The sequence below is a fragment of the Epinephelus lanceolatus genome, chromosome 1, assembly GCF_041903045.1.
Source record: "Epinephelus lanceolatus isolate andai-2023 chromosome 1, ASM4190304v1, whole genome shotgun sequence".
Classification (NCBI taxonomy): Eukaryota; Metazoa; Chordata; class Actinopteri; order Perciformes; family Serranidae; genus Epinephelus; species Epinephelus lanceolatus.
In genome coordinates, this window is record NC_135734.1 from 51910929 (window position 1) to 51983017 (window position 72089).

Below are 72089 nucleotides of genomic sequence, written 5' to 3' on the forward strand. Positions count from 1 at the left end.
GACCTCATCCGAACAAGCATCACCACAAACACAGATCAGATCCTGTCAGATCCTGCTCTTACCTTCTTTGCTCCAGTCATTCACCTCTCGTCTCTCCCACAGCCTGGAGCTGCAGCTGGCTGCAGTGTCAGCCATGTTGTTTACTGCCTGTGTGAGGCCCCGCCCTCTCTTTCAGGTGTGTTGAAGGTGTGAAGTCGTCTTCACAGAGGATCTTATGTCACCGTGAGGACTCCTCCTTAATCAGGGGTCTGAAACCTTTATAAAAGAAAAAAGGAAAAAGAAAATGTCTGAAAACATATTTGATCTTTATAATGAAGGTCACAGTAGCTGATCAACAGTGAGTCTAATCATTAATATATTTTACCAGGAGGTGGCGACTCTGCAGTGAGCTATTTATGATTATGTGGTTCTTTATCTGCAGCATCAGTTGTGGAAGTAAACACATCCGTCTAAACACTAATAAATTCTCTGTTTGTTTGTTTGTTTATATTTTTTGGATCTGGAGTCCATACCTATTTCAGCTACAAAGACTCAACGCCGGCCATCGCTATTTAGATTTGGCAAAATGTAGAGGAAATGTGTCAGGCTGCAGACGTATGACGTTCAGTTGATGAAATGTTAAAAAAAAAAAAAAAAAAAGATTGGTGTACAGGTCACACACTTTTTCAGCTGGAGAATTTAAAAATCACGTTAGGCCTACAACAATGATCAATGAAAATCTAAAAATATAATGTAATTCATTTCTCTGTATATTTTTTGTCACAGTCAGAGGAGCCAGTGGGGAGGAGCTAAAGAGCCGCAGGTTGCTGTCCTCTGCAATAAATGTAGCTAAAAGTTTCCTGACAAAGTTGCTGAGATCAGACCTGGTTGCTATGGATGACATGATGATTCAAAAATGTCCATAGTGATTGGTTAACAAGTGACCAGTCTCTGTCAGTGTGAAACAGTCAGAGGTGGGTAGTAACTAGTTACATTTACTTGGGTAACTTTTTGGATAAATTGTACTTTTCAGAGTAGTTTTAATGCAAAATACTTTTTACTTTTACTTGAGTTATATTGTTTTAAAGCAACAATACTCTTACTTGAGTACAATATTTGGCTACTCTACCCACCTCTGAGTACATAATTACATATATACAGTACAGGCCAAAAGTTTGGACACACCTTCTCATTCAATGCGTTTTCTTTATTTTCATGACTATTTACATTGTAGATTCTCACTGAAGGCATCAAAACTATGAATGAACACATGTGGAGTTATGTACTTAACAAAAAAAGGTGAAATAACTGAAAACATGTTTTATATTCTAGTTTCTTCAAAATAGCCACCCTTTGTTCTGATTACTGCTTTGCACACTCTTGGCATTCTCTCGATGAGCTTCAAGAGGTAGTCACCTGAAATGGTTTCCAACAGTCTTGAAGGAGTTCCCAGAGGTGTTTAGCACTTGTTGGCCCCTTTGCCTTCACTCTGCAGTCCAGCTCACCCCAAACCATCTCGATTGGGTTCAGGTCCGGTGACTGTGGAGGCCAGGTCATCTGCCGCAGCACTCCATCACTCTCCTTCTTGGTCAAATAGCCCTTACACAGCCTGGAGGTGTGTTTGGGGTCATTGTCCTGTTGAAAAATAAATGACCGTCCAACTAAACGCAAACCGGATGGGATGGCATGTCGCTGCAGGATGCTGTGGTAGCCATGCTGGTTCAGTGTGCCTTCAATTTTGAATAAATCCCCAACAGTGTCACCAGCAAAACACCCCCACACCATCACACCTCCTCCTCCATGCTTCACAGTGGGAACCAGGCATGTGGAATCCATCCGTTCACCTTTTCTGCGTCTCACAAAGACACGGCGGTTGGAACCAAAGATCTCAAATTTGGACTCATCAGACCAAAGCACAGATTTCCACTGGTCTAATGTCCATTCCTTGTGTTTCTTGGCCCAAACAAATCTCTTCTGCTTGTTACCTCTCCTTAGCAGTGGTGTCCTAGCAGCTATTTGACCATGAAGGCCTGATTCGCGCAGTCTCCTCTTAACAGTTGTTCTAGAGATGGGTCTGCTGCTAGAACTCTGTGTGGCATTCATCTGGTCTCTGATCTGAGCTGCTGTTAACTTGCGATTTCTGAGGCTGGTGACTTGGATGAACTTATCCTCAGAAGCAGAGGTGACTCTTGGTCTTCCTTTCCTGGGTCGGTCCTCATGTGTGCCAGTTTCGTTGTAGCGCTTGATGGTTTTTGCGACTCCACTTGGGGACACATTTAAAGTTTTTGCAATTTTCCGGACTGACTGATCTTCATTTCTTAAAGTAATGATGGCCACTCGTTTTTCTTTAGTTAGCTGATTGGTTCTTGCCATAATATGAATTTTAACAGTTGTCCAATAGGGCTGTCGGCTGTGTATTAACCTGACTTCTGCACAACACAACTGATGGTCCCAACCCCATTGATAAAGCAAGAAATTCCACTAATTAACCCTGATAAGGCACACCTGTGAAGTGGAAACCATTTCAGGTGACTACCTCTTGAAGCTCATGGAGAGAATGCCAAGAGTGTGCAAAGCAGTAATCAGAGCAAAGGGTGGCTATTTTGAAGAAACTAGAATATAAAACATGTTTTCAGTTATTTTACCTTTTTTTGTTAAGTACATAACTCCACATGTGTTCATTCATAGTTTTGATGCCTTCAGTGAGAATCTACAATGTAAATAGTCATGAAAATAAAGAAAACGCATTGAATGAGAAGGTGTGTCCAAACTTTTGGCCTGTACTGTATATATATATATATATATATATATATATATATATATATATATATATATATACATATATATATATATGTACAGTATAAGAATATATTTGTGTCTCTTGTGCCTTGATTTATGTTATGTTTGTAAAGATTTAATTTATTTTTGTTTTAGTTAAAGGGGTATCATTTAAAATACATGAATTTGCAGATTATTATTTTTGATTGATTGATTACGTTCATGTTCTTATTTTACAAATAAATCAGACGTTACTCAACAGTTACTCAGTACTTGAGTAGTTTTTTCACCAAATGCTCTTTTACTCTTACTCAAGTAATTATTTGGATGACTACTTTTTACTTTTAATTGAGTAATATTGTTCTAAAGTATCAGTACTCTTACTTGAGTACAATATTTGGCTACTCTACCCACCCTTGGAAACAGTAAGGGATGATGCCTGATGAGGTGTCCATTATCACTTTTTAACGTCCAGTGTGCAGCGGGCTGTTAAAAACTGGTAACGGACACCTCGTCAGACATCGTCCTGCTCACACCATGGTCACTTACCAAGTCAGAATATACACTCATATTTTTGTTTTTTACAGTCATAATCTAAAGTTTTTCATGGACCATAACTTTTTTCTTCCTTAAAGGGAAATTTCGGTTTATTTCAACCTGTCTCCTATCGTCCTAAATTTGTTTCAAGTGACTAGTGACATAAAAATAATAGTTAGCATGTTAGCCGTTAGCCTAGATACAGCCGGGGCGCATAGTAGCGTCAGACCTGTTAAAACGTAAGTGAACGGGCAACCTTCAAGTGCAAAGTTAGTCCACTAAACAAGCTTTTTTTCCACAAAGACCGCCTCATATCGTTAGGATAAATGTCAGAGAACATATAGAAAACCACATGTAAACGTGTTGTCTTACCTTACCGATGTGGTGCCATGTTTGTTTACCATCTAACTCTGCTTTCCAAAGCACGGATCATCAAACATGAGTCATGTTTCACGGAATCAAGGAAACTGTCAGTGTGTCATTCTGTCAGTCAGTCATTCTGTCTGTCCCACGTTTTTCTACTCACTGACGTGGTCAATCTATGTGAAACTGCACATAGGCATTGAGGACTGGCATAGGTAGAAGGTGACAAAGCTACCAGTGGTTATGGACAAGTATATATATATTTACCAGTTATCCTTGGGTACCCGACGCAGTGCAGGATGCACCCCCCCCCCTTACGCTCTTCGAAAAGACTATAGTTAAATAGTTAAAGAGTTATGGAAATCATGGCAGACCTTTCCCCTGTCTTGTATTCAGAGTACGAACTGCTCCCATCAGGTAGAAGCTGCAGGGTCCCTATTTAAATACAAGAGGAGACACCTGAACAGGTATAAAAACTCCTTCATCCCTGAGTCAATGAATCTCTTAAACTCAGGAGGAGGAAGTAAAATTAGGGGCAGTGCTGAATGTATTTGAATGTACTGTCTCTGTTTTTACACTGTGTGTGTGCCTTTATGTCTGAGACTAATTTTGGGACAAATAAAGTAATCCTGAATTCTTTAATCTTGAATATTCAATGAACAGGAGCAGGAGACCTAAATGCTCTTAAATATTGCTCTTCCTCTTCGCTGTAACTCGGAGTAAGTTGTTTGATAAAAGAGCTTTTTCACTCGTCAGTCGGCTCTTCAGAGCATTTTGAAATGAATTTCTTAGAAGTTTAAATACAGACCCTGGAGTCCTCCGCCTCCTCTCAGACTGAGGAGCTGCTCTCAGAGCTAACATGTTGTGGATTTCACTTTGACCAAAAACTGGAGTCTAAAAGATCAGACGTGCGCTCAGCCATCAGGAGCTCTTTTCAGCCTCTAGATATTCTGTGGGCCTGATTATAGTTTATATACCTGCTCATGAATTTCCCATCAGCATCCCCAAACCTCATTAGATTCCATCAGCCTACACATGGAAATCAATTCTGATTTATTATATCTGATGAGAGGAAGTCTGGGAAGAAACTGAGTTTGATGTTGAGTCTCACATCTACAGAGACAGCTCCTGGCATGTTGTTTTTTTTACTTGGTTTTATATCTGCATTTATGATTCGGCAGGTGCAATTCAATTCCCTTCTGCTCCATATAATATCCACTTTATCATCCATATCATCCCGTGGGAAGGAATGTTTTCCCCCTCACGCTCGTATTGAGTCTGAACAGGTAGTTAAATAGTGAAACAGCTGTTTTATCTTTGAATGATAGTGTTTGTATTTGGTCCACTCGTCTTGTCAAGACACAAATATGACTAATATTCAAAAGCCAGTCAGCAGAACAACCTTCAAGTGCAACACTCCATGGCAATCGCAAACTAACTTATCACTCACTGATGCTCAAAGCAACATGTGATTCTTTACAGCTTTCAAACTTGAAAGAAGGGTCCTCATGCAATTGATGCTAAAATACAGCAGCTCTGTGTCAGTGTAAATAAACTGCACAATACGTCCAGTTCCTGAGATAAAACCTAAAGTAGCAGATTCAGATTCCTGTTTACGGTTGAATTAAGGCGGTGGGATGTTTTCAGCAACAAACGAAAGAGGGAAATAATGCAACAAAATGTAATTTCCACCAACATGCTGCTCCATCTAGCAGAAAAAGAAACGGTAATTATTCCAATCCATTATATCAGCTGGACTTCCACTTGATTTTTGCAGCTCCCATCTGTGACCAACAATTTGCTTCCTTCCTAATTAACATTCTGCCGAGGTCCATCAGGGTTGCAGAGGGTCCCTCTAAAGCAGCAAGCAGATGGCTGCTGAGCCCACAATCACTGCCCATTGTCAACAAGCTGATGGCGTCAAGGATGCTGGCTGATGTCACTGCGCTGAACCATGACAACGCTAAAGTGCAGCTCAGATGTACAAACTGTGCTCAGGATGACCTGAAGGCACCACAGAGCTACTTTTAAGATTTAGTTCATTTGGTCTGAACAGACTGACATCTTTAAACCAGCCAAGTCGCTGGAAGTACACAGTGGCATTGTATGTGTCTGCAGACCATGAATACGTTACAGCTGCCTGAGTCCTATGTATCATATTGACATTTCTAAGCTTGTTCACAGTGAGGGTAGAGTGGTGCGTCCACAGACAAGCAGTTTCCTCCATGAGGTGACATGGCTCTGCCTCAGAGATAGGGGGAGGAGTCAGACATCCAGAGGGAGCTTGGAGTAGAGCTGCCGCTGTTTCACGTTGAAAGGGGCAAGTTGAGGTGGTTCGGGCTTCTGATCAGGACCCTCCTGGGCTCCTCGGGAGCCCCCAGGAGGGGGTGAGGATGATGATGTTAAAGCTATAGTTGGTAATGTTGGAGAGCTAGCAAGATTTGAAAGCGGCACCTCCTCTAAGCTCCACCCCCTGCTCCCCCTCCGGTCAGTGCTCCGTCCAAAGCCACGAGCCCAGACATGCCTGAACGCGCAGCCTGCAGTGAGCAGAGCAGAGGAGAGCCGAGTAAAATAACAAATCCCCCCAAAGCAAACAAATAATCACCTGTCCAACAGAAAGACAGCAACCTCTGCATCACTTTTCAGCCCCTTCAGCTCCCTCAGTTGTCTCCACCGTTCAAAAGCTGGACTGCTGTTGATGTCTGGTTTGTCCTCTCACTTCATCCTTTTCTGCCTCTGACTTTGTTTTCTCAGCCTGTTTAGTGGGGCGAGCCGTTACAAGTAACACTGGAAGTGGTACTTTTGGCCGCATTTTCTCTGCCATTGTGCAGCAAACTCCTGCTAACTCAGTATTTCTGCTGAGGAGTGTGCTGAATATTTCTGGCAACGGTGACATGTGATGAGTGCACGCAGGAAGGAGGGAGGCAGGGACAGAGGGGGGCTCAGACAATACGAGACATGAAGGCATCTGATTGGTTCTTTCCATTCGCACCGAATGGCAGGGATTGGTCAGAGTTCTTACAGGCCTGCAGCTGCCACAGAGGTCGGATTTTTTTCATTCCTTTTTCTGAACACATTATGTATTGACTACTCTCAGGATGAAGGACCATTTTACCCAGTATAACAAGAAGTGTTTCTGAACAGGATTACCAACTATAACTTTAATGCTGGTGTAGTTTACATGTATCGTTGTTAGTAAAGGTGTGAGTCTTTCAAACCCCTGTTCTTCCACAGAATGATGAAAATGAAATACTATAAAATGCATCATTCAGGTATAGTTCAGCATAATGAATAAATAATACTAATGTACAAGAAGACTTGATGTGAGACTCCTCTCTGGTGTTTGCACACTACACTGCACAGCCTTATTAGTGACATGTTAGAAATTGGACTGCAAATAATCCATTCAGTCTTTCATTGCAGACCTAATACTGTATGATATAACACATTAGCATAACTCCAAAAGAAGCAATTTTATAAGCCTGAAGTTATCAGAAGTGAAGAAATGGTCAAAGATTTACAGAAGCGTGAATCTCAGCCTTCAGACAAATGAAAGTGTAACGACTGCAGTAATAAATCAAATAGAACTCCATTAGATCTGTCTACATGAAATAGAACCTTGCTGATGGGTTTCTTTCCTCTCTGGTCTGAATATGAAAATAATGTGAATATGATTTTTTTACATCAATGTGGGGGAAACATGCTGTAACCACTTCTTAGTGTGAATGCAGCCTTCACACAGTCGATGTACCAAAGCGATGGAGCTTTATTACACCTGAAGCCTCCTCTCTTTCATCATATGTATTGATTCAGGGAAAGATAAAGAAAGACGAAAGACGAGGGATTTGTCTTACGACTCTGAGAGCAGGCTGCAGGGCTCTGGGCCTGAAACTGAGGTCAGATCATGGTTTTGTCCTCGTCTGAATAAAACAGCTGTTTGTAAATGAAATCTTTTCACAATGAGTTGATAGTTATGGTTACAGCGTGCACGGTTCATCTGCCCCAGCTGATACGGGATCTTTGAGGTGGATAAGGTAAGGGTTCCTCTAATGTCCACTGAGTTTAAAAAAATCAGTGACATAAACAACCAGATGCTACAAATCAGCAGTGGTTTGATTTTCAGTCAATGACGATGTGTCTGCAGCTCCCTGCTAAACCAAAGGCTTTCCAACCCTCCAATTAAATGTCTTTCCTGTTTCTATTTGTCTTGTGGTCACCTGCTGAGTGTGGCTCAACTAGTAGATGAGATTCATCCATGTGTGCATATAAGTAGTTTTAAGAGATATTCAGGCCGTTCAGAGTAGATTTGAATACATGGTCGAGACAAAGAGATTCAGGTATCTGTTCAGTCCAAGCAGCAACACCTGAGACTGAAAAATGAAGCCAACACTGAGGTGCCAAAAGCTAAGGGTTCCTCTAATGTCCATGATACTGCATCTTTGAGGCTGATACTGATATTGAACTTTGGGAGTTTCAAAACAATCAATAGTTTGTTCATTATAATCAATAATGAACAAAGTATCTTGCCACAAGTCTGCAGAGGTTTGGTTTTCAGTCTCTGACATCTGCAGCTCCCTGCTAAACCAAAGGCTTGCCAGCCCTCCAACGAAATGTCTTTCCTGTTTCTATTTTTCTCGTGTGCACCTGCAGGAACGTGGCTTCACTGGTGGTGGATATTTATCAATGTGTGCATTAACTGTAGACCTTATTAACTATGTTATAGAGACAGCACATAAACAGCAGAGAAGCAAAGAGTACAGGCACTACAAGAGTTTACAACAACGTGATGTTACACAGACAGTTTTACTCTTGAAATACAAATAGGTACGACGTAGAAGAGAGACACTGATCCCTTCGTTGGTATCGATCCTATTGACGCCAGGAACGAACTTCAAAATGAAAATGTAGTATCGAGAGTGTTGACATTTTAGGATCAATCTGCCTACCCCTACCTATAATGTGATCAATGAGAGGTTTGAATTATAAATGAATTCACTGATTGACTTTTTTCTAAGTTATTGCAGCACCATTCAAATGCATTTCAGGTGTGCAACAGTAAGTGAACGCATCTGTTCACGTGGACACAGTGTATGGGGTGCCGTTTGTAAAGTGGCTCACGCTGAAAATAAGATAAACATTTTGCAACATTTAACTTCAAACAATGTTTAAAAAAGTGTTGTGAATTTTTTAACGTCACCTTTTACCACATTTACAGCAATATTTGTTAACTTAGAAAAGTTGGTTTTAATTCATTATTTGATTCTATAAACACAGTCTGACAATCCTGAGCTTTTATTTTGGTACTTCTGGTGACCGGCAGTGTGAATTTGCATATTAGCTAAATATTTAGTTTCACCCAGAACATTTAGATTTAACATTTAGAGTTAAAGGACAACTTTGGTATTTTTCAACCTGGGCCCTATTTCCGCATGTGTATGTGTGCGTATGATTCATAGGTACAACTCATTCTAAAATTGGTTCAGTATTGAGGGAGGCGGATGCAGCCGGAGCCGCGAAACGAGCTAAAACGGTAATGGGGGCAAATGGAGTCAGCTGTCAGTCAGTGTTGGAGCAGAGAGGCGGAGGGCGTCCCCGCTTGGTATTGTAAATGAGTATGTGTGTGTGAAGTGTGTGTTACGCTAGAAGAGTCAGAGGACGGAGTCTTTTACGTGCTACCCCCTGGAGTGTTACCGGAGTTTTTGGAGTGCTCAAATAAACGGTCCTTTTTCCCGAACGCAAGAACAGGATGTCGCGCAACACCCCGTACAGCTTTCACAGGCTGCCTTTGTCGGACGGCGAGATGCTGAAGTTGTGGCTAGTTGTGCTACAAATGGATGCTAACACTCCTGTCCAGACACTGCGCCTTGCAGACCATCGGGTCTGCAGTGCTCACTTCTCCCAAGATGACTACTGCCAGCCGAAGAAGAGAAGACATCCAATCCCGAAACACCTCTTCCTCAAGAAAACGGCTGTCTCATGAGTAGAGAGAGCTACAGACACAGTGGAGCAAAGCTCGTGACATCACACAGCCCAGAGGTAAGGGAAAGGCTAAGTTAGCATGCTATTTACAGAGATCTGAACCGGTCAGTGGCGAAAAAACGCACACTTCACACACACATACTCATTTACATTACCAAGCGGGGCCGCCCTCCCCCTCTCTGCTCCAACACTGACTGACAGCTGACTCCACTCATTCACACTCACCACTGCCCCAGGGCTGCTACCATATGCTATTTACAGAGATAGCACTGGCGATCTGAACCGGTCAGTGGCGAAAAAAAACACTTTTATACGGGACATATTTGCCGCCATTACCGTTTTAGCTCGTTTCGCGCCTCAATACTGAACCAATTTTAGAACGAGTTGTACCCATGAATCATATGCACACATACACATGGGGAAATAGAGCCCAGGTTGAAAAATACCGAAGTTGTCCTTTAACATTTAGATTTTGATTTAGCATTTAGATTTAACATTTAGATTTAGCATTTAGATGTATATTTAGATTTAATAATTATATTTAACATTTAGATTTAGATTTAGCATTTAGATTTAACATTTAGATTTAGATTTAATAATTAGATTTACCGTTTAGATTTAGATTTAATAATTATATTTAACATTTAGATTTAAATTTAGCATTTAGATTTAACATTTATATTTAGATTTAATAATTACATTTAACATTTAGATTTAACATTTAGATTTAGATTTAACATTTAGATTTAGATTTAATATTTAGATTTAACATTTAACATTTAGGTGCCACATTTAATATTTAGATTTAACTATTTAATATATTTCTAAGTTAACAAATATTGCTGTAAATGTGGTAAAAGGTGAATTCACAAAATTTTTTTAAGCTTTGTTTGAAGCTAAATGTGTCAAAATGTTTACAAACAAACGGCACCCCATACAGTGTGTTCATCGTTCAGTTCATTGATGTGTTCAATCTGTTTCTGCTGTTACAGTCAGATCTGTCTACGAAGATGTTTCTAAAGTTAACAGCTTGTTTTCTTTGGCTGCAGACACAGATCTCACACACTGTATGTGTGAATGTCACGTCAAGCCACTTTTATTTATATCACCCCAAACCTCCAGGGGCTTTTCAGTCAGTACAGCATGTGACACCCTCACTGAATGTCGCTTCATTAAAAGTTTACAGGCTCCTGGAAGTGACAACTAGATATAATCCTATCTTGTTATTTTCTTGTTCTATATGAATCACCATCCATTCATTAATTAACTTAAGCTGAAAACACAACGGTGCAACTGTGGCACATCATGTGAAGCACATCAAGTGCTGCCCCCAGCAGACACTGGACGCACTGCACTGAAGAAGAAGATTTATTTATTTATGAAGTACATTTCATACAGAAAGCAACACAATGTGCTTCACAGAAGACATGTATAAAAACATAAAATATGAGCACATATTTACAAGCACACAGACAGACAGCATCTTATTTAAAGTGCATAGTGATTCTAGTATTTAGTGACAAATAAAAACAATACCAATTAACAGGCTAGTTAAAAACAGCGGTAAAAAGAAATGTCTTAAGTTTGCTTTTAAGAGAGCTCAGTGTTGGCGCATTTCTGACATTGCTTGGAAGAGCATTCCATCTGCTAGGAGCATAGCAGCTGAATGCTGCCTCTCCAGCTTTAGTGCGCACACGGGGAACAACGAGCTCTGCAGCTCAAGTTATTACTACTTTTACTGAAAGATCTGTACCTGCTCCACGTCTGCGTTAGCTAACACCGTGTGGACAGCCCCTGAATAAAGTTGATGTCTCACCTGAAGAGCCGATCTCCAGAGCTGTGACTCAACAGGAAGTATCTTTTTGGCCACTGTCTTTATGATGACAGGATTGTGGGTTGGGATATTTCTTGACCTCAACAACAAGTCTCGCCTCAGCCATTTTTTGTCACTACCCAGATAGCACACATCTGGCCGACGTCGTTTAGACGTTTAGAAGTTTAGAAGTTTAGATCGTTAAGACGTAGCAGGGAGAGCGTTTGCTCATTACCAAGACGTCGCTGAGATGTCAGCCTTTAATCGAAACGAAACGATGAATAAAAGAAGCTGCGCTCAGTGGGCGCTCCTTCATTAATATCCATATGCTTCATTAACTACGACCTTTATTCATTTAGGTCGGACCTTTCAAACTACAAATATTTCACCATTCAATGTGAGAAATCAATGCTAACATTCAAAAATAGCTGACTGACCCTATTTCGTGTGTAAGTGTGCACAATGAAGAGACAAACGTCAATTTGACAAACTTGATTTTCAAATTTCCACAAACAGTATCTGACGGCCAGTCCGCTTCTCCTGGCAGCCTGCAAGACACAGAAAAGATGATGAGCACGTAACTTCAAGAAACAAATCCCAACTTCACCACTGTATTTTGTTTTAGCATTTCAGCTGTCTTTTAGCCAGACTGAAGGCTTTGGGTCCGTCACTCTGCTTCATTTAGTGTGGAAACTGTTAAATAACGGGATCCGGCGTTAACTCTGTTAACTGTTAACAGCAGCTCAACAATCAGTCCTTCATCTCGGAAAAACAGTGGTTTCAAAACTGCGTTATTACCTGTAGCCACCGGGTCAGTTTGCTTTGCAGAGGAGGAGACCTGACTGATAAATTGCCCATAAAATCACATTAACAACATACTGAAGGCATCCTTAAACTTCACTATTTGACCTCTGTACTCCTCTCTGCTCCTGTCACCCACACTCAAGCACCCGTTCTGGGATACACAGTGTCAGCCCGCCCTGCCTGACCTCTGCGCTCCTCTCCCAGACACTTGAGCACATGTCCAGGGCCCCAGAGGTCAGGCCGGGGGGCCACGGGACCACGGGTGGCAGCTCCGGGCACTTGCACTTTAACCCAAAACGAGTGCTCACGATAACCAGATGAGCAGATAACGTCAACTAGGGAAAATAAAATGAAAACACCGCAGTTGTAGCCTGTTAGCTAACATGAGCTAAACCGCTAAACTAGCTAACAGCTAACGAAAGATAACGTTAGTTGGTGGGCACATGTGCTAAGCTATATGTTACACCCAGTCGTGCCTCGCCACTCACCAGGAACCTCTTTTAACGGTCACAGAATAAACAACAAAGCTATTTTCTGCCAGTTTATTCCAGTTAGCTTACCTGAAACCAACTGCGATGAGATGCTGTGTGCTGCGAGCTCAGTTCCAAACAAAGACCGCGGAGATGAAATTCCGCCTTCAGTGGAGAACTTCCGTATGTGGGCAGACATTCTACGGCTCTGGGCCGACCCAAAGCCGACGTGACAGAGACGTTTGATGAGCTGGGACAAAAGAGTATTAAATTTAAAGATATCCACCCATGCGGCCGACGCTTGTCAGACGTTATAAATTCAGGGCCGATGTGTCGTCCTCAGGCCGACGTCGGCCAGATGTATGTGTGCTATCTGGGTAATAAGAGCAACAGCTGCAGAGCTCTCTGTATACATCCATGATGAGGAGAGGGGTCGAGCTGCCATAGGAGCTGGTATGTACATGCAGAGAGACACTCTATCACTAGGCCACTGAGCATTGATAGCACGATAGCCAATCAGAGCAAAAACAAGGTGACGTATTCATTGCACTAAGCCCCATGTGTTTGCCGACCAGTGGGGCTAACTGATATATTATGCTTTTGCTGTATCCCGTCGGCAAAACGGCAAAAACATCCTTCCTGGAAGCGAAGGCTTCTAGGGCAGTCTTCTGTTCCTCTCAAGGAGAAAGATAAGTGTAGTTGGCTTAGTGTTTCTTCCAAAGCTAAAGTGAATGGACGCGGTCCTTCATCAGCGGCCATCTTGGCTGTTTACTTTTTGACTCCTGCGGTGCAGCGCTGTCCTCATCATGTTACGCCCGCCCAGAGCCCGCCTCTGTCAGACAGACTGATCTGATTGGTCCAAATTGCGATTCAGCGCGCTCTGCTCGTCGGGGCCAGATCCCCGTGCAGAGCAAATTTGAATGTGCTGGGGGCGGGGCATCTGGATTTCCAGGTTAGGGCTATATAGTTTATATCATGAAAGTCATATCACAATATTTTTAGGCTATATTTTGATACTCAATATATGTCTCAGTATTTTTAAATCTCCCCCAAAGCTCTTCATCAGTGCTCAGACTGGGAGACAAAATCAAACAAAACAATATGTCTGCCTTCCTGATGCCACAAAGTTGTAGGGATGACTGTTGTTTTGTTTTTTTGTTTTTTCATAAAATATTAAGTCATTGAGATTTTTGATCAATAATCATTAATAATGTGGATGTAACGACTGTGTGGTTTGAAGCAAGTGTTAACACAAATAGAAAAGTCTGGTTAACTGATACATTTACATCACTTTGCTGTAATGCAGCCTTTAAAATGTGGGAAAAACACCATTTATGTCACTTCGCAATACAACGATATCAAACATTGAGGAGGATATATGGTCTCATATCTGGATAACAATATAATATCTTCATATAGCCCAACCCTAGGTTATATATTGAAAATAACAGGGACGTATGTTTTGATGTGCAGCATTGGTCGCTGTTGTGTTTTGGCCTTTACTCTCAGTTGTCATGATGCACCTGAAAGCAGCTTCTCTCCTCTTTAGCTGAACAGGTGGGTGATTTCTGGTGGAGATACACAGTCTAAGATTTAGTGCTGCTGCCTTTGTCCCAAATGTATCACGTACCAGCTTCTTAAAAAATGTCTAAAGGTTTTTCTTTTTCCATTAAATTTTCCCTGAACTTCTCTATCACAGCCGGTCATTCACAGACAGAGCAGCCGGGCGTAACCAGCGTCTTAATATCAACCGTATCTTCACTCGCTGTCGCTGACAAAGGATCGGTGTCTTTGTTGCAGTCTCAGCTCCAGATTTACCAACAGGCCGGCGGGATTTACTGTCCAACTGAAAGGCTTGTGCTATTTCAGTGTCTCCTCCAGCTCTGCCAGTGCTTCAAGATCACCTGCTGAAAACCTGCATCAGAGGAAGGTACAGCGATATCCCGTCTGTGTAAAGACACACAGATCGTCTCCTGCAGGGCCATTAGGCAGCTGATTGCCTTCCATTTAAATTCAATACAGATTGAATCCCTCCTCTGGTTGGTTGTGTGCGTGCGGGCGGCGACACCAGGGCTCGTCGACTGTGAACATCAGTCAGTAGTTTGGAGACGGCACACTTGAATGCACACAGATAATTTGCCTGGAAATAAGCAATCATTTAAACTTGGCGAGAAAGTGTGTGGAGTTGTTTCCTTCAATGAGAACAAATCTGCTTCTTTCAAACAAAGAAGAGACGAATCAGTGATTATATCTGAACTACAAACATCATCTGTATCAAGATTACTTTGATATAAACACTGTATAAAACAACCACACTGAATGTGAATGGGGTCGCACAGAGAATTAACACCCAACCTTTCAGCTCTACAGCTTCATGGTCTCTTTCAGCTCATTGTTTTGGTTTTACAGTGTCTGTATGGTTGAGTCTCACAGCTCTCACCAACCCTGTCTCCATCATCAGGCGGCCATATTCAGTACATTTATTGTCCAGTACAAAACAGCAGGTAGACAAAGGTAGCAGCTTGTGGATGAAGAAAGTCCAACAACAACAAGCAAATCACGTCAAAGCTAACTGGTTTGTGCCTCTTAGGTAAATATCAAATGAATCAAATCAATGTGGAAAAAACCCAGCTGGTAGTTTAAGATCTTTGAAAGCAACACTATACATGAAATGATATTTTTGTGATTTTGCGCCCCGTACAGTTTCGGAGTGGTACGGCACCACTGGAAATACCAAGTGTATCTGCAGGGTTGCAAACTGTTTTACAGTCTGTGTAGAGATCTGTCTCATGAATATTGTGTTTAACGTAAAATAACTGTGGTTAGGTTAGGGAAAGAAACATGGTGAGGATGTACCTTAAAATGACTCAAAGTTCACATGGTTTAGAAAATACAGTGAGGATGAGGTGGCAGCCTACATGGAGTCTGGATCCTCTGGAGGTTTGATGGTGGTGGAAGGAGCATGCTAACATGTTTCCTAACCTGGCAGTGATTGAATGTTTTCACCATCCAGTCAAAGAGACGTCCAATTCAAGAACGGAGAACCAGCTTCATGTGAGGGACTGGAGCCTGGGGGGGTTTGATCATGGGGGGAAGGTCGCAGGACTTGTATTAGTGGGTGTTGGCGGGTGCTACTTTGACTTAGACATAATGATGGGTAACGGGTTGGTTCTGTTACTGAGCTTTACAGGTACATGTGTGTGTGGGTTTTCAGAAATGGACCCGTGCAGGACTCTGACAGGCGTTCAGGGTGCAGAGTAGGACTGAAGGAGACTCCACTCTCCCTATTACAACTCAGAGCACCATCTTAACTTTTATTTTAGGGCGAGGAAGATGCTTAACTTTGCTTTCAAGCTGTTCTGAAGGTATTTTAAGAATCTTCAAAGACTCTTGTAACTATCTGGATGAAGACAATGTAACATAAAAATATACAGAGTTTGTTGCACAAAGAAAAGTTTCTCAAGTTGCAGCTCTGTTTTCTCCACGTAGCCAGAAAGACCACGTCTTTATTCCTTCTGTACAACACAAGATAAATATGAATGTGTTCATTTGTGCAAAAGAACAGAAAATAAGATTTGTAAACTTTGGAAATTGGAAACTTTCTTCATTTAGCCAGCGACCATCTTTGTTTGGATCAGGAAACAGTAACCATGTAAGAAAGGTTTAAAATCTTTATGCTGCTGCAGATCAGATGTGCTTTCATTAAAGTTTCTGCTCTCTGATGGCAACAAATCAATAAACACACCATTAAGAGCCAAAGTGCATGAACTAAATATCTGGGCAAAATGGGTTTAAGACCAGAATCTGAATTTACGCCATCTGGTTTATCACATAGAAATATTAAACCATAAAAACTGTATTTATGAGAATAGCTTAAATTGTCCACTGACTGGAATTTATTTGACTTGGTGCAGTTAAGTTTTAAATCACACACGACATTATAAAGTTAATCACTGTCTAAACAGTGATGAACAGAGAGACACTGAGAAAAGCACAGATTGATTGTAATTATTACAAATGATCAAAATACAGTTTGCACACAAAACACTTTAAATGGACAAGAAATCTGAAATAACTCATTTTGTTTTTCTTTATTTAGGATTTTGTGTTTTCTCTGGCAACGAGTCTCATTATCAGCTGAAAAAGACGTAAATTAAAGGCATTACAACCTCTGTATCTCTTAGTGTGACTGAAATATTCTTAACTTGACTGTTTCTGCAGGTCAGACGTATCAAATGTGTTGGACACTGTGAGAGACATCACTTTAAACCAAAGCAACAGTCCAAAGAAAACCTGGAATTACTGCCGTCCCTGACGGTCTCCATCCATGTCAGTGAAAACATGGATGCTTCACACACAGAAGATCTATACAATCAGCACAGTTTCAAGATTAGAGTCACCAATTCAGTATCTGACCAAATGTCTCCCCTTCTGTTCCTGAGATATGACGTTAAAACATGATGATGTCACAGTCAAGCTGACCTTTGACCTTTTGACCTTCATTATTTTATCCTGTTAGACATTTGTGTCAAGTTTGGTCAGAATTAGTTATGGCCAAAATCATATTTTGTGAGGTCATGCCAACCTTTGACCACAAAATTTTAATCAGTTTATTCTTCAGATCAAGTGGCCGTTTGTGCCAAAGTTGAAATTATTTCCTTGAGGCGTTCCTGAGATACCGTGTTCAGTAGTATGGGACGGGCATACGACAAACAACATAGCCACGACTATCGCCTGTGCAGAGGCATAAAGACGTGTTTTTTATAGGAGTGAATGGATCAAACAGGACGGCTGTATGATGTCACCACCTCAGGTCACACTGTGTTTCTATGATTTGATTTCCACGCTCAGTGTGCCAACACAGCTGTGTGTGTGACAGCAGGATGTGATGAGGAGGCAGGAACAGATTTTCATATGAAGGTAAAGAGACACAAGTCAAAACACAAATATAAATAAAGCTTATTGTATATTTTATCCTGCTGTCTTACACGTGTATGTGAGCACGAACTGTTGGCTCCTGTGTGTCTCTGTATGCGTGCATACATATGAATGAGTACGAGTGCATGCCTGTGTGCACAGAGAGCTGTCCGCTGGCCCTCGGGCGCCTTGCCTGGTCACCTCCGAACCTGCGTGACATATGCAGACATCTGTCCTCTTGTCATTTCTCAGGCAGCACTGTGGACTCTGCTCTCTCCTCACTGAACACAGACGCAGCCACACGCTGAAGTCCGTCTGCCACCAGATGTGGATCACGTACACTTGGATGGTTCACAGAGTGAAGCTGCTGGAGGTCTGCTGCTGATACATGTGTGTGTACACAGATTACAGACGTGCTCAGAGATACAGTATGAAGCTGTCCCCTCCAAACCTGCTTGTGTCATGAACAAGAATGTAGCTGAAAAATGGGCCTCGTGCAACAGCGTGTTCGTACTCTTAAACTAAATCTGTCCTGGTGTCTCTTTCCGTGTTCCTCAGTGTTCCGTGTTGGATGCAACAAACTCTCTCATGACTATATTAGAGGACTTTAAAAAGATGTCTGATGTCTAAAGACTGTGGGTCTCATTTATGAAACATGTAAGAAATCTAAAGCAAATAGTCATAAATCCTCCTAATATGTCACAGAGACTAAGGAATAATGTTCATATAACATACTGATCTCACCGACAACAATAGTACGGCCAGAATATTCGCATTTAAAAAACATTTTTACAGTCCGCAAATCATGTTTATGTTTTGAATTTGTGTTTTGGCCTGTTGCGCCACCCACCGCCGTCTACCAGTCACGCAGTCAGTAGAGTCTCAAAACCAAAAACCGAAGATCAAGGACGCGGCGACGTGGCGACGTGGCGACGCGGCCCTGCCACGGCAGCCGCCTGTGAGCAAACAAATCAGTCTCCAGCGTGCCGCTGTCCAGCAACCTCAAATCTGTAGGGGAGGGGGGGCGGACACGACTCGCGGCAGTATTTTGAATTTGAGTGCAGTAACCGTTTTGGCCTCATTCTTACATACAGCGCCTTTAAAAATACGCAGATGCCTTTGAAACAACATGACAGCAGATTAGAAATGTTTGGTTTAAACTTCAGATTAGGTTTTTAAAATGTGAATGATGCAGCGCAGCCCCAAACTGCATGTCATTTTTGTTTAATTCAGTCATCAGAGTCACAACGTGGGAGATGTAAACATTATTTCAAATTAAGTTTTGGTTTAATAAGACCTGTGGACGTGAGAAAGCAATTTGGCGTCTGTCTCCGCTCACACCAGGCAGCTGGTGAATCATAAAGTTGGAGGGCGACGGTGTGATTTTATGTCAGACTCTCTCTCTTGTTGTTAAATGAAGCCGACATCAGACTGGCTGTAAGATGCTTTAATAGTGGTTTAATTTCACTACAGAAACAAACAGTGCAGAGGTACAGGACAAACATGACTGTTACATGGCTGTAGATGACGGCAGGTCAGGGACGTCATGCTGCTCTGCAGGGCGCTCGATTTGCGTGCAGCTGCTACAAGGGAAGCTGAAGAGGGAGGGGCAGAGGCTCGAGTCAAATGCGGTCGTCAGGCAAACAGCACACTTTTAATTAAGAATTGATGCCATGGGCTAAATTTAAAAAATTAAAATATAAAATGATTAAAAAGAAATAATCACGCCACTACTAATGGAAGAAAATAAAATGTATTATCAACCCCGCTTCATTAAAATAACTTCAGTCTCAGCCTCAGAAAAGTTCTGTCTTCTCTCTCTGTCTTTGTTTGCTCCGTGTGTCTGCAGGTCGACAGGACGCACCTGTCCACAGTAATTATCACCTCCATATATGGTACCGAGGTTTTTTATGTGCAGATCTACTCACAGATTAACGAACATTTTCATGAATGAGATCCTGAGTTTTCACTCATACACTTAAAGATTTTGGAGGGTCACTGTTGACAAGACTACAGCTAGATTCCTTAAAGATTATTTCTCATCCGAAGACACCTTGAAGACATCTGTGCACAAAACAGGTGCTCAAAGTACAAAAGAATGAAAAAGAGTGAGTAAAAGCAGCAGCAAACATTTCAGTCTTTGACACGAGTACTTCACAGAACACACACAGACACACACAGGTTCTTAGCAGGTGTTAAGTGGACCAAAGCACCCAAGACAAACTTTTTTGTTCCCCCATGTAGGCGCAGTTTCACAGCTGACTTTAGATTTTTACTAAACGTAACCATTTGCTTTCTTGACATCCCAGTGTTGGTTGCAGTGTCCTAGAACGTCCACAGCAGACACAGGAGGATATGTAGCGCGTTATATGTAGACATGAAAGTCGACTCAAAAAGTGTTGATACGTGACGAAGGTGCAACTTCTTCGGCTGAGACACGGCGACCCTCAGGCAACACAGCGGGGGCCTTTGTCGATGCTAGTTCTGTGAAGTCGGTTTGGTGTTTCTGGGCTCTAAGACAGCTCAGACTGAGCTTTATGACCACTTAACAAACGCCTGAGGTCACAGGAGCAACAAACTCAGGATTTTATTGCAACATGGGAAAATTTCTCCACGACTGTGAAATCACTTGAGAAGATGTTTGGTAATGGCGTCATTAACTCGCCATGGTTTGCTGATGAACTTCAGTCGCTCATGTCGAGGTGTGCCATCATGACATTTGAATAATCAGCATCCCCGACTTGCTTTACAACCTGATCTGCTCTTTTTGTTTCATTCAGAAAAACATCACTGGAGAGTAAAACTAAGAATTTCACATGGTGGAGCTTCACGTTCAGCTGTCAGAAACCAGGAGACAGTTTCACATTTAGACACATTAGCAGTGTCAGTAGATTCACTGAGGGACCTGAAACAATGAGAGAATGTGAACAGCACACCTGTCAGAAATTACAAACAGTTACATGCTAAAAATCTTCCTGTCAAAGCAAAGCAGTAGATGTGAGGTGATCAGGAGAATGAGACAGTCACAGAGATGGAGATGAGAATATTATGCAATAGGTGATGTTACATCTGTCAGGTGCAGCGCAGGGTGTTTCCCTGCACAGAGACCTGCACACACACCCTCAGGCTGCTGCTGAGTCACAGAATTTTAAACCAAAATCAACCAATAAACTCATCAAATCTAAAAATCACCTCAAAGCTCTTTGTAAATTGACCGTCTGTTTATTTCAATAATATATTTATTTTTTGACTTTTTAACACTTTTACACAAATTCAGGCTCAGACTGGCCGTGTGGAGCACCGGGAGTTTTCTCGGTGGCCTGGTCCGCTGATTGGCCGTCAGGCTGTAGCTAATGAAGACACTCCTGCATAATGGCCTGCAGCTAAAAGAAAACTATTCTTTGGGGGTGCCATGAACGCATCGCACTGTGTCAGATGTCCACAAAGCAGCCAGTTAGGCACAGAGAGGCTGGAGGCGCTAAAGATGCATCATGGTGGAAAGAAGAAGAAGAAGAAGAAGAAGAAGAAGAAGAAGAAAGGCTCTTCCAAAACTGACCAGCTGTTTTCAATAAAGGGAGGAAAATAAACATGCTAACTAGCTAACGTTAGCAATGCACCATCATCATCGTCCCCTGCCAGAGGCCCAGTGTTAGCCCTCAGAACCTGACAGACACAACGTGTGTCACATCTCCACACACATCACTCCTGTTTGAACGACTCATCAACGCTAGTCTGGAGCCGTTTAGTGGCCTTTTCAGTAAGCAACTGGAACCAGGGCGAGAGAGACAGGATCCGGAATTCGATGGATGCGCCTTTCTGTCAAAATAAAAGCACCAAGCTAATAAAAATGCAGTGAAACTTTTTAATTTAAAGAATATAATTTACAAGAAAAGCCCCAAGCCATTAAGTTAACCTTTTTCTTTTATTGTATTTAATTGTATTACAAGTTATTCTCTATTTCAGTTGTCTGTTTTATTTAAAGGGAAATTTCGGTTTATTTCAACCTGTCTCCTATCGTCCTAAATGTGTTTCAAGTGACTAGTGACATAAAAATAATAGTTAGCATGTTAGCCGTTAGCCTAGATACAGCCGGGGTGCATAGTAGCGTCAGACCTGTTAAAACGTAGGTGAACGGGCAACCTTCAAGTGCAAAGTTAGTCCACTAAACAAGCTTTTTTTCCACAAAGACCGCCTCATATCGTTAGGATAAATGTCAGAGAACATATAGAAAACGACATGTAAACGTGTTGTCTTACCTTACCGATGTGGTGCCATGTTTGTTTACCATTTAGGTCTGCTTTCCACAGCGCAGCCGAAATCTATTTCGCCAGCTATAGATAAAGCCCAGCTGGATACTACTCCAGGTGGAGGTGTCTCCTGGAGTAGGACGATAGGAGACAGGTTGAAATAAACCAAATTTCCCTTTAATAGGCACTTGATCCTAGTTTTGGACATCATACCTGTAGTTTGTAAATGCATTTTTTTGATAAAGTTTGGGGCGGTGGGGGCGGAAGAGAGAGGAAAACTGCGTGATGCTCGCCTTGTAGCATGTTCTATCAACCACAACAACAACAACAACAACAATATGGTACTAAACCGGAGACGGAAATCGATGGTGCACCAGAATTTAAAGTTTTACTTTGGTGAATTTGGTGAATTCCAGATCCGCTCTCTAGACCGGAACCAGAATCCAGACAAAATTCAGAGTGAATGGAAACCAGGCTCTTTGCCGTACGTGAAGAGCCTGGTGACGCGAGGCTACATCGTGGACACAAGTATTATCACCAAGTAAAGGTCGTGTCCCTCTGACCAGTGCTGCCTGTGGCGTAGCCAGTATAAGCAGATGCTAACGGCGCCGTCATCCACAGGGGGTAGCTAGCAAGCTAACGTTAGCACTCACATCATTGGTCATGGTGCCAAATGATTACAGACCCAACAAACATTACTGACGGCGTCTGTTCAACAGTTTGGTACGTAGTGCAAAAACATGTAGAACTAACTGACTGCTTCTGTGCTCTGCGTTTATTTTGTTCGTATATGTGCACGATTTCTGAAAGCTTACGAATATGGATGAAACATAACAGAACTGCCGGAGATCATAGAGGCAGAGTAGCGAGATACGACTGTAAAAGATGAAGAATAAATTATAATGGCGGAACAAAGCTGATGGTTAATGTAGTGAAAAGAATTCTTCGTCCATGTGTTGTGATGTCTTTAATGGCCGTCCACTACATCTCTTAAACGTAGCCTACATTATAACGACCTCCTCCACTGTCGCTTTGCTTTATGTTAAAACTTTTGACTCCGCCCTCTAGCGCCATCTATTGGCTGTGTCTATGCCGTAACGAAGGAAACATGGAAGTATGAGGGCAGTGACGTTTACAGTGTTTGACGAGACGTTGCTGTTTTTGTTACTTAGTCACTTGTTTAGTGCTTCTTGTTTGAGGTTTCTCTCTCTGTCTTTCTCTTTATACATAAATATATATATTCTTTATACATGTGGACGAGCGTGACATTCATGTACGAGCTCTGTTTATGCGTGTGTACTATTTGTGGATCACTGCCACTCCATCTGCAGAAATAGATAAATAAAAAAAGCTCCCTGTCCCATCGCACCTCTGCATCTCTGAGGCTCGCGGTTAGATGGTAATTAATCATCGCCTGCAGTCCGACAGACGGACCTGAAATTTACATAATATAATAGCCAGGCCTTTGTCTCTGAGAGGCAGACCGGGGGACTGTCTGCCATCCCAAGCCGGTCCTCGGCCTCCCATAGGGCTGAGCGTGTGTGATAAACACAGAGAGAAAAGTCCAGGCTCCAACTCCAAGAGGAGAATCGGCCCTCCAGATCTCAGGAGCTTTGGGATCTTTGTCCCTGTAACTATAGCAACATGACATAGCCTTTTGATTTGTAGAGCTTGTAAATTCAGAAAACAGCCTCTTTCCTCTGAAAACAAGGATGACCTTTCTTTATGTCTGCAGGGATTTATGTTTGCTTGTATTTGCTATAGCCTCTGTGTATGTGTGTCCTTGTTAGGATAAGCCTGCTGCCATTGTATCTGGCTCTGCTGTTCTCCAAACCATCTCTGAATATTATTGGCTGCGTTTGAACACAGACCTCCCTGAGCTGGAAGGGTTTTATGCTTTAGCTCACTGGTCGTGCTGCTCCAGTTGGCTGCAGTCTCTGCAGACCCTCCATTAACCCCCACTCAATTTATGGCATGTGGACACATTTCTGCCTCAATTCAGGCGGAGCTGAAAGATAATGTAGGTCTATGGTGATAGTTAATGCACACAGCTGAGCTGACACTATTATCCACAGCTGTGTAGGGGCGAGGGAGGAGGTGCTGCTCGATGTCATTCTTTAAAGGAGCAGTGCGTCAGATTTAGTGGCATCTAGCAGTGAGGATACAGGTTTCAACCAGCTGAAACTTCTCCTGGTTAGAATTCCTTCACTGTTCAGTGTTGAGGTTTTTAACAGGAGCTGATTTATCCACAGAGGTCTCTAACTCTCCAACACAAACAGACTAGCTGATTTAAACCAGTAAAAACACTGTTTAAAGACGAGTCATGTTAAAAATCAGTGTTTTCCCAACGCTGCTCGTTGCACATGGGCTGTTAACTATGTTGGCCGACGTGAAGATGTAAAAACGCGAATGTCCCGATCTGGAGCCAATGTTTGGTTTGTCCGGTCTGGGCATCATCATCCTCACTGTGACCTCGTCACATGTCCACGTTTGGTCATGGACTCTCCACGTCCACATATGACGTCCAAGGTACCCTGGGTGTGTTGGTTGTTGATGTTCTGGGACGCCGTGTCAACTTCAGCCTGTTACATGCATTGTCTGTTTTCAAAATACACTTCTGTTTTCACAGGAAATGTACAGTTTGCATACAGTCTCTTTCAAAATAAAAGCACTACGTCGGTACAACACTGTGAGTAGACTTTTTTCGAACTTCAAACACACGTGATTGGGTTTAGGAAAACAGAACATGGTTTGGCCTTACATTCTTACCGGACGTGAACACCAGTGTCCTGGGTGAAAGATGTGTTTGTTGGACCCATCCTTCAGCCCTCCCGCCTGCCCCACTTGGACTTTTGTCAGCTTAACTTTCGTCTTTGTCCCATCGCGTTTCCCCCGACACCGCCGGGTGCCGTTAAACTATAACAGCAACAGACCATGTATCATGCAGACGTTAATAGACACCTTTTTTCGTTGGTCCCTGACGCTGCAAGTCTCTGCCCAAGCACTGGATTTTGACGCGTTCGGGGTGAAACCTGGCTCAGCTGGGCAACAACATTGTGATCTCCATTAATGAGGACCTGGGGCCGGCTGCACAAAGCACCTTAAGGTTGCTTCTTAAGTATGACACTTAATGTTTAGTTTTTCCTTAGCTGAAGAAATAACTTAAGTGTGTTGCACAGAATCTCTTTAAGGGTTTCCTTGGTCAAGGAAAGATGTTGAGTCATTTACTGCACTGAAGGAGTAAAATTCTGCAGTTTTCCGCAGAGACCATTTGTTTTTTTGCACTTGGTTTAGCCTCACTGTCATTACTGACTATTATATTTAATTAATTTTGATTTAAGGTCAAGCATGCATCTGAAGATTATTCTTATAATACTTTATTGGGGTTTTCCAGTTATAAAAACATTACACAGCCTGTTATTTACATGTTCTGTCTTTAATAACCTGCAGTTAATATCAAGTGAAAGGACAGGTAAATAAAATGAATACAGCCTGCAGATGTTACAGTGATACACTTTGTGTGCCTGAGATCTGTTGGCAGGATTTCTGAATGGTGTCATCAGCCATGAATGACATGGATAACCACTGTCTAAAAGAGAGATGCCTTTATGCTTCCCTTTCTCAGACTCAATGGCAAGGATGTGTCCTGGGTACTGCCAGGCCGCCGTGCTACAGCATTGGTCATTTCATTTTCCTGATTGGAAACTAGCCGGACACTGATTGAGTGTTGTTTTTTGAGGACGTTTGTAACCTGGTGCATGATGCAGCACGATGTTGACTTACAGTAACTGATTGGAAAGATCCCACTACATTCAGCTGCAGAGCAATCATTATTTGTGACGGGGCCGAGAGCGCAAATTCAGGAAGTTGAGTGATCCAGCTTTGGGTCCTTTGGTCAAATTTATAGTGCAAAATGAATTGCTCATCATTAAGGGTGTTTGTTGGGTTCTCCTGATGTGGAACGCTCTTCTTGAGATGCCTTGTGTATCATACTGCTGCAACAGGTGCTGTCCAGCTGATCAGCAGCATATCATAACACCGCCAAAGGTCTCGTCCAGCCAAGTTACAAAGCCTGAAGCCTGGTTTTTGGCGTCAGTGTCGGACGTCAAAATCACTGACAAAGCAGGTATTTGACAACTTCAGAATAAGAACAGGCTGACACACTGCAGAGACTACAGCCAAAGGCCAACCAGCACGTACGTTCCACAACAGACGGCAGTAATCGTCATTCAAAAAAGGAAACAGCCAGATCTTTGTGACGTTAGTCAGCCAGTTAGCAGAGCAGAGCACCAGTGAACAATAACACAAACCATCAGGAAACGAAAAATAATCTGACCTCATGGAACAGATTTGTTTTGGTCTTGACTTGAGCTGATTTTTTTTACTGTCCTTACTTGAGTTTTTCTTCTTGTGCGCTGAGCTGAACTGACAACCAGAGTGATTTCATTTGCTGACGCCGATTTAACATGCTGAATCAGACAATAAATAAAAAAACATAAAGCCAGCGGGCCAATGAGGGGCAACATACCACTGACAGCCCAACACTGACTGACAGCTGACTGTCTGCATGGTGTGTGTAAAGGTAATATCAATAGTATAAATATTTTGAAAAATGAAAATCAAAACCCTTTTTAAATGTTCAGTATCAATAAATCGTTCAGCACTGTTCAGGTCGGATGTTATTGTGTGCTGTCCAGATTATAAAGCCCCGTGAGAGAAATGTTTGATTTGTGTTATAAATGAAATCAACTTGACCTCACAGAGCTGATAGCATGATCAACACTAAACAACAACAACAAATGAACGTGACATGATGACTTATAATAGGTTTCTGTGAGTGTGTCATCGTGCACATTCACAGCAGTCGAGTCTGGTTTGTCTGAAATCGTCCTCTCGGTGTTGCTCGTCGTGTTTTCAGTGTGCTGAAGAGAAATCACAGAGCAACACTCCTGCGCACTGTCAGAGAGCAGGAAGAGGAAAATAATAACCAGATAAAACCAGCAGTGCTCATTTAAAACTGCACCCTGGCTGCATTCCCAGTGTTCCTCTCCAGCAGCAGCTCCAACATGTTCCACCTCTGACAGACCTGCTGACGGGTCAGCACTTTAATATCACCCTGAGTGTTGTACTGAGGGCGTCTCAATATGTCCACGCTCCGCACCACAGCTGAACAACTGCAGCTCACTGCTGAAGAGTGGCTTTTAACTGACACCTTGTTTTTGTTCTCATTATGCCGTCGCAATATTGGTAATTTGTTGGGAGCCCAGTATGGTTTCTGAATCTTGATTAAGCCGGCCCTAATGAGCTGTGACTGTTAATGAGCCAGCTGCACGAGTCTTCCTCTGCTCTGGTTGATTATTGGCTCGCTCCGTTTTCTTCCTCACATTTCATTCTTATTACTGTTGTTGTGGAATACGCTGTTCATTGCAACATTTACTACAGAAACAACACAAGCGACTGCAGCTGCACTGAATGTTTTACACATGAATACATCACAGAATCAAGCTTCCGGATGTTTGACAGTAAAAATGCCAACTTGTTGGGGTCAGTGTGAGATGTGTAATTATAGCCTTCACACTCTGTGAGCTGCAGCTCTCAAACACTCGAGGGAAAAATGTATGTGAGAAACATCAAATCCCTGCAGGACTATAGGCAGTGACGGGGCGGCAGATTGTTTCCATCTATCCTGTTTCAATCTGTCGGTCTGCGCCTCCCACAGCAGCCGCAGTCAGTAATCAGGGAGCGAAGCCTCACATGTAAACACTTCTATTACTGGGTAACATGTTTTCTGGCACAATAATAAAAAACACAAACAGTCTGTAAATATTGAAATCACAGTATGAACATTCAGCACATGAAGCTCAGCGTGAGACTTTCATGTGCTTCATCCATTCTTCTCTTCATTCCACTGCTTCATCCAGTCAGCAGACTGTGTGTGTTCACTTTTCTAACTATCCAATCAAACTTCATCATAATATATATCAGCCAATCAGGATGCTTCAGCCAAATTTTAAATCTCCTCCCTCCTCTGCTGCTGTCAGCTGTAGAACCGTCGCACCCTCCTCCACCTGTTCACCTCCAGCCATCGTATCCAGAGTCCAGGACGAGCTCACCAGAGGCCTGTTCCTCGCCTCGTCCAGATCATCAGCACTTCTCCATCTTGTCCACATCTTCATCTCATCATCTGATTCTCAGACTGTAGCTACGCCTTGCAGACAGTTTGTCAGTCAAACTTTAAGCCTTAATAACATGTTAATAGGTGAGTTCTAAAAGTTCAGCCTGTACAGTCATCATGAAAGTTAAAATTAGCCATAGAGTACAATTTGTTTTTGTACCAGGCTGTAAACATGTTTATTTCTACGTTTAAACATGGAGGTCTGTGGGGACTGACTCGCTCCTGGAGCCAGCCTCTAGTGGACATTAGAGGAACTGCAGGTTGTTGCTTCTTTGGGTGCATTGGTACACTGGGTAAAAGTCCGAGGTTTTTGGACCCATCTACCTCAAACTGACGCTGACAGCGACACATCATATTGCCACAATAGGTGCTGTTCGGCCGATCAGCGGTGCATCATAACACTGTGAGTGGTGGCTTTTGGTGTTTGGACAAAGCGGCAGTATTTAATGAGAATGGGTTGGGTTTTATTCTCACTGCAAGATCATTGAATTATACATACATAAATATATGAAATGCAACTACAACTGCAATCTTTATTTGCTTCTGGAAGTTCATTGCAAAAAAAAAAAATAATAATGATAATTTATATTTTTTTTATATATATATATTTTTGAAGGCCACAACAATCCCCCAAGGACTTAAAGGACAAGTTTCTGTCACGTGCCTCAGGAGTGTTGGTGTCTATCTCACCAATTTTATTATTTCTTAAACAAACTAGTTCATACCCACTGGTAGCTTTGTCACCTTCTACCTATGCCAGTCCTCAATGCCTATGTGCAGTTTCACATAGATTGACCACGTCAGTGAGTAGAAAAACGTGAGACAGACAGAATGACTGACTGACAGAATGACACACTGACAGTTTCCCTGATTATGTACAGCATACCATACCATGACTTAGTCATACCAAACATTAGAAAACAACACCAACACTGGTCCACAGGGGGAGCCACAGCGATCGGTCGCATTTTAGCCATTTTGAAGCATTTTTCTGTTGTTATAGCGCCACCCAGTTGTCAATTAGAGTTAAATTTCTCCAGTCACCTTGAGGCGTCCTGTTCTACATATCTACCAAGTTTAGTAAAAATCCATATGGCGGTTAGGCCTAGATAAGAAATGAGCTCTCTAGCGCCCCCATTTTGTTTGATGGGGTCAATAATGGAGGGGTCCCCTCAGATTATGTGTGGTCATATGCCTACAAAGTTGCGTGGTGATGGGTGAAACCCTTGAGATGTTATACACCTTTATGTGATGAGCCACGCCCTCCGCAATATTCATTGCCTTATAGAAGCTCAGTTTTAGTAAGTTTTCCAACTTTTGCCAAGAGGGAACTTTAGATATTGGTCCCTAGATTATGTTCACCCAGTTTCATGCAGGTCGCTCAAACTTCCTAGGAAGAGATCCATTTGAAGTGTCTTTCAAAAAATTCAAAATGGCGGAAAATCTATATAAGCGAAAACTGAAACACATACGATATGTTTAGCAGAATGACCGAGGGAACTGTTAACTGATTGTCCCCAGAACCAAACGATAAAATAAACCTTAAAGGATGGTGTTATTCTCCATTAAACATCCATCTACATGTCCTCTATCATTGAAACACAAATATGATCAATGCTTTGTGAAGAATCCTCTGAACTCCTGTGAACAGACAGATGTTTGTGAGTGCAGAGGTGACACTGTGGTGCTGTTTCATAATGAAGAATAAAAACCAGCACAGTGCACAGCGCTGCAGATGAGCGTCTGGGCGGCCATTTTCATTTCATGTGCGTGTCAGTTTCCAGAAGTTCTCAGCGCATCAGTTCAAATGAGGGGAATAAAATGCTTTCAGGGCCTCGTTTGTTAAATTGCTTGCTATTTTAATCCAGTTTACCTCACCCGATTTAACATCCATATAAATATCTCAGTAAGAATTTTAATTAGCTGATTCTTCCTTGTGAGCCATTAAAAGTCAATGTAACCCACTTCTGTTTCTGCTCTCAGGTTGGCTTCCTGCTGTATTTGCATGTGAGGATGAATGAGAGCACAAACATGTTTACTCTCCTTCTCTTCGTACCTTTTCTCTCTGACTGGAGAGGCTTTGTTCGCTTCAGGATCAGAAGCGTCAGGACATCTGTCAGTAAAAACTGCATGAACCTGTGGAAGCAAAGGCATCGTCATTTAAACAGCTAATGACACGACAAAGAAAAGGATTATTACATTATTATTATTATTATTAATAAAGTCTTTTTGGCAACATCTGATCAGATAAACTGAAGCAGCTCCGTCACCAAGAGAAATATTATGCTTTATTTATGAGTTTCGGGTACCATATCAATGTTTCTAATGTGATGTAGTGACTGTCACCAGGAGGTGGAGGGGACGGTGGAGGGTGAGACACCAGCGAGAGACACCTGCAGGCTGCAGACACTGTTCAAGACCAACAAACAACAAAACCATTTGTTTCTCAGTGAGTCATTGCTGCATCTTCAGCGGCTGTTTAGCTTCCAAACATTGTTTTTTAGTGACACTTCATTGTGTTTCCAGCAGCGATGGTGCCATGAAGCTTTTTAAATTCTTGTTTTCTTGATTCTTTTTAAACATTAAACATGATGTCTCATTGAGAGCAAGATCCTCTCAGCACAGAGACTGGAAACAGGGGGAACAACAGGCCTGGCTCTGTCTAAAGATAACAAAATGTAATCCAGCTCCAAGCACCTCTAAAGCTCACAGATCAACATGTTTTAATGCATTTGTTTAACCTAGATACGTTTGCTTAATCTGAACAGTGTAAATGTGAGAATGTCGCCTGTTTAGGAAACAACATTCTCACTCCCAACTTGTCAAACACAGCAGCTCTACAAGTGTCAGTTTTGATCGTGTCAATATCCGTTCGTTACACACTACAGTGTCTTTAAAATAAACTCAGATTTCACCACCAGCACTACTTTATGTTCAGGCAACAACACTACTTGGTTAGACTTAGAAAAATGATCGTGGTTTAAGTTAAAGTAACTGTGTTTCTTACAGTAACTTGACGATTATGTCATGTGATGTACGGCAGTGACCATGTTACATGGTTGAAAAACTCAAGTTGACTTTTGGCGTTACACGGGACACAAACAGTGGTCTGCTGCGTGAAAGTCTGGTGTGTGTTTAACCCACTTTTGTATTTCTGCCTCCAGTCAAAAGGAGGTATGGGCATACATTTAATCAGCGCTGTGTTCTACTCATTTTTATCCCTTTACAGATACAGAATTGGATGTCTAAACGTAAAAAAGGGAAAAACAGAGCAGCTGAAGAAGAATCCGGTTTTATTTGGTACTCTTGACATTTTAAATTAGAACATTTTCACAAATAACTGCGATAATTTGTGTCCTGGGAAAGAGTAGTAATTTTCCGGGGCAGTTGCTCAAAAACGAGAACAATCCCAGGAAAACCAGAACACGTGGCAACCCTTTGCATCTCATACAGACACTGTAGGGTGAGTTGTGTGTCTGTTGGCTGTTGTATTTGATGCCCTGGGTTGGTTGCAGACGTGTTATGCGCCAGAGAGTGTTAACTGTGACGGCTATTTTAGATTTAGTCTCAGTTGCTGAGACAAACATATTTAATAGCTTTGGTCACATTTTAGTCCTGATGTTATCTATCTGTTTTTCTCTTTAAACTAATCCAGTGAGGTTAATTCATGGATCATAAATCAGACTCAAGGTGACAGGTTGTATAAAATAATGTGTGTGTCATGTCTCCAGCAGTGTGTGACAGGTTTAAGGGCTGATTTACGAGCACACACTTACTGATCATCATCTGAAAAGCTCAACATCTCTCTATTTATGCTCTCAACAAATAACTAATGTGAACCAACTAGGATTTGTCCCCAGGTTCATTGTAAACTCTGACTTATCCATGTGACTGTTACGAAGCAGAAACATAACTTGTTTCTTCATGTGCAACATGTTAGTCTGGAGGTTTAAACTGGTGTCCTCTCACAGAGTTGGTGATTCAAACTAAACTTTCATCTCTGTCAGAGAAAACTGATCTGAGTTCAGACTGTTTACTTACAGCACAGCTACACTCACAGATAACTGAGCCTCCTACCTGCCTGTCAAACACCATCAACCCACAAACCTTCTCCAGTCCGGACTGAGTGGAGTCCTGCGGGGTGAAGCTGTGAAGGCTGCGAGCGGAGCTAGCTGCTAACAGCCACCGCTGCAACTAACAAACTCCACAAATCCATTCAGCAGCTCCACCATCCACAGTCAGACACACACGGCTGATTATTTACTGCTGAGTTACAGCTCACAACTCGCACCAACCCAAACATCCTGGTGCAGACTATTTACTGGAGTTTACCAGCCTGTCGCTCATCAGGCATCTGAAGATCATTACAAGCTGTCAGTGTCCGACAGTCCACCACCAACACTTTCATCACGTCTCATCAACAAAAATGAAACATAGATTTCTATTATCAAGATCTATTTTTAGTTCATTGTCAACTTGTTTTTGTCATAGAAACAAGGTTGTTGATGAATTAACACTGTTGCCAGACTATCTCTTGGTTTACTTGTCAGAGCTGAGAAAACATCCAGGACGTAACCATCCTTCCCACATTGTCAAACCGTTGCCTTATTAATGACATTAAAATCTCATCGCAGCAGAAAACTGTGCTGACACAACTGCAGCAGGTTCAGGACATCTAAAGTGCAATTTAGCCAAAAACAGAATGATGGATTTCAACACTTGACTTGAGTCAGATTAAAAATGTCTTTTTTAGTATTGTCTGCAAACAGTGTCGTGCAGGCTGCAGCTGAATGATCTGTGTGACATCTCAAAGTGTAGATTGAGAGGATTTTACCAAAGTTGTGTTTGATGGAGGCCATTACAGTCGCTCATTTGTTTAACACGTGCTCAGCTCGTCTCCTCTCAAGTGTCTTTCTCCTCTAATTGAAGGATCACACGATCAGCGCCACAGCACAGTGTTCATTTCTGTTGTTACTTTAACTCAACCAACACTTAACACACTTTCACAAAGATACACACCCCGCCTCGTACAGTCGTTACATCCGCACGCATCAAACATAAAAAACGATCACCATGGTTGGCGTCTTCCCCAAAGGTTTGCTGTCTCCCTTATTTTGGAGGATTTCTTTCATCATGTGGAGTCCGCTCTCTCTCAGGACTTCCACTGCAGCTCTATTGAAAGAATTCCAGCTCCCTCATTACACCGTCTGGCTCTTTGAAGCAGTTGGGACGGGGGTATCGTGTAAGACCTATTTTAGGAGACAACTCAGTCCATTGTTAAAATGATCTGACAGGGTCTCTGCGTACTGCTGATGAATGTGGAGCTTTGTGAGTAAATGCAGCGTAATGTGACACATGTTGGTCCTGTGCAGAAATCTCCCACCAGCACCTGTTTGAAGGACGACAGGTTCAAGTATTTTCACACATTCAGTGACAGTGACAGTGCTGATCAGTGTTACCTGACCGTCCTCGTCACACAGCCCTTCATCGACACCATGTGTTACAAACACGCTCATCTGATCTGGTTTCAAATTTAGTTAAAGTAGACACTGTTATGTATAATATCATTTTCATGCAGTTAAACTGTCAGTGTTCAGATTTCCTCTTTACTTTCAGCTCACTGTTCACACGCTCAGATGTGCTCAAATGAAGCTCAGCGTAAGTTCAGTCAGGAAGACCTTTCTCGTGCTCACCCTTTCACATTTTCTCCATCCCACTCTCACTACTCCCTCTGATCAGCTGACTGGGTGTTCACTCCTCTAGTTATCCAATCACACTTTGCCACGATCTCTCTCAGCCAGTCAGGATGCCACTGCAAAATTTTAAACCTGCTCTTAAAGCTGCTGTCAACCAACATTTTCGGCAGAATCTCTGCACCCTCCTCCACCCCGCTCACCTCCAGCCATCGTATCCAGAGTCCAGGACGAGCTCAACAAAGGCTCATTCTTCTGCTCACCCAGATCATCAGCACTTCTCCATCTTGCTCTCATCTCATCTTCACCACCTCTACCACCGCCAGTGTCTAGACCCCGGGGGGTTCCCTGTTCGACTATGGATTCATCACCCTCCTTAAATCAAACCACCACTACAGGGTCTAATCTCCAAAGACTTCCCACATTTTTATTCATTCGTTCACATGTTACAGTAATAAATATTCTTTTACCATAAAAACGTGTCTCTCCTGATTGAAATACTTTTGCAACCCACTCACCACAATAAATGTTGGCATTGTTTCTGCAATCACACAAACCTTACATTTCTACTTTGTTTTGTAGCTGATATACGTTTAAAATTTCACATTTCATCAATGCTGTGGTTAACGTGTGGTCAGGTTTAGAAACAAACCCTAATTGATTATGGACAGAAAAAGATCATGTTGTGGTGTAAAATAGTTTTTGTGGCACTAAAACAACAGGAAATGCAGCAATGTCTCATTTAAAAACAATTGCTTTTCATGGCACTATCGCAGCAGGAAATACAGGAATGTCTCAATAAAACATAAATACTTGTCGTTGCACTAAACTGACAGAAAACAAGGTAATGTATCAAAAGCAACCACTTTTTGTCCCACTGTCCTGACAGGAAGTGCAGCAAAGTCTTGGTCAAAAACAACCACTTTTGTGGCACTAGCCTGGCAGGAAGTGCAGCAATTTATCAATAAACAGTAACCACTTTCATTGGAACTATTGACAGTAAACGCACCGTTGTCCTGGTCAAAAAGAAACGCTTTACTTTATGTAGCACTGTTTCAGCAGGGAATGCAGTGATGTCTCAATAAAATATAAATGCTTGTTGTGGCACTGACCTAAAAGGAAACAGAGTAATGTCTCTGACAGTAAAGGCAGCGTTGTCTTGGTCAAAAACAAACTGCTGTATGTGGCAGTATTTCAGCAGGAGATGCAGAGATATCAAACTAAAACAACAAATGCTTTTCATGAACTATCGCCGCAGCAAATGCAGCTGTGTCAGCTGTGTCTTGGTCAAAAACAACCACCTGTAGCACTATTATGACAGAGAGTGCAGCAACAGGTTGCTAAAAACAACCATATTGTTGTTGGTCTTGGACCTTGGTCTGCAGCTTGGCAGGTGTCTTTCCACCGTCCCCTCCACCTATCACTGACAGGATCAGCTTGTCATTGCGTCACATTAGAAGTGTTGCTATGATTTATTTGAGAGGTACAAATGTAACGTGTGCGTGATGTGCAGAAATGTATCGTACCAACATTTTCTTCAGGCGAGCGCGCTCTCGTCTCTTGCACTGCTGTGATTGAGAAATCTTCATTTCCTTTTTGTCAAATTAGCAGAGCTGCTCTACAATCTCTCCACGTTCCCGCTGGCAGCTGCACAAGTGCACCCTGGGGTCCAGCTAGCCCTGGTTGGGAATCACTGCTGTGGAACATAAACTAAAGACTTTTAGTCAGAACACAATCAGCTGAGCCCAGAACAGTCCCTGCCTCTAAAAACAACACATCACTCCTGAAACAAAAAAGATCATTAAGAAAGTAAAGTGTGCTCACTCTGCACCCTTGGGAGTGTTTTTTTAATACACCATGTTGAACTTTCTCTCTCCAGTTAAGCAGTCCAGCCCCGCTGAAAGAACTTCAATGATGCCAGCTTACCCTGCCTCATTACACTGTCTGGCTCTTTGAAAGTAAATGAGCAGGGGTTTTATTGTGGAAGGGTTATTTTAGGAAACCAGCTCTCGACTGGTGATGAGGAAGCCAGTGCAGTTTACCTAAAGCCTGACAAATCACAATGCACAATTTGGGTATGTCAAACTGTGCCAAGTCCATTAAATGACTAGTTTTTGTTGGGAAATGTTTTCTTGACTGTCGGTGCAGAAAATATGCAGAAAACAAGGCGTCATATTTATACAATACCTTTGTCATCACACTTGAACGGAGACAAAAGTGTAAAACTAAAGAACAAATCCTAAAGTCTGTCTTTCTGTCTCCTCCAGAACTGCACTGATCCCAGTTTGGAAATGAACCATCTGCACTGCACACGGTTTTACTGATCTATGCAGAACGCCACTTATTGACTCTGAGCTTCCTATGTTCCAAGGACACTTTTGATTCCTGCAAGGAGCCAATGTGTTTCTGGGTTTAAGGACATTCAAGGCTTCAAGGCCACAAGGAGTTTTATTGTCATGGCACATATGACAGAACAAAATTAGCTTCTTAGATCCCAAAGGCAACATAGAAATATACAAACATACAAGTCCAGCTAAGCCCGGGACCTCTGTACGGCGCTCTGCAGGGGAGGACTCTTACCTGAGGAAATGATTTTGGTAAACAAGCTCTGTTTTGATGATTTTTTTAACCCTTTGAAACCTGAAGAGACGCCAGTTTTTGTGCTTCATTCAGACTCCTGTCACAACATGTAAACCTTTGAAACCTGAGTGAATTGGTTTGGCAGGAAATGTCCTGCAGATTCAACAAAATACAGTAGTAATGTGTGACAAGAAAAATAACCTGAAAGAGAAAAGAAAGAGAGGGGGAAGATTATTGGAAAATTATCAAAAAGAAAAAAAAAAACAGGAAAAAAATGCCCAGAAAAATGTATTTATAATTATTAAAATTGTATTTTTAAAATTATATTAATGAAAAAAATATACATCACTTTCTTTCAGGTAATTTTCATGTGGTTTTTTTTGTTTTGTTTTGTTTTTACTTCTTGTTTTTTTACTATTTAAAGGTGCTCATTGCCTTTGTTGTGTGTTCTTGAAAGGAGTCAGGCCAACTTACACAGGTTTCAAAGGGTTAAAATACAGATTAATCACTAAACATTTCAAAATGTTCCTCAAAAAGTGTCGTTTAAGATGCTTTCCAGATTACTGTGAACTGTGATGTTAGATTATTATTAGTATTGTGTAAAAGTAGAAAAGTTCATAACTGCTATCATTAAAATACCATCTGTCGTGAGTAACAAGTCACAGAAATCTACATTTTGGAGCAGTGCACAAGAACTCTATGAGCCATATGTACCATTACGCCAGAATTCCACTGGATGAGCTGGTTATCCGCTGCGTGCTTCGCCGTCCATCAACACCCACCGGCTGCGTTTGCTGTGCATATCGGTGCAGCTCCACCAGACAGTGGGAGTCACGAGGACCCACGAGATCTCATGAATTCACACCTAATGGCGCGATATAACAAGATGTAGTTTCTATAAACAGAACCACAAAACCAGAGGAGTAGCAGGAAGACATCTGGGTGCACCTCCCTGATTAACATCTCCTCGTCCATGGTGTCAACGGGGTGAAATGACGTCTGAAAACCTCTGACCTGTTGACTTCAGGCCTGCCTCCGCCCATTATGACATTTTCAAGGTGTAGTGCAGGGAAATATGATCCGCCGTGAACACTGTGTATTTTATTTTGAAAATTAACAGGATGTTTTATTTTGTTTCTGTGCACGACTTCCTGCCCCGCACGATCTGCTCTGTGCTGAATTGCTGCGTTGTGCTCCGGCGTCCAGCAAAAACAGAAGTCCTGCATATCCGTATCTGTCCGCCTCAGCTCCGGCGCTCCGGAACGCAGCACAGCCGCAGCCGGTGGAAACACACACATTGACTAGAATTGAAACGTATCGGCTCTGCTGCCGCTCCGAAGGGCAGACGCAACCAACACGCATCTGGTGGAATTTGGGGGTACCATTAGTCATTGAGGCGACTGCTTCCACGTTCGTGACGAGCATCTATGACGCAAACACAGCCGAGTGTTTTAGACATTTATTGTGCGAAAAAGGTGTATGACACTGTATTTATGTTAACAGTGCTTGATAGTAACTAAGTACATTTACTCAAGTACTGTGCTTCAGTACAATGTTGAGGTAAAGTAAGGAAAAGAAACATGGTGAGGATGTACCTTACAATGACTCAAAAGTTCACTCTAAGTTCACTTAGAGCCGAAAACGCAGCTCCAGGGCAAAGTCTGTTTTTTGTGACAGCCAATCAGCTTGTAGTGAAGTCTGCTGGTCAAGTCAAAATGACCGCTGATGGCGAGTTTGCCTGTTGTGAGTACTGTCATGTTGGTTCTGCTGCTGACTATGTGCTAACTCTGTTCATCAAATGGACCACAGCTCTGCCCATCAGCTTCCTTCACTGTGTCATTATGTGTGCTTGTTTTCTTTACCTTGTTGGTTCCAAGATAAAAGTGTCCCCAAGCTTTCCTGTGTATTTTTCAGCCCCTGGAGTTCAGCACACGCTCCAAGTTTGGGAGGCCAGTGGACTCTGTCATGTGACATCTCTGTACCACGTTATTTCTCCTCTGTTCAATAGAGACACAGACTCACAACACTGCCGTCTTCTTCAGTCACAATTAAACGTTCAAAGTGGAGAACTGTTTGCAGCCAAAGAAAAATCTTCAGGGCTGAAGCCTCAAACGCTCCGGCCAGGCGACGCTCGCGGTGAGGAAGAATATTCCCCTGCAATGTTTCCTGCTGTGTTTCTGTGCCGATACACAGAGGGAGCGAGGAACTGCTGCAGCAGGGAAATTTGGGCCGAGCGCGGGGCGTACGCCTGCATACATTACACAGCGCTGAAATAGACTTTTGTTGATTTGCTTTTCATGAATAATTTCCACGTTATTCAAGAGTACAGAAAACATATTGGAACAGGGGGAGATGAAGAAGAGCGAGGAGAGGCGGGAGCGTAACGGCTGTTTGGTTTGTTTACAATAATTTCCCGTCAGTTCACAGACATTAGGCTGCTCTTCTTTATGTGCATATTTCCTCACATCATACAAATCTATGATCTGCACTGATCAGCTCTTCACTGCAACTCTTTACTCCTCTTTTATTTCAAGTACTTTGAGTTTATTCACATCCTTTTTGTCCGAAGGAGAAGAATCAATGGAGTTCAGTCAACTCTGTGTATGTTCAGCTCGTGAGTGTTAAAAAAGCCGTCATCAATGGAGCTCAGACACTACAGTATGATTCACCATGGCAACATGTAAATTACAGGCAGAGCCTCCATTTTAATCCAGTGGATGTAGAGTAGGGCTGCAGCTAAGGCCGTAACTACCATTGAGGACACCGAGGTCATGACCTTGGTATTTTTTTCCATCCTCAGTGAATGAATAAAATGAAAATAAACCATTTCATTTGTGTTGTGAAAGTACGTGGGAGGACCGATGGAAGGTGATTGAGTGACTCTCGTCTTCGTCTCAAGACAAAAAAGCTTACTAGTTGTAGTCACATTTTAAAAATGAACATCATGTACACAGTTCAATGACTTACTGAGTGTTAAGAAATATTTTGTTTACGTATCTATATTTTTAAAATCTTTTGGATCAAAATGTTCCGTCTTTTAATTTTGTAAAATCTGATGGAAAAACATCCAATTTTTGTATTTTTTTTATTATGACACAATGTCATTACTTTTATCACTTACTATAGTTTATTGACTTACGGAACCGTTTATTTGAAGATTCATTCATTCATTTTCTGTAACTGCTTATCCTGTTAGGGGTCGCGGGGGGTGGAGCCTATCCCAGGTCACCAGACTATCACAGGGCTGACACATAGAGACAGACAACCGTTCACACTCACATTCACACCTACGGACAATTTAGAGTCACCAATTAACCTGCATGTCTTTGGACTGTGGGAGGAAGCTGGAGCACCTGGAGGAAACCCACGCTGACACAGGGAGAACATGTCAGAGCACCTGGAGGAAACCCACGTTGACACAGGGAGAACATGTCGGAGCACCTGGAGGAAACCCACGCTGACACAGGGAGAACATGTCAGAGCACCTGGAGGAAACCCACGCTGACACAGGGAGAACATGTCAGAGCACCTGGAGGAAACCCACGCTGACACAGGGAGAACATGTCAGAGCACATGGAGGAAACCCACGCTGACACGGGGAGAACATGTCAGAGCACCTGGAGGAAACCCACGCTGACACGGGGAGAACATGTCAGAGCACCTGGAGGAAACCCACGCTGACACGGGGAGAACATGTCAGAGCACCTGGAGGAAACCCACGCTGACACGGGGAGAACATGTCAGAGCACCTGGAGGAAACCCACGCTGACACAGGGAGAACATGTCAGAGCACCTGGAGGAAACCCACGCTGACACGGGGAGAACATGTCAGAGCACCTGGAGGAAACCCACGCTGACACGGGGAGAACATGTCAGAGCACCTGGAGGAAACCCACGCTGACACAGGGAGAACATGTCAGAACACCTGGAGGAAACCCACGCCAACACGGGGAGAACATGTCAGAGCACCTGGAGGAAACCCACGCCAACACGGGGAGAACATGTCAGAGCACCTGGAGGAAACCCACGCTGACACAGGGAGAACATGTCGGAGCACCTGGAGGAAACCCACGCTGACACAGGGAGAACATGTCAGAGCACCTGGAGGAAACCCACGCTGACACGGGGAGAACATGTCAGAGCACCTGGAGGAAACCCACGCTGACACGGGGAGAACATGTCAGAGCACCTGGAGGAAACCCACGCTGACACAGGGAGAACATGTCAGAACACCTGGAGGAAACCCACGCCAACACGGGGAGAACATGTCAGAGCACCTGGAGGAAACCCACGCCAACACGGGGAGAACATGTCGGAGCACCTGGAGGAAACCCACGCTGACACAGGGAGAACATGTCGGAGCACCTGGAGGAAACTACTGGCGGACTGTTTCTATTGCAGAGTTCAAAGGGTTAAATAAAATCGAGGGTCTTTGAGACGTGATGACGCCATCATCAATTTATGACAATTCATTCTCCATCCCACTCTTTGCTTTTGTCCTTCTCCTCATCCTCCTCCCTCTCCGTCTGCCTCTTGATTACTCTCTGTGATTATCTTAACTCATTAAAACGAACAAATCACTAAAGTGATGTTGACAGCTCGTAGCTCTCCGCCTCAGCAGCAGCTTGTTCCTCCCATTTTTCTCTTAATGTTCTGTTACGGGATGAACATTTGCCCTCAGTGCTCAAGGATCCAGCTCACTGTAAAATAAAGTCTTCATTTTATTTCACTTTAAAATGTTATGACAGTTACGTGTCCAGCAGTACTACTTTATTCCTCCAGCGTCTCACATCATTTCGTAAACACATGCTGTAAAAAACATTGGCTCAACAGGAGGAACTAAACTTTTCCATTAAAATTCCTGCTCCGACACTTGAGCCTGCTGCTCCCCTGCTGCCAACATAACAATCTGAGATCTATTACTGTGTGTAAATATCAATACGTCCCAAATTCCCTGATGGATACAGCGCAGGCATGACCCTCTGAGCTATTCAAATCATTACCGCAGCAACAATGAGATTCACCTTAACCCATGTTGCTATGGCTACAGTGGAGCACAGCGCCGCAGAGTTGCTTCTGTGTAGAGTTTCATTCCTGCAGTTGGTCTCTAAGCTCATTCACACGCACTCATACACACAGAGGCATGTGCAGGATTGATACACAAATGTACTACACACGCTCTTACAAAAACACAAACAACAAAAGCACATGCAGATTTAAAAATAAATCGCTGGTCATCGCAACAGGTCAGACCTGCCACATCTCTGTGACTCTTCCAGCACATCACATGTCTGATCTGACTGCCGCTGGTTTGTTGCAACGTGTCGGCTGCAGCAGCTCAAGTTTAAAGTCCGAGAGGGAAAATTAACACACGGTGTGATCGCCTGACAGACTTGCAGAGAGTTGCAAAGGATCAGACGTGCAAAGATTGTTTCCCAGATGTGCTGCAGGAGAGGACAGAAGGCATGATGGGGATAAAAGACGAGGCTGACAAACACTGTTGTATGTGTAACCTGTGTGTGACCTTCCCTTTGTGATGAGGAATCTATGCTGCTGATCCTGGATGTAAATGGACGGCACATTTATAGGGCCTTTCTAGTCGTTCCATCACTCAAAGCACTTTCACATTGTGCATTCACTCATTCACACACACATTCATACACTGGTGGCTGAGGCTAGAGTACAAGGCGCCACCTGCTACTCAGTTTATAACCATTGCACTACTGGTGATGACGACTCTTCCCTCTGAGCCACAGCTGTTTAGCAACAGTATCTATATTGAGGGTTCTTCAAAGTATGTTAGAGCCAAGACCCACATTACACAAAAAACTCAATAACACCCATTAAAATCTGTTTTTTGTCTTCAGGGGAGAAGGTTACAATCGGCATTCATTCCTGGGACAAACGACTCTGCAAGAGTCACCGGTATTTATCGGCTCCAGTTCAGCAACAACAGAAACATGACACCTGTCCAGTCGGTGCTCTGAGATCGTTGCAAATTAAGTTTGATGCAGAGACTGAATAAGTAAGAGATACAAAGTTGAAGTAACCACTGAAACATTTTCACTGACCTCCACGCTGCTCTCTACTGTTGACTGACCCGGCAGAAGTATTGGTTTCATTTGTTTTATTTTATGTTGTAAGGTTTTATTTATTGTTTCAAACAATTTTATTTTGTTGCTTGGCTTTATTTGCAGGCCTTTAATTTGAAACTGCATATTGCTTGTTTTAAATTTGTTTTCCTTCCTGTCGTTAAATACGACTGTTCTCATGCACTGTTAGTTTGTTTTCCTGCTGAAAGTAATGCACAAACATTCGTACATATCCCACATAATGAGCCAGTAATATGTGCATAACCCATGCAGTCTGGAGGGTGGTGATCATGTGACCAATGCCCTGACAAAAGTAAAGAATAAATCAGGAAGTGGTCTCGTAAGGAGGCAGGTTGGGGTCTGGATGGGTCACAAAACACAGGACTTTCCCTGGTGAGCAGCGCTCCGGACCAGACTGAGTGAGTCATTTTAAGGCACATCATTGCCAGGTGTCTCTTCCTGAACCTAACCTCTGTCACTCTACATTAAGTGCGTAACTTTACATTTAGTATGTCAGGTCATTCATAAGACACTAATTCACAGCATATATTACAAACCGTTGTATGAGGATACGCTGCCTATTGCCTTCACCTGGTTGTTGGTTCGACTGCTCTTTGAAGCCATTAGATAAGAGGGTGTAGCAAGAGGAGTGAATGGTGCGCTGGGAGGAGAAAGCAAAAGACACCTGAATCCAGAAACAAGAACTGAGGCAGTGGAGATCTAGCAGGGAGGAGGAGAGAGTAGGCGGAGCCAGAGAGCAGGCCGACGTGACCATGGCAGTGGGGGGCCGCAAGCTGGAGTCCTGGAGTCTCTTTGTTTTTATAGCAGTACCTCAGTGAGACAGCGTCAGAGTGACGGACAGCAGTCAGCGAGGTCCTGCCGTGAGGCCAGCGACCTGCAGCATTGGTCGAGTCTGCGTCCAAAATGAATGACATTAAATTTTTTTTTTGTTATTTTTAGGACAATTTTTAAAGGGCTTTTTTTAATCTTGTCCTTTCTAAAGCATTTTAATTCCTTTTTACATTTTAAGAATGTTTTAAAGGATGTTACGACATAACTTTATTTATTTGTTAATAAATTATTGTTACTTCCAACTTGCTTTTAAGCCGTCGTTGCTCCTTGACTGTGCAGTGTTGCTCTTCACCTGATCCAGAGACCACCGCGTTACATAAACAGGTGTGTCTAGTGAACATATGTACGTTTAGCTTTTCTGATTTATTTCTGTAACAAAATCCAGGCAGCGTAGAGGTGCCGCTCTCTTCCTTGTAAAGGATTCTTGGTATATGTGGGGGAAAGCCACTTTAAAGACAACAGTGACACACATTGTTACGCTCTCGGTTGTTAGTTTTTTTTAGGTCACTGTGTTCTGAGTGACAAAGTTTTCTTGTTGGGAGACAAATGTTGTCGGTGTTCTGCTACATGAGCCGAGCGATGACTCACTCACACTCTGAGATGTGATGAAGACGGCCATGTTACATATTGCATGTCTGAAAAGAGTTTAATAAACATAAACACAGCAGGATTCATGTATCCTCTCACACACACACACACACACACACACACACACAGCACCATTTCCATCGTGCACACAGCGGGAGCATGAGCAGTCTCAACACACTTTTAACACAGTAGCTTGCAGTCATGGGATTTCCCAGCAGGAGCCATTTGGAGATGCAATTCAATTTAATATTCTGGTAAAAAGTTACCTTGATATTCAGCAGTCTTCAGGGTTTGAGAATCAACCCACTGTAATTTCACCTGGGTGCAATTTTGACCTGCTGAGCCTCCAAACAGGCAGGAGTTTTAAACCCTGCAAACATTAATCTCTCTCTGTCTCATACTTCGGCTCTCCCGTCTCTGCGACTCTGTGGGGCTGTTTCTTTGCCTCCTCCTCTCCTCTTTTACTTCTCCTCAGAGTACCTTCAACTTTCCATCGCTTTCCTCCCCCTCTCACCTCCCTCCTCTGACTCCTCTCCACAAGAGGAGACACAAAGGCTCTTCCAGGCTGATCTGTGTCAACATTTACACTGGTGTTGTTCTCCTGGCTCTGCTCTTGCTGTGTCACGTGTTCGTGTCCACCTGGTCCAATGTTCTCTCTCTTCTAGCTCTGGTTTTGGTCTCCACCGACTCCTGAGGGAAATCTGTCTCTGAATGCTCCACTGTGTTCACCAGCTGGTCTCTAACTGTGTCTGTCTGCTGTTTGCTGCTGAGCAGGTGGAGTACCAGCCCAGTTGCACCAAGAAATGTTGGCACTGTTATTTATAGCACTATCCCAGCAACAAACACAGCGAGGTCTTGGTGTAAAAACAATTGCTTTTTGTAGCACTATTCTGATGCAGAAAATGCAGAGATATCTTAGTAACAGCCAACTGCTTTCTGTGGTAATTTCTTGGAAGGAAGTGCAGCAATGTCTTGGTAAAAAACATTACTGCTATTAACAGCACTATCCCAGCAGGAAACACAGTGAGGCTTCAGAGACAAACAGCTGCTTTTTGTGGCACCATCGTAGAAGTTAGCACAGCAACGTCTCAGTGAAACAACAGCTGCTTTTCATGGTACTATCCCTGCAAGAAATGCTGTAATGTTTCTTTTCATTGCACTGTACCAGAAGGAAATGCAGTGAGAATTTCAGTAACAAACAACCACTTTGTGTGGCACTATCCCGGCAGGAAATGCAGCAATGTCTTGGTTAAAAAAAAACGTCTTTTCATTCCCAGGAGGACATGTAGTGACGTCTCGGTGTAAAATAACTGCTTTTTGTGGCACTGTTGAGGCAGCAAACACAGGAACGCCTTGGTACAGAAACAGACGCTCCTCTCGGCACTATCCTGGCAGGAAACGCTGCAAAGTCTTGGTAAAACACATCATCTTTTTGTGGCACAATCCCAGGAGGAAATGCAGTGACGTCTCAGCTAAAAAAACAGCTGCTTCTCACGGTACTATCCCGGCAAGAAATGCAGTGAGGTCTCGGTTAAATAACAGGTGCTTGCAGCGACAGGTTGCTAAGAAAACAACGGGTTTTGTTGCATGTAGGTCTGGAACAGTGGTCAGCCAAGACTGTAAAGCACTCTGAGGTGAAGTCTGACGATAATTCTCAGTGGGTTCATCTCTGAGTGACCTCCCGTCACATCGTCATTTTAATCACCGTCAGATATGGATTAAAGCTGCTTTAAAGGTTTTACAGATGCATCTGTGGAGAAAAGTGAGAAGAAGTGTCAGTGTGCCTTTCTCTCATCCAACCAAATCTCTTATCATTTGCCATCGACAGTAAAGCTCCTCACTGCACATGTATGTTCCCCTCCATCTTTACTCCCTCTGTTCAGGTATAAATCTTTTGTCCCTTTCCTCTGTCTCTTCTCCACTTCCTCCCTGTGATTTGCAGTGAAGGAAATAAGCAGTAAGCATCAGACTCCTCACGCAGCATCTCTAACTGTATGTCTTGTCTGGTGGGACTGGATTCCCCGTCTCTCTTATAAAACAAATAACTCACTGTTTACCACATGCATGTTTATCTCCACCCCAAATCAGATGTTTACCAGCAGATGCCAATAAGCACGCTCACACACAGATGTATTTGTAATTCTGCATGAATGAAGTGAGCGCTAAAGTGCTGTGAGCGAAAAAACAGGGCCACAAAGAAACAGCACAGATGCAGGTGTGTAAACTTTACAGCCGAGCACAAACACAGACAGAGATTCATTCACCGAGCCACATTACAGCCGCTCTCTGGGTGTGTTATTTGTGTTCTACCAAACTTATTCTCATCCCAACTTGTTATATATCGCCTCTTGGGCAGTGGACATTCTCATCTAAATATGACACACTACGTATCCTCCTGCGTTTACCCACACTTTCATGCAAACTGCCTTGCACAGTCTTTGGCAGTCATTTTTTTGGTAAATGTAAAGCGTTATGTCACATGTGTGCATCTTCACAACCAGAAACAAGGAAGTGAGTTTGGTGGTCAAATGTGCATAAAAGTTCGGGATAGTATTGCGAGGTTGTGCAGAATTCAGCTGATTGATTTTGCATTGCACTCATGACATTGCAACATCCTGAAGGGGCTGATTAATAAGACATGAATGTGTGCCGATGCAGAGGGAGAAGACAAGACTGTATCAAGGAAAGTTTCCCAGCAGCCGAGGCCTCTGTCTGCTTGACTAGGGGCTGGTCCAAGGCCAGCCTGAGCCAGCCCTTACTGGACCAACTGATGTGTTCTGTTAACTTGATTTCAGGTAACATGAGCCGTGGCCACTGAAGTTTAAACCTCCCCAAATCCAAAGAGCAGGACAGAGCTGCTAACGTTAGCCTAAACTCTGATAGTGTCCAGGCTGGGTTTCCACACAGAACTGAAATAATAATTCTGAGGAGATTCACATGAACGTACATGAACGCGCGGCCGGACCGGCTTGTAAACAATGGGCTGGAGATCAACACAGAGAGAGGGTGTGTGAGGTCATGCTATACTCCAGATGAAATTACACCTCTAGTTCTTCACATAGCAATTTTTTAATTCCTTCAATCTAGAAATGATGAATTTCGCTTATTGCTCCTTCAGAAGTTCTGCTTGGTGACTGCACATAGTCAGGTGATTAGCCAGAAATGCTAATGATTGCAGCTACCAGTGGAGCAGATAAACACTGTTTCATCCATTCTTCACACGTTTACTCTTTTTTAAAGAGGCTCTGAGAAAAAACACACCTCCCTCAAAACTCTTTAAACACAGAGTAGTGCTCTTCACACCGACTCGCCAAAACATGAAAACAACAAACAGGTGAAGTGAATTACTCTGATCACCTCGTTACAATGGGATGTTCCGCTGGGAAAACTTGGTGGTCCCGACATTATCGTGTCGATGACCTGACATAAACTCTTTAGTGTAAACATTGTGTAGATGATCTCATGTGACGTCAGCCAGCTGGTCTGACCAAATTTAGTTGCTGGTTATCTGAATAACAGGAAGACAGCAGCTTATGTGACAGGAAACACCTTTCAATGTGCACTGAAAAGCTGTAGGTGTGTCAACTGATACTGCTTGTTTGTCAGACACTATAGTTTGTCATGATGTACTAATTTTTGGGGTTTTCTCACGTGCAAACCCTCAAATGTCCAGTCCTGTGGTTTGAGTCTCGTTATCCTACAACAACAATTTCTCTGGATGCCACTTGACATGCTGCACCCACACAAACACAAACACCTCCAGGGTATGGCAAGGTCCCATGGATGCTTGATCAGATGGGATGTGGGTAATTTCCAGGCCAGGTTGATGTCTTGAGCTCTCTGTCACGTTCCTCAGACCATCCCTGAGCAGTTTTTGTGGTGTGGGGTGGGCACATGCGACTGCTATCTGGGAGTGACATTGTCATAAGGGGGTGTACTTGGTCTGCAGCAGTGTTGGTGTGGGTGTTGTGCATCCTCATAAATGCCAGGACCCAAAGTTTTCCAGCAGAAAGTTGCACTGCAATGGAACAATGAAAGTAATTCACTTTATCTGTCAGTGGTTTTAATATTTCGTCTGACAGCTCCGTGTGCACCACTTCAATATGTGACAGACCTGCAGTGCTGAGTGGTTACAGTTGCTAAGCTGTGATTGGACAGTCGCTGTTTGGGGGAGAGGTTTAGCAAACATTCAATAAGATGGACAGAGCAGAGGATCAGTGTACAGTACACACACACACTGACTCATCCGTCACTCCTCTACCATTCACTGATTTACTATATTTATCAGATGTAGGCACATACTGTACGTGCACACACACAAACACACACACACACACACACACACACACACAGTGACTCATCCCTTCCAGCCCTCTTGAAGTGCAGAAATAAAAAATTCAATTAAAATGCCAGGAGTGCCGAGTGTCGTGGAATCACATCCATTCATTACTGCCACAGTCTGTCAGACGAGGACACAACTGAGAGGGGGATCTCTCTTTCTCTCCGTCTGTCTTTGTCTCCGTGTGTCTTTCCCACCACCGAGCGTCACTCTGAGCCGATGATAGCTGAAAGAGAGTGGGAGTGTGAGAAGGACGGCGACGGCAGAGAAGTGAAGAGAGAGACAGAGAGGGAGAAATTAAGAGGCCAAAGTCATAACAGTGATAATGGAGCCTTTGATTGTGATGATAATTCAGATATAATTATAGGAGACAATGTGCTGTGAATTAGTGTGTGTGTGTGTGTGTGTGTGTGTGTGTGTGTGTGTGTGTGTATGTGAGAGAGAGAGAGAGAGAGAGAGAGAGAGAGAGAGAGAGATGGAGTGGAAAAAAAAGGGAGTGACAGAGTGAGAAACAAAGATTTGGAGCAGACAGAGTGGAGAGGATTAGAGGTTACAGCGTGCAGAGAGAAGGAACCCTTGATCTCCGTTAAATTACAGGTTCACATCTGTTTTCTCTATTTAGGTTACAGCACACTTGATATAAGAGAGGTAACAATACACATACTGAGTGTGAGGTTCAAGGCTTTCTGTTTGCTACACGTTACAGACCGAATGATGTGCTGTGCTATTACTAGGCTTGGGACTCGTTAGGATTTTAACGATTCCGATTCCTCTTACCGATTCCTACATTATATTCATTATACTTGCTATACTTAAACAAGTATATAATAAACACAAATGCAATCATACAAATACAAAAACTTTATTCTAACTGTTGCACAGTACAATTAGATGAAAATACACATTTGTGTGTGGTGTGTATTTCAGATTTAGAGCTTGTATCATCTCCCTGAGAATATATAACAACAGAAAGTGATTCTCTGATTTCTACAGTAACACTATTACCTCAAATTAACCACAACAATGTAATAAAAAATACTTATATGCACTCATGCTTGGGCACAGTTATTTACGTGACAACACCTGAACACAACACACACACACACACACTGGCTGTTTGTTTCTCCCTCTCCCCTCGCTGGAAGCCTCGGACCTCCCGCCGCCCGCTCCCGTCTCAAACACGGAGGTCTCCCTCTCCGCTGAGCACCCGGCGCACGCCCGGCCTGTTAAATAGCCTGTAACCATGACAACTGTGTGACACAAACTCAGTGCTTTAGTCATTAAATAATGTCGGGCTCAGTCGGGTTCGGACAGAAATATGCAGCCCGTGCCGCACTCTAATAGAAATACACGTGACGTTTTTTTTTGTTTTCTTTTTTTACAATCTAGGAATCATTTGCAGGAACCATTACGCCAAATCTGATGGAACCGGTTCCAAAAAAGAACCGGATCCAGATCCCAACCCTACCTATTACATTTGGAAAACTGGAATCACCACCCTGTGGTTGTATGACTCCGCCCACCAGTCCACCCTGTGGTTGTATGACTCCGCCCACCAGTCCACCCTGTGGTTGTATGACCCCGCCCACCAGTCCACCCTGTGGTTGTATGACTCCGCCCACCAATCCACCCTGTGGTTGTATGACCCCGCCCACCAATCCACCCTGTGGTTGTATGACTCCGCCCACCAGTCCACCCTGTGGTTGTATGACTCCGCCCACCAATCCACCCTGTGGTTGTATGACTCCGCCCACCAGTCCACCCTGTGGTTGTATGACCCCGCCCACCAGTCCACCCTGTGGTTGTATGACTCCGCCCACCAATCCACCCTGTGGTTGTATGACCCCGCCCACCAGTCCACCCTGTGGTTGTATGACTCCGCCCACCAGTCCACCCTGTGGTTATATGACTCCGCCCACCAGTCCATCCTGTGGTTGTATGACTCCGCCCACCAGTCCACCCTGTGGTTGTATGACTCCGCCCACCAGTCCACCCTGTGGTTGTATGACTCCACCCACCAGTCCAGTGTCTCTGACAGTCTCCATCCATGTCAGTGAAAACATGGATGCTTCACACACAGAAGATCTATACAATCAGCACAGTTTCAAGATTAGAGTCACCAATTCAGTATCTGACCAAATGTCTCCCCTTCTGTTCCTGAGATATGACGTTAAAACATGATGATGTCACAGTCAAGCTGACCTTTGACCTTTTGACCTTCATTATTTTATCCTGTTAGACATTTGTGTCAAGTTTGGTCATGATCAGAGTATGAATTCTTGAGTTGACACTGACCCTTGACCATCAAAATCTAATCAGTTCGTTGTTGAGTCCAAGTGGTCGTTTGTGCCAAATTTGAAGAAATTCCCATAAAGTGTTCTTGAGATATCACGTTCACAAGAATGGGACGTATATACGTACATGTAAACACAGATGTGCAACCTGGAAACATAATGATGGAGTTGCAAGAAACAAACAAACAAGAAACCAAACCAAAAATTATTTGTGCTGAAAAACTAACAGAGTAAAAATAACCTGAGTATCAACACACAAATGTGTGGCAGTGACAAAACAAGCTGCTCATTTTACTCTGTGTGAACCGGAGCAACGAAGACAGAGACGTCGAGTTAATGATGTAAACTCACTCATCACTGAGCTCCATGAAATCCCAACAGAGCCGACCTGTCACCTCCTGAACCAAACTGATCACATCCCTGAAATGAGCGCCAGGTACTTTGGTTTCTTGTATGTTTAACAAAACTCACAGGTCACTGAAAGAGTTTCTGGTAACTGTGAAAGTTCCCACCGTCTAAACTAGCTGCAAGGATTTGTGCAAAACTATAAAGAGTTCAGAGGAAGTGAATTTGAGGCTTCAGCACTCTGAGTTAGTTAAAAGAAGCAGTCACACTGAATTACTGGCTGATAAAACGTCTTCAAACTAAGTTCCTCAAATGTTTGTCTCAGAGAGTTGTCCCTGTCTGCCTCTGGCTTCGTTACTGCACCAACAGTGACACATTGACCAGATGTGGGCTCCTTCTCCACCGTTAAGTCGGCTCTCCTGCACCTCCTGCCTCCTCCTGCCTCCTCCTGCTCATCCTGCCTCCTCCTGCTCCTCCTGCTCCTCCTGCCTCCTCCTGCTCCTCCTGCTCCTCCTGCCTCCTCCTGCTCCTCCTGCTCCTCCTGCCTCCTCCTGCTCCTCCTGCCTCCTCCGACTCTGTGACATTACCGCGTTTCAGATGCTTCTGCTGACTCTGCTGCCAGCCTCAGCGACCTTCCCCACAGGATGTTTATTAAAACACTCGTCTGTGTTTGCGTCATAGACGCTCGTCACAAACATGGAAGCAGTCCTCTCAGTGACTAATGGTACACGTGGCTCATAGAGTTCTTGTGCTCGGCTCCAAAATGTAGATTTCTGTCACTTGTTACTCACGACAGATGGTATTTTAACACTGGGGAAAAAAAGGCTCATTCTGTGGCTGGCATATGGAAAATGACTGTGTGAATACTGTGTGTGCCTGCAGGTCACAAACACCTCATTTAAAGCTACGCAGCTGAAATGACTGTTTATCATGTGAAAGGAGTCGGTCACAGCAGGTGTGTTTCCATCCTCCTGTTTATATGCACATGGAAACTCCAAAGGAATTCAAAAAAATCTATGGTATGAAAAAGTTGGTGAATCAATGAAAGGCAAGTGTGAAAAAGTGCCATGGAAACAGTCTCAGTGAGTCAGTGATGAAGTACAGTCATTGCATGGACCGCTGTGAGCTCTCTTCATCGTCTTCATCGTCTCTAGAGGCTTTAATTTGCACTCCACCCCCATTTTGTAGCAAAAATGCCTAAAATGACATACCCAAATTAAAATGACTGTAGCTTCTGAACCGCTCTGACTACATGCATGCATGAGGTCTTGCCAGAAAGAAAACTCTCTGAAGTTTCTTGTGAAAGTGTCAGAAACACTCTAGGTGATACAGAGACAGAGTAATGGGCCTCTGAAATCAGTAAAATGTTGAAGATTTTGCCTAAAATGACGGGAAAAGTTAAAGGATTACTCGCGATCTTATGTGGAGCTGTTAGCGGGGACTTAGCTGGTTTATAAAAGGTAAGAGTCTCACTCCTACCACTATATTTGGTGATATTTTATGGTGTTTCTGTGTCATCAACAACATCAGCTATCATAATCACACCTGATTTCAATAAGGTACAATGTTTGAAGCTGGCTGAGTGTTGTTTGATCACTGATAGGACTGTTTTGAAGCCGAGTGACCGAATTGTCTTTTGGAGCTCCGCCTGGATCTTTTCATGGTAAAAACACTGTAGAATGGTCATACTTTGAGCAGTCTTCTTCAAATTTGATACAAGTGTTCATTGATAGTGTGCCTACAGCCCCACAGTGTCATTTACCTGCTCAGATGAAGCCACAGACAGTTATTCATCCTGAAACACATGTTTTATTTTATTTTAGGCAAAATCTTCGGTTCAGAAGCTACAGTCATTTTAATTTGGGTATGTTATTTTAGGCGTTTTTGCTACAAAATGGGGGTGGAGTACAAGAGGAGCAATAACATACAACATGTGGTCTTTGTAGCATCCATGTTGTTCCTGCATTACAACTGAAACCTCATTAACACGCTGAACTGGAAGAATAACCATCTGAGGAGCACATGAATTCACCATGGGCCTTGGCTGGCAGAGGTCTCGACCTGAGTCATTTACAGACACCCTTCTGAGCAGATGTTAGAGGAAGGAGAAGACAACACACACTGCTGTCATCTCACAAACCAGAGCAACAGCCAGTTTAACTCTGTCAACCACTGATGCAACTGTAACACCATCCTCCTCCACATCTGTGGCTACTAACTCCACCTACAGCCCAGGACTCTATCAGTGTCGCAGCTCGCAGGAGAAACACAACAAAATGTGGTGAATTACGCTCTTTGTGTGTTTGTGTCTTCCTGCGACTCCAGTCGTTCTTTTCCCAGAGACAACATGACATCTAGCGGGACATTTAAGTGTCAAGCTGACTGCTATTTATGCAAAATTACTTTTTTCCCGTCAGGTATTCTCAGCAACAGGTGTGAGAACTGATACAAAATCAGGTTTTATGATGCACAGTGAAACTTCTTACTTTAGCTGAGCTATCTTTATGTCATATAATCTATCTTCTAAGTAACGAGCCTGTGCTTGTTTGTATCTAAGACCAACAGATGTTACAGAAACATGATGTGACCGCATTGATTAGTCGTTCTTCCTGGGAGAGCAGAATACATCCTCAAGAAAACAGTTCACTTGCTCTTGTTCAACAGGTCTCATTCATGAGGTTTTCGTAAATCTGTGAGTAAATTTGCACATAGAAACCTCAGGACTGAAAACCTACTCCGGATTCATGAACGCTGCGGAAAAGTCGAGTTTGATTGTAGGCATGTGTGTATGTTTATGAATGCAAATCAATTGAAAATTGGCAGAGCACTTCTGCTAGTCAGCAATTAGCATACATCACCTCCATGAATATCCAGTGACACCATATATGGAGGTGACTGACTACGAACAGGTGCATCCTGTCGACCTGCGGACATGGAGCAAACAAAGAAAGAGTGAGAGAAAGAGAAACTTTTCCGACACTGAGACTGAAGTTATTTTAGGTGAAGTGTGGTTGAGAAATACATTTGAATTTCCTCTGTTAGCAGTGGTGACAGGGACAGGTAAACCAAAGGCCTGGAAGGAGGTAACAGGTGCCGTTTTGGAACCATCCAAAAAGATAAACAAAAATAGTTTAACATGAAACTTAATGCAAAAAAACGCACACACACACACACACACAAAACACAACGGCTACAGGAGGCTCCGCCCACTCACAGCTCTCTGAGCATATTGTTTACATCACCAGAGAGACGTCTCTGTCGCTCTGCCCTGAGCCTCAGCATCGTTGTGTCTGTTGTAAAATTAAACCACTATTGAGACATCTTACCACAGGCAGTCTGATGTCGGTAATAACCCACCGTTACGTTTAACAACAAGTCAGATAGTCTGGAGTAAAATCACACCGTCGCCCTCCAACTCTAAGATTCGGGTTCACCAGCTGCCCGGTGTGAGCGGAGACAGACGCCTCATTGCTTTCCCACGTCCACAGGTCTTATTAAACCAAAACTCAAACTGAAATAATGTTTACATCTCCCACATGGTGTGTGTGGTGTGTGTGGTGTGTGTGTAAAGAGAACAGTGTTTTCCACTTTTGTATTATGTCAATTTAAATAACTCATTCACATTTTTAAGAACCTAATCTGAAGCTTCAACCTGCTGAATGCCAATCAGCTTTAACTAAACGTGTTACATTTCTCTCTCGTCAAGTCTAATTGACTTGTTTCAAATGCACATTAGGCTCATTGTGAACATGACAGAGCACAATGCAAAATAAATCTGTAATGTCTAATAATGACGAACAACATTTATGTGCAGTATCATATTCACAGCACTAAGAGCAGCGAAGAGCAGGTGTAGATTTTATTCATCTATGAAAAGATAAGAGTTGCTAACATATTGATAAATGCCAAAACACACTAAATTACCTTCTGTGAACAGTTTACACACAAATTCACATGAATGAGACTCAGTGAGTGTCGCTGCTCGGCTGGAGTCTGACTCAGTCGCATGTCGTTCACTCACAGGCAGTGTGAGAGGCACGAGTGGGAGGAGGGATTCACGAGCACTTGGACATTTGACAGGCTGACCCGGGACATATCGGACACTTAAAATAGTCATTCAAAAAGATTCATTTGTTCATTTTTGACCATCACTACCATGAGGGACTGTCTCTCACTCAGAGAATGAGACCGTCTCAAACAGCGTTAGTGCCTCACATAATCCAGTGTTGCATTGTATTTACCTCAATTTATACATACGTGATATGATGACAAATAAAACACCACAAACTGTTTGTGACCTATTTTCATTTCCAACCTGATAAACATCTCTAAGGTACGAACATTTCTAAATGAAAAAGATGCAGAGAAACTGATTCATGTCTTTATTTCAGCCAACTCAACGACTGTGACGCACTTCATACTGAGAGACTTGAGCTGATTGAAACTCTGCAGCTGTGAAGCAGAACCAAGAGCAGAGAGCACATGAGGCCAGTCTGAGCTGCTCTGCACTGACTTCCTGTTACATGTAGATGTTAAGCTCCTCCTCCTTGTATACAAAGCCCTCCATGGGCTGAGATCGAGCTGTATCACTAACTCCCTTGGTAACTATTTGCCTCCAAGAACACTGCGATCATCTGCTGCTGCTTTATTGGAGGAAGATCAGGGATGCAGCCTTTGTCAAACTGTGACCACACGACCTGCAGATATCAGACTAAAGAGTTCTAACAGAAAGCTAAAAACGTATCTGTTCACTTTAGACTTTGACTCGCTCTGACGTCCTCATACAGGTCTGAAACTCTTTTTACGCTTCACGCTGCTGCAGCTCTTTGAAATCGTACTTGATTTTACAATTTATAGTTTTACAGCTCTCTGATTTTATGAAGCTTTAAATGTGCTTTTATAAATTAAAGCACCTTGTTTGTCTGTTTTATGTCCATTCTGTCTGTGTTCATGTGAAGCTCTCAGAGCTTATAATGACCTTACTGATAAGTGCTTTGTGCTGCACTTCTTGTTTGAGCAGAGTTTATAATTGTCATTATTATTTTCAATAATTGGTATCTTTGGAAACAAAAGGAGCAGCAGCACAATAAAATCAAAATGTGTCCTAAACCTTTCGGGATGCAACAGTGTTCGTCCATCATCGGATGTTCTCCTGAGAGTTCACCGACATAGATTCTGGTGCTTCACAGAGAGGCTGCACAGATGGTTTGTTTCCATTATTTTGATGCTCATTTTTCATGCCATCACAGACCACTTCCTTCAAGATGGAAATATTTCACTTCAGGTTGAACCTGATGCTCAGAATGATTTATCACGGCTCACCTTGCCCTTTAAGAGTAATAAATTCCCACTAAATGCATCTCAGATCATGGAAAACTGCTCCGTTGAACTTTACCTTCCTGATGTACTGGGTGCTTCCTCCATCGGCTGGAGGTGACTACATCTCCAGCTGTCAGAACCTCACTTCATAAATTTGTCAAAGAGGGAGAGGAGGAACATTAAAGAAGATTGCACACTGATTTGCACACATCTACACTTCTATCAGGCTACATCTGGGCTCCCATTTGGAAGCACTGCTGCGGTATCTGGTGACAAGCCTTCGGAAAGTGTGACACGTCCAGGCCTTGTCAGCTCAAAGCGCCGTCCACTCTGTAAATCAGTCCAATCACGAGGCTGCTGATCATCATCAAGCAGCAACCAGATGGATGCAGCATTTGAAATTCACAGAACCAGTCTAAAAATATGGTGAATCTCTGGGGCCCTCGCAACATCACAGAGTGGGGGGAAGAAGGAGGGGGTGCGGTTTGTATTTCCTGTGTTTGCCGCCATCTTTGAATTGCGGATAGCGAGGAAGATCAGTTAAAAAATCTCTCAGATGGCACGACAACAAAATAAGAAAAGCAGAGAGAGAAACGCAGCTGAACATTCAGAGCAGTGTCTCCACAGTCTGTAACTCTGCTGGGGTTTTGTTTCCAATTGGAGTGAAATAAATTAACATTTAAAAAAAAAAACACTGCAGAAGAGAAATGGTTATATTACAGCCGTCAGATGTGATGATACATGTTTCTGAGTCATCCCTGTCCAATGACTCATTTATGCTCAACATTAAGATATGAAGACGAAGATGGACGGAGCCCTCTGTCATTTCTATCGTATTTCTTTTTTTTAATCAAGGTTTATTTCTCAGTTTTTAAAACAAACAATACAGTCAGTGCAGCAGGCAATGGACTCATAACAGCAGCAACATTCAACAGCCCTCCCACTGCCCACCCATCCACCACACAGACCCTTCCCACCCTAAACGAAATGAATGAAGAGGAGAAAAGAATAACTAAAAAAAAAGAATTGAACACAAAATAAAAGTTTTAGAAAAAAATGAATCTAAAAAATAAAAATAAATAAATTAAAAAAAAATAAAAAATTAATAAAATAAAAAGGGGAAAGCGGATAGAAGAGATGTAGATCTGGATTGTGAATTACTCAGTTTCTGAGCATCTGATTCCTCCACAAAGTCTAAAAAGGTCCTCCATGATGAGTAGAATTTAGATATCGTTCCTCTCATGGTGTATCTAATTTTTTCTAATTTCAATGACTGCATGACTTCTCTTATCCAACGTGCAAAAGTAGGGGGCGGAGCCTCCTTCCATTTGAACAGTCTCCTAGCTAATAAAGTGGTGTAGGCCAGCAGATTTGCCTGAGTGTGCACCAGATGGAACGACACCAAAGATGGCACTCAGAGGAGAAGGTTCAAGTGGGTAATGCAAGACAGTAGCCAAGGTGTCAAAAATCAACTGCCAGAACTGGGTCAGTGTCGGGCAGGACCAGAACATATGAAAGAGACTAGCAGTATCTTGTTTGCACCTAGACTCGTCACACGTCAAGTCTAGTTTATAGGGTTAATTTTCACCAGTTTCTCTTTCATGTAGTGAAGGCAGTGGACCACTTTAAACTGAATAACACTATGGGCTCTAGTTTCACAGACAGGGGGCCAACTGGGTGTGGCCAGGCGGATTTTGCAAGTTTGGCACACCGTGCGCCTGGCGCAGCTACTCGTCTTTCCCACCTCCGTCCTTCCTACCTGCGCAAGTCTGAAAGAGGGAGGAGAGAAGGTGTGGAGTGGGTTTTACACACATCACACCAATCAAATGAACCCCTCTCCTCGCCCTTAAATGCGCCGCGCGAAGGCGTAATGAGAGTTTACTCAATTCGCCATGGCAGAAGAGAGCAGCAGCGTCAGACAGCCAAACTTCTCCCAGGAGGAAACTGATGTTTTGGTCCGGGAGGTCCAAGCTCGCAGTGTACGAATATACGGAACTGCGAGCAGACCTCCACGGGCTGATGATGCAAAGGTAGCCTGGGAGGAGGTCACCACAATTGTAAATCAATGTTGTGTTTCTCTCGTGCGCGCGCGCTCTCTCTTTCTCTCTCGCAGTCTCACTCTGTTTCTTTTCTTTTGACTTTTCTAAGATGACAGATGCTGAATATATACTCCCTATCTGATGCTGTGGCTGTTTGTGGTTGGCTGAGAGGGATGTGAACTCATTAGTTTGCAGCTGTGTTAATCAAATCAGGTTGGGTTTCCATTACGCGTGCCAAACGTGCCAAACGGTGCCAAACCCCTTTGATCTGTGACGGGACAGTCGATACAGAGATACATTTATGTGCTGATTGCAGATAGTTGCATTGAATAGTGGTTTGTGGGTATTTACTGCATTGTTAATGTGCCTGATATTCTGGAAACCTACCTGTGAGGTTTTGGTGACGTGTGCGCACTGTCCGCCAGTCAGCCAAACTTCGGCTTACACCGGCTGCGCTCCCCCTGCGCTGACAGTAGACCTGGTTTCAGCTGGCGAGCTTTTAGCGCACCTTCGGCGAAGCCTTTTGGCACGAAACTGTCACTGCGCCAAGCTGGATCTGTCGACACCTCCCCCTGCTGCGCCGCCACACCCATCTCAGCGCACCTCGGTCTGCCAAACTACCAAACTGAGCGCGCCTCGGGTTGCGCTGCTCGAAACTAGCTCTGCGCGGGGTTCGCCACCCTGCGCTGCGCCGGGAAACTAGAGCCCAATGTCTCGTGCATATCGAAGGTGAATGTATCCTTTTAATGATATGATCCCAAATTTCCTCTGAGATAGACATCTTCATATCCTTCTCCCACCAATTTTTAAGAGGTTCAAATGGTACTTGGTCAAGAGTGTTGATCATAAAATAAAGGTCACTAATATACGCCTTTCCCACAGGGTTGAGTTTAAGAATATGATCCAGTTGGGTTTTTGGGGAAGAACTGGAAAGTGACTAAATTTAGAACGAGTAAAAACCCAGACCTGCAAATATCTGAAGAAGTGAGACTGCGGTAAATCAAACTTTTCAGAGAGCTGATTGAAAGTTGTAAAAGTGTTATCAATAAATAGGTCCTCCCAAGTAAGTGTCCCTTTGAGCCTCCAAAGCTCAAAGGTTCCATCAGTAATAGAGGGGGAAGCCTGATTTTTTGGGATAGGGGTACTAATGGGAAGATCTTTCAATGTGAAAGCCTGTCTAAATTGTTTCCAAATCTTGATAGACTCACATATAATTGGGCTAGTAGTGAATTTGGATATAGGGTGAGCCCAAGGAAGTGTTGAGCAGAGGAGAGAGTGTAAAGATGTATGAGAGACAGATGAACCAACCCAGAATTTTGGTGCCTGTGGACTTGGACTGCCCGTAGGACAATGCCCTTACATTACAGGACCAGTAATAATGTTGGAAATTTGGTAAGGCCATTCAGCCAGCTGCACGGGGTTTCTGAAGGACAGTTTTGCGTATCTGAGGTGTTTTGCCATTCCATATAGATGATGAAATGAGTTGATCTAATGAAAAGAAAAATGATTTTTTAATGTAAACTGGTGCCGACTGGAAAAGGTATAGAAATTAAGATGTTCATTTTGATCGCACTGATACGGCCTGCGAGAGATAGAGGGAGCCCAGACCAGTGTTCCAGATCTAATATGGTACGACCCAACAGAGGAATTGGGTCGTACCATATTTCGTCTGTATTCATGTTTCCTGAAATCTTTCAGATACTGATGTATCCCAGCAGTACCTCCGGAGATCATGGAGGCACTGTAGTGTAGTTTGAGTGAGATAACAAAAACATTTAAATACTGGTGGAACTGAATGAATTCTTTCTCCACATGTGGGGACGTCACGTAATATGTCTGCACAGACCGAGGTACAATACTATGACCTCCTCTGCAGTCACCTTGTTTGTTGTTTACAGAGACGTCAGACTCTGCCTCTCTGTAAACACAGGAGTAAACATGGAAGCTGTCCTGAGCAGGACACAAAAACCACAGACTTTCCCCTGGAGTCACGTGTTTAGTACGGAGTGAACTTTGAGTCATTTTAAGGAACATGCTCATCATGTTTCTTTTCTTAAACCTAAACTCCAGAACGTTACGTTAACAACGTGACTGTATGTGAAGAATGTAAAGTCATTTGTGGGGCAATGACTCATACGACATCATACAAACTGCTGTGTATGGATTTTTTGGGACATCATACGTACCATTCCATGAGAATACACTGATTTATGACACAATCTAAATACTTTAAGCAACTATTATGGTTTTTTGACTCACATAACCTTTTAGCTTTCAGGTTGTACAGATTTTAGGGAGATGAAATACCAAAAAATACCAATGTAGGCACTGGGGAAATATTTCTACTGCAAATTTAGACTCACAAGTCAGTCTTTAGACGCTTTGCTTAACTAAAGACTGATGACTTTCTCCCTGATTTTGTGTTTAGATGGGCGGATACAATTTCAAAAATGTTTAAAAAAAACTCCCTACGTTGCAGAACCAATAGTAAATCTGCAGGGCGGTCCTTCGGTGGCTCGCTGAATTCTTGTGCTTGTAAACATAGTCCCACTAGAAACACGTGTAGCGGTACAAAATGGCTCAAGTCGCTGTAAGTCCTTCATTTCCACAATCTTGTGGACTGAGCACATGTTTGATAAAACAGAGTTAAATCTCTCGGCATCCATTTTCAAGCTCTCTGTGTGTTTGTTTCCTTGCGGACGAGAAAAGGGGGAGCGCACATTTCCGGGAGGACGTGTCCTTTTCAAAAATGCAAGAGGCGTTGCTTTGTTGCCGGCTGTTTTCGCCGGTGTGTTAAACACACTTTAGAAAGGAGTGTCCCCAGACTATCAGAAGGCGGAGATCTCTGATTGTCTGGTGGCGAGACTACTGCAAATTAAACTATCAAAATGGCTCTGCACTCTGCTCATATGAATGTGCATATCTCCAAAACTACAAAATGTACGCAGTTTGAATAACTTGTGGAGTGGTGAGAAATATTTGGACCATGTTTCTACATTTAGAAATATTTTGGATTATTATGTTTTGTGTGTTTATTTTCTCAAATTAGATTTAAAAACATCTCAAACATGAATGTTGTATTTTTTAAATTGTATTATATATTTCAATACTGTTATAAATTATAGGTTTTTTAGACTTATAAACCTTTTAGCTTTCAGGTTGTGCAGATTTTAGGGATTTGAAGATACTCTTAGAGATGACATCACAATAAGCAGATAAACCAACATACGTCCTGTTTCTCTGGCAGAGTTCAAAGGGTTAAACTGTGTATGTTATTTCATGAAAAGGACAGATCTGTGTATCAACCTGTCACTTTCTACGTTCCTGTCTGATATCTGTTCATTTATATTCCACGTGTGTTCCAGCCAGAGGAACAAATATTCTTCCTGAGCTCGACACTTTTTCATTTGTCTCTGTTGTTCCCGTCATCGTCTTCCTCTCTGTCATCTCTTCAACATGTCTGTCTGTGCAGCAGCCTGTGAGTCTGTCTGTGCTGCTACACCCGCAGGTTGATGTAGGTGTGCATCATCTCAACCGCCTGTCACTTCACTGTTTGTCCGCACAGCGCCGGTTTGCATCAGACTTGTCACCAATCAATGGGCCAATTACAGCGCTCTGACCTGAAGGACTGTCTGAGGATTGAGAGGAGAGAGAAGGAGGCGAGGTGACTGCTGGACGACGCTCCCACTGTCAGACTAACAAGGTCACTCAGGAGGTGTCATTCATAAACACTGGATGTGACAATAAATGGGTGCACTACATATCGATGTGAACAGTAAATATTCTCATGACTGACGGATCCACAAAACAAGATGAAATGCATTTAACACTGAAAGTAAAGGAGGCATGTCAAACAATTTGATAGGGTTAAAAAAAATTATTTTTATACCTCAACATCAGCATCTTCTATGAAATTGTTTTTGAAGACTCATCTCTGTTCAGAGGTCTTTAATTTCTCCGTAGGATTGTTTTATTCTTAAGATAAGACAGGATAATCCTTTATTCATCCAACAGCTGGGGAGTTTGCAGCTACTGAGTCACACTAACTTATGAAGCTGCATTCCGCCCATAAAGACCCAGTATAAATCCTGAGGAGGGCATTTTCACCATACTCCAAACAAGTCTGAGTATTTCAAAAAGTTCAAATGGGACTTGAAAGTCAAATCCACCCGGAATGTATGTAAGATGACGAACATTTTAAAATTTGAATGGAGTTTCTTTGTGAATGCATGAATGAAGCAATAGGCTTCAAAAATGCTTGAAAAACTTTGAATTTGTGTCAGATTTTGTGTCATTGAGAAAAATTTCCCAGAAAGATATGAATGATAAAAATAGAAGAACGCATGTCCCCTGTGAGCTGAATATTTTGATGGTTGAAAGAAGTTTCTATGTTGACAATGTGGAGGGATTAGCATGACAAGAAAGTTAGCAGAATGTGAACAAATGAGTTGTATAAAAATTTAAACATGTTTATCTTTGCATTATGATGTGGCGGTCTATGGGGACTGACTTGCTGTTGGTGCTGCTTCAGTGTTCAGGTTGCCACTTGTTTTTGTGTTACTGATTGTTAAAGAGGCAAGAGACAGGATTCGGGGTTTTTTTAGCTTGGCGCCACCTAGCATCAGTGGTGTGGCGTCGCACTGTGGCCACGACCAAATTGAGCGTGGGGATCAGAGATAATGAATCAAATGTAGGCTGTAAAGCCACCAGTATACCTCTATGTATATGTAGAATGAGAAGGTGTGTGGACACTCTACTAAATAAATGAGTAAAGAGACCGAGCAACAATTATCAGATTTATCTGAAGAAAAAACAAATAGTAAAGCAAATAATTATAGCAGAATGCACAGTACCAGTACAGACAGCTCACAGTAAATGATACCAATATGTACAGTATCAGTACAAACAACAGTAGACACAGTGGAATTATACCAATATGCACATGTAAACAGTCCCCATTCTAGAATAAACGCTACCGTATGGAAACCATGCGGCCGGTTGGAGCTCAAATTGAATGGGAAACAAAGTCCAGTGTTCACTTAGCTGGGCGTAACTTAGCTGGGCGATGTCCGTGGATAGCTGCCTCCGTGAGAAGAGAACAGAAGGAAGGGAGGGGGGTATCACTGTCCGAGGGCTGCCGTAGAATGGCAACCAGGATGTCAGCCGACCAACACTCGCTACCCGCTCCCTGGTTGCGGCGATTTGCGATGCTGGCCAGCTAGGAATGAACTAGCAGCCAGTACAGTACAGTCTTCTCTGGTCTAGCTAACATTTAGCCGTGTTACTTACTGATCCATTAGAAAGAAAGCTAGCTGGACATGGGTTTTGAAGCCTCTTTGGTCACGGAGCTCCCTCCATCTCTTGAACGCCTGACTGAGGTTTACTCTTGTTTTTCCTCTTCTTTTATCACTCTCCTTTTTGCTCTTCTTTGCCTCCTCACACAGAGGAGCTCCTTTTCTTTTGCTAGGCCGTTTTTCACTTGTCTCCAAACTTTGTCCGTCTGCCATTGTGCTCGTGACTCAACTATCTCATGCCCAACTCCTCATAAGGACCTGGGGCCTCATGTACAAAGGGTGCGTACACACAAAAACGTGGCGTACGTCCTTTTCCACGGCAAAGTCCAGATGTATCAAGAGTGAAATGACGGTGGAAATGTGCGGTGCCTCACGCCAACTTCATGGCTGGCGTACGCACGTTTCTACAGCTGTTGATCCTTGGGCGACACTTAGAGGTGATGCTGAGAAGCTGTTAGAATAAATAAATGTGAAAACAATTAGTCCTCAGAGTGATGTGCACATCAGAGAAACATCAACAATTAACACTGATGAACAATTAACACAGCCGCTTGTCTGCAATTAGATGAGTGGATATAAAAGCATGCGCAAAGTGGTGCCGAAAATACTAGCAGTAGTAGAAGATTTGTAAATGGCGCAATATGAAGAGAGCGTGTGTTCAGAGACAGATGGCACTGGCTCATCAGCTGCTTTAGGTTCCTGAGGCCTATCCTCCTGGAACTGTGCGCAGAGCTGCAGCCTGCAGCGCGACACGGCGAGGAGCCATGCGCTGCCTGTATCCATACAGGTTCTGACCACACTGGGGTTCCTTAGCTCCAGGGGCATTCCAGAGGGAGCTGGCTGACCGATCGGGACTGTGCCAGTCGACCCTGAGCCGAGTCATGCCAGCTGTGTGGGACGGAATTATCCGCATGTCAGCCAGGTATATCAAATTCCCATAGCTGAACAGGCCAACATTAAAGCACAATTTGCAACGACAGCCGGTTTTCCTAACGTTATCGGAGCTATCGACTGCGCACACATGACTACAGTATAAAAGCACAATCACAGGATGAATTTGTTTATGTCAACAGGAAGCATTTTCATTCGATCAATGTACAGATCATATGTGATGCGCAAATGCAATTAACCAACATTGTTGTGAGGTGGCCTGGTTTAACGCACGATTCATACATTCTGAGTAACAGCATGGTTGGGAACAGACTACAAGCTGGCACTGTGCGCGATGGGTGCCTTCTTGGTGAGTAATTTATTTGTTTAATTGTCCTAATATTAATCCCCCTGATGCGCACTGAGCATGTGCACCCCCAAATATTATCCTGTCTTCACAGCATCAGTACTAGTCAGTGGTTAAAGTTAGTGACTTGTTGTTTTTTAAACTACAGCTTCAGAGCTTTCTAACAAGCCCCTGATTGACTCTGTGTGTAAAGTACTCATGTCAATAAACCCGTGCGTAAAGTGTGACATTTCTTAATCAGCCACACCTTTTCCCCGGCGCACTTCTGCATTAATTTACAACAATAGTGTGTGATCCGTCTAAGTGGTGTATAAAATTAACAAATGGAAACTGTAAATCCAGTTCACATAATTATTTGTCTGCTTTCAACTGACCCCAGGCAACTCTCTGTTCAAACGGGGTGAGCTCCTCCTCTCCTGCCCCCCCGCCTGTTTTAGCCACACTTTGGCGGTGGGCAGCCCTCCTCCGCTTCACGTCCACCTTAATGTCGGACCACTTCTTTTTTAATTCTGCGTGTGTACGCTCTTCTGTCCCCACAGCATTGACAGGCTCACACACACTCTCCCACTCACTCACCTTGCGTTTTGTATTGATGCCGGAGGACAGCGTGCCACAAAGTACATTTTTGTGCGCCTCCACTTCAGTGAGCATCTCCAGTTCGCATTCTGTGAAGTTTTTCTTTTTTCCCGCCTCACTCATTCTTTTGTTTTAGTTTTCTGATCATGCAGAGAGGGGAATCTCAGGTGCAGGATTTATTTAAATATGATTTGCATATTTAAATAGGGGCGTGGACAGGGAGGGGCCAGGTATTCCAACATGGGCGCTCAATTCCGCGTTGATTGGGATGTATAAAGGAAATGTGCTTGGATTCATGTGTACGCACAGATTCATACATCTGGATATTTTTATGCGTACGTCGTTTTCTGGATTTAAGCGTACGCCATGTTTCAGTAGGAAATCCACGCAAGTCTTTGTACATGAGGACCAGCTCCAGTCCCTGATTGGCTGACCGACCAGTTTTGCAATACATGACGCGTTTCCTGCCGTAAAGCAGATTTTTTTCTGCGTAATTTCGCCTCCGGTGGCAGAAGCTTATTGCAAAGATTGCAAAGCCACTAAGTAACCTATGTAAACGCTGATAGTCTGATTTTACTGTGGCCACTACCCTGTGCAACCCACATTATTTTCATCATGATATATTTAGGAAAAGATGCTGTCTGTTGCCTCTTTAAGATGGCTAACAGGTGTTTAGAAATGGTGGTTGCTGGTGCTGCATTGGCTCGTGTTCATCACCATAGACTGAAGTCACTCACTTCCTCTTACAATCATTCCTCGTCCTTGCGGTGCAGACACAATAAAAAGAGCGGTGTTTTAGAAAAATGAAAAAGTTCTTTTTGTTTGAAACGTCTTTTGTCTTCACCTGCAGACATTTCAATATCTGCATCTGGATGATGATGGATCATCTGGGTTAACCCAATTCACAGTGCTAATGTGTCTCGAGGCTTCTGTCCTCCTTTTCTCTGACCCACATCACTGATGTGACACCAGGGGAGGGATCGGCTGAAGGAGAGACGAGGACAGACTGGTAATGGGAAACTTGAAATGAAAGGAGATACAGTTGAGGTGACAGAGACAGTAATGAAGAGGTTAACTGCAGGAGACTCTGCTCGGGAACATCTTCAACACGAGGGGAGAAATGAGAGCTGGATGTCACGCTGCGTTTATATCTTTATTTTCTGCTTTGTAACAGTGGTGAGAAAAGCGCTCCGCAGATAAATACGTCTGCATTATTAATGTGACTCTGCTGGTGATGATGCTACAGTCAAGTATGAAACATTAATAACACACAGATAAATCATTCTATGTGATATTAAGACAACACATTCTTTATTGTTTGACGTTTGTGTGTTCATATGAAATATGCATTAAACTCAGCTGCCAATAATAATGTTGTCAGATCGCCATGAGCTACAACGTGAGCCTGTATGTGGTCACATTTAGTCAAACAGTCTCTTCCTGCGTTATGGTATATTGTACTGCACACACTAGTGGGTGTTTTGTTTCCCCCTCTCGTTCCTCTCTACCTGTCTCCCTGTCTGTCTGTGGGAGCTCAGTACCTGAGAGTAATTTGAAGGAGGGGATAAAAAGGAGCTGAGTGGTGGAGTATGGAGACGCACAGAGACACACATTTGCAGCAGGACCCTGTGCTCTGCAGGTTAAAAGCATAAATTACCCTGGACTCAAAATGCAGGTCTGCACTCAGTCATAATCATTGCATTCAAGCTGTAATCACATTGTGATCAGTGGGATGGGTCAATGCTGACAGCCCTTAAAGAAAGACACAAAAAAGAGAACGTGAAGCTGCAACAGAGGAGACGGGAGGAGGAGGAGGAGGAGGAGGAGGAGGAAGGTAACACCTCAGCATCCAGACCTCAGACACAGAGACAGAGTTCACAGTCTTTTCAGAGAGGCTCAGATGAGAAATATCCAGGTGTACAGTGGTCAAATCAGATCTTCAGCTTTGGTTAATGTTACATTTTCAAACTGTAATTGGTCAATATTAACTGTTGCTTTAGCAGACTGATTATTTACCTCATGATTTAAGACATTCAGCTCCCTCCTGTATGAAATATTAGCTGCTTTAAATACACAAGACACCTGTATCTGCTGCTGGCCCTGGATTCATTGGTATTGGATCAAAACTAAATGTTGTGGTATCACCTGCCTCTAATGGAAGACAGGACATGAACAGAACAGATGAGGAAGGGTGCAGAGGAAAAAAGATAAAATCAGGTAAGCAGCGCAAAAAGAGAAAAGGAGGAGGAGGAGGAGGAGAAGAGCTGTTCTCTCAGCAGGGAGCGCTGCCCTCTACGGCCAACAATATGCACATGAATGAAAGCAACATTTACTCACAGAAAAATGGGTTTAAATGAAGGAGGGGGGAAATGAGACGGAGTGAAAAGGTAGGAGGTGTAGGGAGGGAGCCGAGGGGAGAAAGACGACTGAAGGAGGAAATGAAGGGAACATGAAAGGAAGGAGGAACTAAAAGCCCTGCAGTTACATAACTGAAAAGTCACACAAAGATGGACATGAACAAAAATACTACACACGCTATTCAGGTACAGCTCCAACACACACGTGTGTCAGGCAGTATGGACGGGAGGAGGAGGAGGAGGAGGAGGAGGAGGAGGAGGAGGAGGACAGCTGTGCAGGACAGGCAGAGATGAAGGCTGCACGTCTGCTGGGATTTTCTTTTTGATATTTTCAATGAAGAGGCTTCACACAGCCCTGAAAGTTTATTGTCATATTTTACAGCATTAGTGAAAAGAATATCCAGCGCTACAAGAGAAATGTATATTTCAACTCTCAGTCACTGCACTTCAAAACAGCTTTCAATAATCATGGAGCAACAGCAGCCCGCAGCAAAGATCCCTCCAGCATCCATTTTATGTTATTTGATAAAAAAAGATGTAGTCTATGTGCTGGAGAGGCAACACGCGAGAGACAAGTAATCCATTACATGTGAGAGTACTGCACTGAAAACTTTACTGAAGTCAATGTAAAGAAGTATTATCAGCAAATAAAAGTCAAAATAATGAAATTAAAAGCAGTCATGATGCAGCACAACTTTCTCCTGGATTGTCTCTGAAAATGTCTCTTTATTGTCCGAATGATTAGAAAGGTTTGGAGCTTGTGACAGATGGGTCTAAGTGTGTGTTCACACCTGCTCTGTTTGGTTCAGTTCAGTCAAACTCAGGTTGGTTTGTGCAGGTGTGAACACACCAAAACAACCAGACTGAGACCTTCTTGAAGAGGTGGTCTCAGTCTGGTTCCAAAGGAACTCTGGTGCGGTTGGTTTGTGGTGAGAAGGTGTTCCGACCTGGATGTGAAGCAACTGCAGTCACATGACACATTGTTTGGGTTAAACATGAGCATGTTACAGTCCTGGAGGATTATTAATGTGCACCTCCTCCTGTACTGCCTTAATATGCACATTCAGCACATCCAATGCATCAAAACATTGTTTTCTAGTTGGAGCCGCGCCTCGTTTTCAAACTGTATGGTTTGACTAAAATGAACAATGACAGCAATATAGTCCACAATGAGCAGCGCTAAAATCAACCTGCGTAGTTGTCCCTCCATTGTGACATTACAAAGTGTCACATTTATCTTGCAAGTGTACTCTTCTTCAACGTTTGCTTTACTTCCTGGATTTTTCCCACATGGAAATTCTGACCAATCAAGAGCAGCTTTCTCACACAAGGCATTTGATCTGGTCCTCTTGTAAATGCTGCCGTGAGAACACGAACCAACTCTAGGCAATTATACAACTTTGGAACAACATGAGTCCCTGATTCGGACCAAAGGAGACCACTCTAGATTTTGGTTTCACACAGGAACAAACAGCGGGCTAAGTCTGTTAGACCCTCTCACCTGCCCTTTATGGACTTCCTCGCTCTCTACACTACAGTTGTTGCATCAGAAACAGGTGCTGCCCAGTGTGTTTCATACTGCCACACTATAAAAGGTACTAAAGGTGTGTGATGCTGATACACCAACAAAGCACAGGTATTTGACGAGCTGGGAGTGAGAAGGAGCTGATATTATTTGCTGCGTATCACTGATATTTAACATTAAAGCAGCAGTTGAATGTTGCTGAGCTGATTTTAACTTTAACTGTGTGTCATATTTTAGAAAATATCAAGTTACAGTTACAAAGATTCTCACCTACAATACAAAGGTTAATGTAGCTCGTAAATGTGAAACTGCAGACGTCATTGTGTCGACCTCTGAAAACAAACCTGCACTTTTGTTAAGTGCATCATATTTTAAAAACACAGTTATTGTTTCTCTTTTATGCAAAATCTTAATCTGTAATGGAAATGGAAATACTCGACTAGATGGACTGTCCTCCACTGGCCTCTCCATCCACACTGGGGATTTAACTGTTTTCACAAAATGGTGTGTTGTATGAGAAAACCTGGTGAAAGGCAGTAAACATTATAATCCAGCCCCACAGCTACACTTCAGAGTTTTTCATCATCTGCCCAACCTACTGTATATAAGGCTGTCTGTAGCAGCCACTATAGGAAAACCTAGGAAGACAGCTGTGTGTGTGTGTGTGTGTGTGTGTGTGTGTGTGTGTGTGTGTGTGTGTGTGATGGGCTGGCACACCCCTCCTGAGTGCAGCAACTGTTGCTAAGCTACCACAGAAGTCAGAGGATGCTGCAGCGTGTGTTGAAGTCTGCTCTGAAAATCATATAGATAAAAAAATTTTAAAGGAGATTTCTGTGAACGAGCGAGTGATGAAGATCTGTTCCAGCGCTCTTATTCAATTATGAAAAATAAATAAGTAATAAAGAGTTCTGTTACAGAGAGGAAGCACAGGGGACAGTTTGATGTTGAACATTTGACAGAAAGATTTCTATTAAAGGGTTTGTTTGGGACTGTATGTGGAACATACCTACAGTCAGTGTGTTACCCTCTGTACATGATGGTCGGCATTCCCAGCTTGGAATAACAGGCAGGAGTCGCACCAGGGAAGCTCAGCGTTACATTGCTGTGGACGGGGGTCGATATCAAAATGTGTTTTAGCCACCTTAAAAAAATCAGAATCAGTCTCAGTGGATGCTACAGACCCTTTCACTGTTAGTAAACAATGTGATGTTTGTTGGTGGGCGGGGCTTAGCTGGAGCCAAAACAGTTCTCCACAGACATTAGCTAGCGCCAGCTAACAAGCTGTGTTGTCTTGTTTTAGATGATGGAGGACCATTGAACCGTTGGTTCATTCATGTAGAAATATAACGCTGCGTTTCTTCCACCAACAGGGCTCTCATTTTAGTGTAGAGCGTCAGACTGAATTTACCAACGCACCATGTCAGGTCACTCACTCTCCGGGACCGCCAGTGTTACTTGAATAAGTAAACACTGACCAACGGGACCAGACTGGCCGACCCGTATGCTCTCACTCAGTGGATGGATGATGTCACAGGAAGCCAATCTTACAAAGGAGGACCACACTTGTTTGTTTTGCTATGGAAGCTAACGTTAGCTAATGTGCTAAAAAGTTAGCGTTGCAGAGAAATCCAATCTTCCTCTTAATCCCTCCCCAGTTTCTGATGAGGTGGACATGATAACCCTTAATACACATAACCTTATTCATCCCTACAACAGGAAATACTTTTTCCCTAACCTGATATGAAGTGTGCGCTGCACATGTGAGCATTTTTGATGATGGCCTCCGTCCAGTCCTTTGGTCTTATCACATTTAACCATAGTTGTCTTTGTTTTTGTTGACGGGCAGTGGCGGCTGGTTTTGAGCCATGACTCCTTCTATTCTGGCTCCCAATAACACAACAAGACAAACACATTTTAACACTCCAGCTCACAAAATGACGTCATGGGCCTCTAGTTTCGTGTGCAAGTCAGAAAGAGGGAGGAGAGAAGGCGTGGAGTGGGTTTTACACACATCACACCAATCAAATGAGCCCCTCTCCTCGCCCTTAAATGCGCTGCGTGAAGACGTAATGAGAGTTTACTCAATTCGCCATGGCAGAAGAGAGCAGCAGCGTCAGACAGCCAAACTTCTCCCAGGAGGAAACTGATGTTTTGGTCCGGGAGGTCCAAGCTCGCAGTGTCCAAATATACGGAACTGTGAGCAGACCTCCACGGGCTGATGATGCAAAGGTAGCCTGGGAGGAGGTCACCACAATTGTAAATCAATGTTGCGTTTCTCTCGTGCGCGCGCTCTCTTTCTCTCTCGCAGTCTCACTCTGTTTCTTTTCTTTTGGCTTTTCTAAGATGACAGATGCTGAATATATACTCCCTATCTGATGCTGTGGCTGTTTGTGGTTGGCTGAGAGGGATGTGAACTCATTAGTTTGCAGCTGTGTTAATCAAATCAGGTTGGGTTTCCATTACGCGTGCCAAACGTGCCAAACGGTGCCAATCCCCTTTGATCTGACATCAGATGTGACGGGACAGTCGATATAGAGATACATTTATGTGCTGATTGCAGATAGTTGCATTGAATAGTGGTTTTGTGGGTATTTATTGCATCGTTAATGTGCCTGATATTCTGGAAACCTGCCTGTGAGGTTTTGGTGACGTGTGCGCACTGTCCGCCGGTCAGCCAAACTTCCACTACACCAGCTGTGCTCCGCCTGCGCTGACAGTAGACCTGGTTTCAGCTGGCAAGCTTTTAGTGCACCTTCGGCGAAGCCTTTTGGCACGAAACTGTCACTGCGCCAAGCTGGATCTGTCGACACCTCCCCCTGCTGCGCCGCCACACCCATCTCAGCGCACCTCGGTCTGCCAAACTACCAAACTGAGCGCGCCTCGGGTTGCGCTGCTCG